Consider the following 72,089-nt stretch of genomic DNA (forward strand, 5'->3'; position numbering starts at 1 on the left):
TCCCGGTAAGGGATACGACAAGTATAAAAGCCTATAAGGTTTTTAAACAAAATAAATTATGACACTCATTATAATATTATGATATGATATACATAATTATTTAAACATGTCTAATATTATATATATCATATTATTACCATAAAATTATACAAATACATACCTTTATTTTTTTTGTACCCCAACGGTCATAAATGGTAAAAAACGGCTAGTTTTTGCCCTATAAATATGATCTCACAAACACATTCCATCACTCCAACTTTCTCTTCTTCTCTAAAAATTATTCATCATCAAATTTTTCGAAGAAAAAAGAAGATGGCTTTCTCAAGGATATTTTTAATTATTTTGGTTGTCATACTCACGAGTCTTGTATTTATCGGAGAATATCCTCCTCGTGCGTTTTCTTTATTTTTACAAATACTTGTACTTGTTGTTTATCCGTTACTTTGTATTGCAATAATTATTAACTAATAAAATGCATCGTAATTTTTTTTAGTACCACCATGTCAAATTTAACAAAGCTCGAATTTGTTGCGCTCGACATCACGGGAAAGAATTATATGCCATGGACTCTAGATGTAGAAATGCATCTTGAGTCATTGGGTCTAAGCGAGACCATTAAAGAAAATGGCATATGCACGTCACAAGAAAAGGCAAGAGCCATGATATTTTTGCGTCGACATCTCGACGATGGATTGAAATGTGAATATCTGACTGAAAAAAATCCCATGGCTTTGCGGAAGGGATTAAAAGAAAGATTCGAACATATAAGAGAAGTTATACTTCCGACCGCCCGGGATGAATGGAATACATTGAGATTCCAAGACTTTAAAAAAGTCAGTGATTACAATTCGGCGATGTATAGAATAATCTCGCAATTAAAATTTTGTGGACATGAGGTCACAGAATCTGAGATGCTTGAAAAAACATTTTCCACGTTTCATGCATCAAATATTACTCTACAGCAACAATATAGAGTACGTGGATTCGCGAGATATTCTGAACTCATCGCCTGTCTTCTTGTGGCGGAAAAAAACAACGAGCTATTAATGAGAAATCATCAGTCCCGACCCACTGGATCAACAGCATTTCCAGAAGTAAATGCTGTAAGTAAAAATGAATTTAAACCTGGAAACCAAAATCAAATTCAAAGACAAGGTTTTGGTCGAGGTCGAGGTCGAGGTCGAGGTCGTGGACGTGGACGTGGACGTGGAATTGGCCGTGGTCGTGGTCAAGGCCGTGGTTTTGAAAATAATCGAGATAGTTATTTTTATAACTCATCTCAAAAGAACGTCCCAAACCATCCACAGAAAAGGCATCATGAGAATACAAGTGTTAATGAGAAGCACTCAAAAAGATATGAAAGTTCTTGTTACAGATGTGGTACTCCAGGACATTGGTCCAAAGTTTGTCGAACCCCTGAGCACCTTTGTAAACTTTATAAAGAATCATTAAAGGGGAAAGAAAAGGAGACCAACTTCACTGAACGCAGTGACCGTTTGAGTGATTCAACTCATTTTGATGCTGGTGATTTTATGAATGATTTCTCTGGAAATGATCAATATGTTGGTGGGATAGAAATGAACGATATTGATGCTGCAGATTTTCTCAACGATTTCTCTGAAAATGAACAATATAATGGTAGAATATAAATGTACAATAATCTATTTTTCATGTATTCATAGAATAATATTTTATTGTATAATTATGATTTGTGTTATATTTAAATATATATTGCAAGTAATTTATTTCATTGCATATTTTTTTTGAAGTTCAAATATGGAAAATGCTATGAGCAAAGCTGAAGTTTGCATACCCGATAGTGGTACAACACACACTATCCTCCGAGATAAAAGATATTTCTTGGAACTAAAACCAACAAAAACAACGGTGAATACAATATCAGGTCCTGTAGACTTGATTAAAGGATGTGGTAAAGCACAATTTTTGTTACCTAATGGTACAAAATTTTTAATCAATGATGCTTTATATTCACCACAATCGAAAAGAAATTTGTTGAGTTTTAATGATATATATTCCCATGGGTATGATACTCAAACAATGAATGAAGGGAATGAGAAATATATGTGTCTTATCACATATAAATCAGGAAAGAAATATGTGATTGAAAAACTACCAATGCTCCCTACTGGATTGCATTATACACATATAAGTCCCGTTGAATCAAACATGGTAGTTGATAATTCTTCGATATTAACCAATTGGCATGATCGATTGGGACATCCTGGTTCAACAATGATGCGAAGAATTATAGAAAATACACATGGTCATCCACTGAAAGACCAAAAGATCTTTCAGAATAATAAGTTTCAATGTAAAGCATGTTCTCTTGGAAAACTTATTATAAGACCATCACCAGTCAAAATCCAAACTGAATCACCAATGTTTCTTGAACGTATTCAGGGTGATATTTGTGGACCAATCCATCCACCATGTGGACCATTCAGATACTTTATGGTATTGATTGATGCCTCCAGCAGATGGTCACATGTATGTTTATTATCAACTCGAAATATTGCATTTGCAAGATTACTTGCTCAAATAATAAAATTGAGGAATCAATTTCCCGATTATACAATCAAGAAAATTAGACTTGATAATGCTGGTGAATTTACTTCCCAAACTTTCAATGATTATTGTATGTCTATGGGAATCATTGTTGAGCATCCTGTTGCTCATGTACATACACAGAATGGATTGGCTGAATCATTGATTAAACGTCTGCAAATGATTGCTAGACCAATGATTATGAAAACAAAGCTCCCTATTTCTATATGGGGACATGCAATTTTACACGCTGCTTCATTAATTCGCATCAGACCAAGTGCATATCATAAATACTCCCCATTGCAGCTTGCATTTGGTAAAGAACCAGACATTTCTCATCTGAGAATTTTTGGATGTATGGTGTATGTGCCTATTGCACCACCGCAACGAAAGAAAATGGGACCTCAAAGAAAGGTTGGAATTTATATCGGTTATGATAGTCCATCAATCATTCGATATCTTGAATCTCAGACAGGCGACGTGTTCACAGCACGTTTTGCTGATTGTCATTTTAATGAGGAAATCTTCCCAATGTTAGGGGGAGAACAAAAACATACCGAAAAGGAAATTACATGGTATGTATCATCATTGTTACATCTGGATCCAAGAACAAAACAATGTGAAAAAGATGTACAACAAATTGTACACTTGCAAAGAATAGCAAATCAAATACCAGATGCATTTGCTGACACAAAAGGGGTAACTAAATCATATATACATGCTGCAAATGCCCCTGCTCGAATTGAAATTCCAAAGAAACAAATGGAAGATACTCATGATGTCATTAAACGCCTGAAGCGTGGAAGGCCAGTCGGTTCCAAGGATAAAAATCCTCGAAAAAAGAAAATTCATAGAGAAACACGATGATCACAAAATAAAGAATGACGTTTCTGAAGAAACACATGATGATCACAAAATAGAGAATGGTGTTCCTGAAGAAACACATGATGATGAAAATGTTCTGTCAGAACCACAAACTGACGAGAATCATGAAATCTCTATCAATTATATTAATACTGGAAAAATATGGAACCGAAAAAATATAGATGAAATTGATGATATATTTTCTTATAATGTGGCAATCGACATCATAAATGATAACGAAGATCATGAACCAAAATCTTTTGGTGAATGTAAAAATCGGCAGGATTGGATAAAATGGAAAGATGCCATTCAGGTTGAATTAAATTCGCTAAATAAACGTAATGTTTTTGGACCTATAGTCCTTACACCTGAAGGTGTAAAACCTGTTGGATACAAATGGGTTTTTATTCGAAAGCGAAATGAGAAAAATGAAATAGTAAGATATAAAGCTCGACTTGTTGCACAAGGTTTTTCTCAAAGGCCTGGAATTGATTATGAAGAAACGTATTCTCCTGTGATGGATGCAATTACGTTTCGGTATTTGATTAGCTTGGCGGTATCTGAAAATTTAGAAATGCGTCTTATGGATGTTGTTACAGCTTACTTATATGGATCACTTGATAGTAATATATATATGAAAATCCCTGAAGGATTTAAGATGCCTGAAGCACAAAGTTCAAAACCCAGGGAATGTTATTCTGTGAAATTACAAAGATCATTATATGGGTTAAAGCAATCAGGTCGAATGTGGTATAATCGACTAAGTGATCACTTGATGAAAAAGGGATATGTAAATAATTCAATATGCCCTTGTGTTTTCATTAAGAAAACAACATCCGGATGCGTAATTATTGCTGTATATGTTGATGATTTAAACATCATTGGAACGAATAAAGAAATTCAAGAAGTTGTGTCATACTTGAAGGAAGAATTTGAAATGAAGGATCTTGGAAAAACCAAGTATTGTCTGGGTTTACAAATTGAACAAAAAGAATGTGGAATGTTTGTTCACCAGACAAATTATACAGAAAAGATCCTTAAACGTTTTAATATGGATAAAGCAAATCCTTTAAGTACTCCAATGGTTGTTAGATCATTAAACATAGAAAAGGATCCATTCCGTCCATGTGAAGATGATGAAGATATTCTTGGTCCAGAAGTACCATATCTAAGTGCCATCGGTGCCCTTATGTACCTTACAAATTGTACAAGGCCTGATATATCTTTTGCCGTGAATCTGTTGGCAAGATTTAGCACATATCCAACAAAGAGACACTGGAACGGAATTAAACATATATTCCGTTATCTACGAGGAACGACAGACTTGGGACTTTTGTATTCAAAAGATGCTAATCCAAGTATAATTGGTTATGCTGATGCTGGATACTTATATGATCCACACAAGGCACGTTCCCAAACTGGATATGTATTTACTCGTGGAGGCACTGCAATATCTTGGCGTTCTCAGAAACAAACGCTCGTAACAACTTCATCAAATCATGCCGAGATTATTGCACTACATGAAGCAAGTCGTGAATGTGTGTGGTTAAAATCAATGACCCAACATATCCAAATTTCATGCGGATTTTCATCTGATGAGAAGCCTGTGATACTATATGAAGATAATGCTGCATGTGTTGCTCAAATGAAAGAAGGATACATAAAAAGCGACAGAACTAAACATATTCCTCCTAAGTTCTTCGCATTCACCAAGGAGCTTGAGAAAAATAGATGTATTGATGTTCGTCACATTCAATCAAGTGAAAACTCATCAGATCTCTTCACAAAGGCACTTCCTACGTCAATACTCAGAAAGCACATATATAATATTGGGATGCGCAATCTACGAAATTTGTGAAGAATTGTTCATGTCAACATCAGGGAGAGTTTACGTGACTGCACTCTTTTTCCCTTACTATGGTTTTTATCCCAATGGGTTTTTCCAAGTAAGGTTTTTAACGAGGCAGTACAAAAACACGTAATGAAGACATCATCGTATCATGATCATCATCACAAGGGGGAGTATTGGAAAATAATATTTAAAATGTGTGTATTGAATATTTGAATGTTGAATATTTGAATATTGAAAATAAGAGTTGTAAATATTGAAAATTAGTGTGTGATGATGTATGTAATGATGTATTTTATTTTTGGATTATTTGTAAAGATTTCCTATAAATAGATCTCTCATTTGTGAAGAAAATCACAATTGAGTAGAGAGAAAAATATTATAAAGTATGTAGTTTGGTAAATTTTGAGAGTTTGAGATTTTTACTTTTTACCATAAATTTTTACTTTTTCACAACAATATATAAATTTCTAAAGATTATTTATTTTTATTTTTAAAAAAAATATTATATTTATTTAAAATTAGTTACGCTAAATGAGTATCATATTTTTTTTTATTAAACTAGAACTATTAATTAATGTATATATATCCCAATTGATAAAACTAAATATACTCATATATAATATATTTTATAAAAAAAATTTAAATACGAAAAATTAAACTAAAATTATTTTTCTTTGTCTATATTAATATTATAAATATATGTTAATAAAGTTACATTTTAATAAATAAATCATATACAACAACAAAAATAATTTAACATATTAATAAAAAAAATTACAATTTTAATCATTTGGGTTCTGATCATATGACTTGTCAAAGTTAACTTGTATTTTTTATTTTGAACTTTTTTTCCGAAATCTATCGAATATTACTTATTGACACTGATACTATAATATAGTTAGAGAAAAAATATTATATATTTATAAAAAAATTGAAAAATATATTAAGTTTGAATTTATAATTTATCAATTGATATATATATATATATATATATATGTATGTATGTATGTATGCATTAATTAATACTTTTATCGTTTTTACATAAAGAGTGCGATACTTATTTATTATAACATAATTTTTAAATAAAAATATATTTAATTTTATGTTTTTAATCAATAAAATAATATAGGAAAAAAATGTGTATTTAATTGAATTTAATAATACTAGTTGGACTTAAAAATAATTTTGTTTGAAGGTAAAATTGACTTTTTAGTTTGACGATATACAAATTGAGTAATTTACAATAATTCACATACTAATTCGGTCACCCAAATTTATTCTCTCTCGTTTTTTCTGTCATATTCAATGTTAAATAACAGTTGAACTAAAATTGTATGTTGAAAGAAGCCCATTACCTTAGGCATTTGGACCCATTAACGTCCATGTGGAGGTGGTTGGTTTTATTTGAAGGAAAGCTTCCACCTCTTTTTTGTTTTTCTTGATCAAATTTTCATCTAATTCCTGATACAATCAATTCTCGCGTTTTAAAATTTAAAGTGTTTTACGCACTAATTCTATAATCTAATTCTGAAACGATATGGCTATTCGAATAGAATATTTTTCTATTTTCGATTCTGATTTTTTATTTCCTCGATTTTATAGATTTCTAACATGTCGTTAATTTAGCATTGACATGTTGCAAATACGATGCTCACGTATGAAGTGTTGTTGACATAACGCTAACGCGTTCACGTATTGAAACATACATGACTAAAATCCATTTTTTTTATCACGACTAGAATTCTATTTTGATCATATAGAATGATCAAACTTGCGAAAAACATGAATATACAAACGAAATTTATATTTTTCCCGATTTTATACAAATAAACATATATCATTCTTAAATTCAACTTTAGAGATTATATTTTTCAAATAACATTTCTTGCAAAACCAAATTATTATATTTAAATGTTCCCTAATATTCTTGACCGAATAACATACATGGTTGCTTCACTTAAAATAAAATATATATATAAAAAAATGTATTTTTCCACATGGGTAGTGCCCCAAATCATTGAGAAGTTGACACTTGTCAACTCCATACAATGAAGGGTTGACACGTGTCAAAATTTGACAAGTGTCAACTCCTCAATGGTTTTGGGGGACTACCCATGTGGGTAAATTATGGTTTACTGGTCTCATAAATAAGAAAAAAAAAATCAGGACACCATGTAATAGATTATGTTTATAAAATCTGAAATTTTAATATTTAATTCGTAGCCATTAATCGTATTCATAATCTTTAAATTAATATACAATTTTATGTGATGTTACCAACCTTCTATCCTACAATTTAAAACTTTATAAATTACCCATTACCGTCACTTTTTGAACGTGTTAATTGATAAAATAGTAACGAATTTTAAATAATTTTGCGATTTAAAAATTTTATTTTAATCTGTTTTGATCCAATGACATAACAAAAAAAAAACAGCATAAATTATTTCAACTTTATAAAACTATATTAAATCTTTCAAATTATAATATTATAAAACTTGAATTACGCACCGTATTAGACACACTCTGTACGACATTGGTAGGAGGAATCGAAGGTCCTTATCATTGATCAAATGCTCACCTGCTCCACCAACTCGAACACTCTTTCGGTGGCACAAATTTCTTTTTTATTATAACATTTGGTGGGATCGGGGTGGACAATTTTTTCGATTTTAAATTGATTCAAATCTACGATCTCCATGAAGAAGATGTACTATTTAACCAAATTGAGAGCGACAAAAGTGACCGTTTATTAAATTACATTTAAAATGATATTCAACGAGACAATGACCTCTCACAATCACACGTTCAACGATATAATGTTAGACCTATTCTGCCAAAATGTCACTGTTTTAGAAGAGGTCTAATTATTTAGAGCTCTCGTTATATTTATATTTGTAAAATCAGAGAACAATAAAACAGGAAAGTGTGGTGGTTATAAATCTATACGATTTACATATTTGTAGTATTAGGAATGACAAAAACTTGTGTGAGACGGTCTCACAAGTCGTATTTTGTGAGACAGATCTCTAATTTGGGTCATCCATGAAAAAATTTACTTTTTATGCTAAGAGTATTACTTTTTATTGTGAATATCGGTAGGATTGACCCGTCTCACAAATAAAGATTCGTGAGATCGTCTCACAAGAGACCTACTCATTAGAAATTGTTTCGTTCGTGCGATAGAATAAATAACTGATATATAATAAAAGTGTAGAGACATAAGTGTAAAATCTAATTTTATGATTGAGCTAAAACAGAAATATTGAAAGATTATGATAAACATTATGTATATATGGGTCATGGTCACCAGATCGCGCGTAATCACGTTATATATTCTATCTCTATTAAAAAAATAGTTTAGAAGAAAAAAATTAAAAGATTCTCTCAAGAAAGGGTGCGTAAATCTGGAAAATCAAGACTTGTTCTAAAGAATTCAAGATTTTGGCTTCAGGAGCTTCAATTTAAGTCTTCGGTCAAATCATTAATGATTTAACATTATGAAATATGTGGTTTATATGGATTTTTCTCAAACAATCCAAACTAATTAATATAATTAATCATAATAATTACACTAAATTTAACAAAAGATCAACCATAATAAAAATATTTATAATATAACACAAACTGTTAAAAATAAAACAAACTATGTTAATTAATTCCACAAAAAAACAGTATATAAAATATTATTACAGGAGCATTACTTTTCCTCATAACAATAATCTGATTAATCACATAACAAAGTCATGTTTAAAAAAACAAAAACAAAAAAACAAACCTTATATTTCACACAATATGAGGCGAATTTCACCATATAGCATGAACAATAGAAAAATCCCACTTTCTATTTCAAAATCAAATTCTGCTACATTGGTCACCCCACGCGGATACATGGTCCTATTAATTTGATGGACTTTGAGTGATATATCAATTTATAAAAAGTTTGAGATTTGGTAAAGAAATTTTAAAAATCTTGTCGGTATGAGTAAACTGTTTTAAAAAAATAGTAGGTCTTTTGTGAGATAGTCTCACGAATCTTTATCTGCGAGATGCATCAACCCTACCGATATTCAAAATAAAAAGTAACACTCTTAGCATAAAAAGTAATATTTTTTTATGGATGACCCAAATAAGAGATCCGTCTCACGAAATACGACCCGTGAAACCGTCTCACATAAGTTTTTACCTTAAAAAAATGGTCATACCTAACTTAGTTATTCAAATTTTATTTTAATACTTAAAAAACTAAAGAACCAATATGACCAAAAAAATACTATATTGCAAAAATATTATCTAAAAATTCAATGATACATCTCAAAATATAGCAAAATATTTATTTGTATTATTTCATATTATCATATCATTTATGTAATGATAATAATAATAATAAAAAATCTTATAATACTAAACATATTAATATTTTAAAACTTCATTGTCATATCTATATTATATAGATAAACTAACTTTTTTCACTATCATATCCATTTTCCAAATTTGTTATTAAACTATTATCTTTATTCTTTTTAAGTTACTATACATTAAATTAAAAATAACAAAAAAAATTAACACAAAAAATATCACATATATGCATACATCACATGCGAAAGATTACTAGTTATATCTAAATATCTCAACAACTCAGTTTTAAAATAAACTTTACTTTTATAAGTTTATAAAACTCGACTAATGATTTATTGAATTAAAATTTGATTTTATAATAAAGCCAATTTTTATTTAAGGGAAAATAAATTTTTTTAAAGTAAAACTATATACAAAAATGTGATATTATATTGAACTAATATATACTTTGAAAATAAATTTATATATAATATGGGAAAATATGATCAGATTTTTTTAAAAATGAAATAGTTTTTCGAGGGAAAAACACATAGATAACCCTCGCATCTTGACGCTACAATTTTTTTTTTTTTTCAATTTCAAGCCTTGAACGACAATCACATAAACTAGTTTATCAATATAACCAAACCCCCGATGCATTTGGCTTCTTTTTAAAAATATATAATTTAAATTAAAATAGAATATAGATAAACATAAACTTTTAATCTACAATAAAAAAAACTATATTTAATCCTTGAAAAAAAAACATATTAAAAATACTGAAAATAAAAATATAAAAAATTGAGAAGAACACTAGATTGATAGGGAGTCGTCGTATGACATCCTAGAGCCATGATCATCTCTTATGTGCAAGTTTTAGCCGTTGATCACGAAAACAAAATCACAAAAACTCTTATGAGACGGTATCACGGATCAATTTCGTGTATCGAATATCTTATTTGGGTTATCCATGAAAAAATATTACTTTTTATAGTGAATATCGGACAGTATTGACCCGTCTCACAGATAAAAATTCGTGAGACCGTCTCATAAGATACTTACTCTACCAAAATAAAACTATATTACTGATAGTAAGTTTTCTTTACCATGTATTAATCTTTAATTAGCCATGTTTCCAAGAAACATAAATGTATGAAGTAGAATAAGAAAAGTCATGATAAAAAACCATATATGCGGTAAAAAAAAACAAAAGAGGAAAAGATAAAAACCAAACAAAAAATAATAATAAGAAAATCAAATATACACTTGTCATTGCTTGGAGTTAGGGGATGATCCTCACCTGGAGGAGGAGAATAGACCGTCCTCTGTTTTTATTGTATTTTCAGGTCTATTCTTTAGAGGGTTTTCCTCGTTTAGTTGAGGTAATTCAAATTTATGCTGTTGTTTTTACCATCGTTTCTGATTGTCGTGAATAAATTTCTAGGATTTTGTTCTGTTCTTTTTGGGTTTTTGTTTTCTTCATCTTTCTCGATTTTCGGACAACTTTTAGTATTTTATGTTTTTGGGGATTTGGTATGACAAAATGTGTCAGACTTTTGTTTAGATCTAACACGGGCTCCTGATCAATGCAAAAAATTTGAACTTTTAGAAAATAATGTATGAATGTAGGACAAATGATTAAGTGGGATTGAAATGTGAGATACTGTGTGTGTGTGTGTGAAAGTCTTGTTTGGATGTGTGAAAAGTTGTTACTTTTCTTGTCTTCTTTTTCATCTTCAGAGGAAGGGAAGATTCCAAAGCTTGCGCTACTGCTCATACAAAAATTAAAGGCAAAAAATTGTCTTTTTTTTTATATTAAAAAAATAAAAAAATCTCCTAAAAGTTTCTGCTTGAAACAGTTGCCCTGTTTTATTGCATTGTGGATTTGTGCTGTTCTGCTTGACTTGTTTCTGCTTAATTTATTTTAGAACTTCATTTGTTTATTTTCATGACGCAGCTCCGAGGTTTATTGTGCTTCTAAATGGAATTCGAAGAAACCAGTTCAATACTCTTGTCTTAACTTTATTACCTTAAAACTACTCCATGAAATCAGGAATTTAAACTGGTAATGATTTGATTTCCTGGAAGTGAAATCAAGAATTTGGAGGTCTTTGTTAGGCATGAGCTTTCTTTAAAAAAAATAATAATTGGAACTTCTGTTATGACTTGATTCACTAGGTGCAGAACATCGTAAGATTTCTGTCATTTGGTGGAATTATGAAGTAAGACGTTGATAAGGTCAAATAACTATTATTCAAATGGATAAAATAAGTCAATTATGTTCTTGTGTTTAGTTCTTTTTGCTTCGGTTGATGTACCATGAGATTGGCTCTGTTCAACCTGTATGATCTCTGGGTTGATTTGTTTGGCGGAAATGGTGTTTCTTTTAAATTTTACAACCAGCACTACATACATTCCACAGTTAATGCCGCATTGATGCTTGTGCACTTGTGCTGCTTGAATTTATTTATTTTCAGCTATCGATTCATCTTTAAGTTCCAGAGCTCTTTTCGCGATCTTTAGAACTTTGTTATGAGCTATTGTTTTATTGCAGAAATCTTGTCTGTAAGCATGATGCTGGACCTTTTATTGCAACTGACAGAGTCTTTGACATGTTAAGGGAAACATGAACGCTAAGGAAAATCGGCGAAATACATTTTATGATTCTAGAAGTATTGGTGAGGAAGCAGATCCCCTGGTCATTGGAGGTCAAGAGATGCATCGGTTGAATGATTCAGAAAGGGACAACAGCCCTTTAGCATTTGAAGTAAATGGTGAAAACAAGCATCGCCAAACTAAAGTCTTAGAAGATTTATTTCATGATAATGAAAGTGTGAGTGTGGATTCTCTGAGAAGCGAAGGTTCGAATGAAACAAAAGGTAAAAGTTTGCAGAGCAGTAATAAAAAAGAATCCCGCCATTCTAGCTCAGTGCAAATGACCATTTCCGACTTGTTTGAGGCGGATGACGATTTGTACACCGATAAAAATGGTTTGGAATGTCAAGTGCCTCAGTTGACAGCTTGGTACAAAGAGACTAGTAATGGCCACATTGTGAAGGGGGCATCTGTGTCGATGAAGTGATGAATGCGAAGGAGAAAATTTTGAACGAAAGTTGCGAGGTCGGGTCTCTAACCGAGGCTTCAGAAGAGGAATCTTTTCTTGGAAAAAAATTTCCGGCAGAGGAGTTTGGTACACGAAGTTTCCTTAGATCTTTTATAAGCTCGTTTGAGGATCAGGGAAATAAACCTTTGCAACCGCTTCACCAAGTATGTGACACTAACTTTACTGGCCGCTTCACGCTCTCTGCATTATATTATATTTGCACCTAGTAAATATTTAAAAATGGTTGGTGCAAATTTTCTGGGATGCAGGGTTTTTCCGAAGATGAAGTTTCTAAGAGTCCTACATCAATATCAGCAGAAGCTGATCCAAAAGGACAGAACCAACCTGCCAATATACCATATGACAGTAAGATCGAAAATGAAAGTATCACTTTCGATTTCAAGTACCCTGCACCAGGGGAATCAAGAATCACAAATGGGAGAACGGAAAATATAAAGGAACAGGAGGAAGCGGGTAATCAAGAAATTTTCTTGATAACACCATCCTTCATGCAGAAGATATATCAGATACTAGAAGTACAAGTGTAATTCAGTGCTCTAGCACGATGGACAACAGCACAGGAGTCATCCGTGGACAAGCACTTAACATTAAAAATGTTACTTATGATAAAGCTTCTGAGCCTAGCCTGGTTCAAGGACCTAGCTACAAGGGCATGAGAGCTGATCCGCATATCACCAAGAAAAACCATGAGAACTTGAATGATGTTTCAATTTTCGACCCAGTACAATATGTTGGAGGAGAGTCGAGTTTCTTTGCAGGAGGTCTTGCTACGTATTCAGGGCCAATAGCACATTCCGGGAGTCTCTCCCTTCGATCTGATAGTAGTGCTACCAGTGGCAGATCTTTCGCTTTCCCAATGTAAACTTTGACACTTTGTCCCTATCATATCCTTCCCACGTTAGATTTCTTTATGTTCTTTTTCTTTTTTTGTGCAGATTACAATCTGAATGGAATAGCAGTCCAGTAAGAATGGCAAAAGGAGATGGGAGATATTTTCGGAAACACAAGAGTTGGAGATCAGGTCTTCTTTGCTGTAGATTCTAAAACCTTATGTATCATTTATAGGTGTTGCTAAAACATATACAGGTGCCGATGTTTTTCATTTAACGTTTGAGTATATTAATTATGGTTGTCCATATTTCTGAGGCTCAGTCTGCTTCCGTCCGAGCTCTGAACATGGAGGTGTTGATTGTGTCGAATATGTTGTTTATTCTTTTACAACATATTTAGTGGTAGTACAATATATGGAGTGTCTTTTATTGTTTGGTATATGTGCTCACATTCCATTAACTGTTGGGAAATTGGTTTTCTCGTGCCCAAAACACAGCGAAACTTTTAAAATTTTTAATTTAAGGTTCACATAACGTCTTTGGATATACATATGGTTTAAACAAATTAAAGCATTCATAGGGTGTTTATGAATATATCTTTAGTGAATTAATCACTTGACACCAACTATTCCGGGATTGGCGGAAATACCTCCTGTAGTATTCACTACGAACGATTTTCTTGAAATTTACTTTCTTCAATCAAATCTACAACTGAAATATTTGTTACTCCTCTAAATTATACTAGAAAATTTAGAGGAAATTTTATCGTTTGAGATAAAAAACAAAAGACGACTCAAACCCTAAAGTTTCTTGAGGTGACCGAAATTTTGTAGAGAAATTGCATGAATGAAGGCTAGGGTTTGTTGTCTCTTTTCTTAATATTGAATCATTAACCTAATTTCTTTAATTATAGGTTTATGTTTCCTTAATTAACATTAATAGACTTAGTTAATTAGTTTGACTAGTCCAACTAGTTTAATTAATTAATACTTCAAATTCAATTATAAACTTCAATTAATTAGTATGTTGGACTTATACGCCTATAAACCCATTATACATAATTCTCATTACATTTTATTTTAATTTTTAATAAACTCAATCTTTGAGTTTAATATTTTAAACTCTCAATTTTCATAAATCAAACTCATTGAATTTATTCTCTCCAAATTTTAATTATCATAAATTCAATTCCTTGAATTTACTATCTGATAATTTTATATAAATTTAACTATTTGAATTTATTGCATCAACGAGAACAAAATATCTAGTACTTATGTGACCCTCAATGGTTCAAGGATACAGCTAACAGTGAGTCCACAACTCTTTGTGATTCAGGACATTGTCCTTTATTTGAGTTTACCCTTATTTACCACATTCTATGTACCAACATTTGATAATGAGAATATCAGAAATCATTTTCTGATTAAAATCATCGAATCATTGTGATATTTATGATCAAATTTGCGATATAACAAATAAATTATATTTAAAATTTTCTTTTATCTAATAGTGAAACAAAAATTAGGATTTTATTTTATTTTTTGGCTGAATTTTGTTTCACTCATGATACATAAATAAGGATTTATTTTTTATAATAAATTTTACTTTCAAAGGCAACATACTATTTTTTAGTTAATTCACTATTTTAATTTTCAATTAATGATTTATCTTAATTTCAATATTAATGTGAAATTATTATTATTTAAAGTTGTAACTCATTTTCATAAATTCCTTTCAATGTGATAATAATTTCTCATAATTAAATTGTCAACCTTTCATGTCACTTTTATATATTATATAAATCATCCCAACCCATTTTCACTTTTCTTACAAAGAGAGTGGAGGGACAAGACATAAACTTGATATTTTATCACCATCAAATTTACTAAGTACTATTCCAATTCATTTCATTTTGTCAAATTGTCACCGTCAACTTATTCCCTTCTATACTAATATCTACTCATTTTTTTTATTAAATTAGAGTAGTGGTATAAGGATTGAAGGGCACCGAAAATAATCTCCTTTTATGTGGATATACTGGATATGTGTACTTGTGGATATTTAAGGATTTCTTTATGAAATATAATTCTTAAGCTATGCCATGAAGTTGATGATAGAAGATGATCCATAATAGTTTCCACTATATGAAGCTGAGATCGAGGTAAGAGGGCTTATATATATGTTTTAAAAAATAATGATGTTTATGATTTTGAAAACTCAATCGTACACTACTCGTTTCATGTTCTTTGATTCCATATATGTTCGTTCTGCATGATTCCTCTGTTATTCTATGAAATCTTGAAAATGCACTGTTAGGATTCAAATTAAAAGTGGTAAGGAAATTTCCGAAACATGATAAGATAAGATAAGGCCCTGATGCGGTGGATTATAATAACCGATATTAGGTCTCGTCTTCTTAGAGGAGTAACAATTAGGGACTGATCAATATACTATGATTAAATAGATGAATAATAGTGATTTGTATAAGTTTATGCTCAACTATGATATCCATTTATGCCTTGTTTCGAATTCTGTTTGTCTCATGTATTGACTCATGTCATGACATGTTCGGCGAATTGTCACTGTTGAACTCATATTATATGTATATTTTGATATTCGTGTGTACGATTGGCCCCCACTTGCTGAGTGTTTCTCCAAACACTCACCCCCTTATTTCCCTCCTCAGATAAGAATGAAAAGGAGCTCGAAGAGGAAGAGCATACATAATCTTGGGTTGATGAAAAAGGAGACATTTAGAAGTGCTACTATTATTTTATTTTGGTGTCCTTATGATGATAAATTTTAGCTTCCGCTGATTTATTTGATTATGATTTGTACTTAGGATGTAAGAACAAATTTCTTCATAAAATAATAAACTGGTTTTTGGTTAAATTCTATACTATAAGGCTTGTTGTTTTTGAATTTTATTTGAAAGCAATGCTCGTGCCATGCTCCCAGGTTCGGGGCGTGACAATCATGGTAAGAGCATATATGTAGTATCATTCCATGATTCCCTAGGTATCACTGATAGTGTCTACAAGAACCAATCGTTATGGTTAACATACAGTACGGTCCATTCATCTCATATATCCTGATCGAATTTGCAATCATTGGTTCATCGAGAGTTGCATATTAGATTTGATAACTATGTACATTCATGAAATATTCATAGTGTCATCGCAAGCACGACTAGAGAACCCTCTTCCTTAATGTACATCTTACACTTTGGCAAGATTTCATGCACTGCTATTTCGTTAGATCACATAGGATATCCACACCCGTAGGTGAGCAGTGAATTCCCGACTATAATGCACTGGCTCCTATACATGTCGCAATTGCACCCAACGTCGTCATCTTGTGACCCTCGCGGAGTCGGTAAACGAGTCAAAGCAAAATCCAAATATGTAGAGTCTCGGTGTTGTTCCGGGTCCTAAGAACTAATGATGTATAATCATAACCTCAGACTTTTCCTCTCATGAATGATAACCACTTGGAAAGTCTGAGGGAGGTTGTTCGGCACATTCATCATGCGATTACTCATTTTCATGATTGGAAATCTCTATGTCTGATAAGTGCAAGAATTGCACTTAAATTATATGAGAATCCATTTGAATTATGTTAGTTTTAGATAGAATTACATGTTTTATTTGTTGTTTTTGTGTCGTGCAGGAGATAAACCACTACTGGATGATTGATGATGATTATGGGCAATTTTGATGTCGAATAGTTGGTGCACGAGAGCCACTGCGGCGCTATCGTGCCGAGCAACAAGCGTCGCAACGCCACAAAAGCAGCGTCACAGCGCTAGGTTGCCGAACTATTAGCGCCACGATGCGCCTAGGCTATAAGGAGCAAGCGTTGCAGCGCCACACCCTCGACCAGCTGGCGCCAGCGCCGCGGCACTAATGGCGGCAAGAATCAAATAAATGGGCTTGAACTCACGGCCTTAACGAAAAAGATAAAAAGGGAGAAAACCTATACGAAGACTTTATCCTTGTTTTTAGGCGGCTGAATCGACTAGAAACGAATTTAGAATATACCGTGTTTACAAATTAGTTTCAAGATCGAATTACGATTCATTTGTATTAAAGTATAATCAAGGTCTTTATCTATATTGATTCCATGAGTATATAGATAATGTAAAACCATGAAATATAAATTATATTAAAATAAAGACTGTTTATTGTAACTGAGTCAATAAATTCCTTAGCCAACCGTTGGCTTACGAGACATCTACTCTAACATTAACATCTTGTAAATGTGCGGTATCATTTTGCAGAACTGAGAACTGGAGAGAAATGAATCTTATCCAGCCTTTTGTAGGCATATTCGGATTCGGTTTTGGTTTCGGGTACTCGAATAATATCTAAGGAATATCTAACTTTATATATTTAAGTGAAATATGAATAATAATAATAATAATAATAATATTGGTTAGATGCCTACGAGGATGCACGAAAAGTGCACGAAGAGACAGTGGATGGGATGAAGATGGCTTCTGAAGTGGCCTATCAGCAACTGGGTGTAGCCCAAGCTGACCTTGATCGGGCTCGTGTAGAAGCGGGAAATCTCAAGGTGAAGGCTGAGGCCGCATGGACCAAACTCGAGGCTTCTCAAGCCCAAACTGGGGAAGTTGTAGCTGATACCAACACATCCAAAGCCCGGGCCGATGCTACGGTGGCCGCCCTGGAGGCCCGGTTGAAGTCCGATGACGAGCTTCCTTCCTCATGTCCTCGAAGTTCAAACTTGTCGTGGACGGTAAGACCTACTCCTACTTCCAAAATAGCTTCCAAAGATATCGGGAACAGTTTGAGGAGGTCGGTCTCCTTCCTGTGGATAGGGAATACTTTCTTGATTTTGACAAAGCCATCAATTCTCTCCCAGACGAAGATGATGAATAGATAAAGGAGAATGATGAGCTCAAGACCGAGCTAGAGTAGACTAGGGCTAGCTTATACTATTGTATCTCCGACCCGGGCCTTGTTTTGTTTGTATTTGGTATAGTCAATGAAAATCCATTTCTCATCTTGTCTCCTTTCCTTTTATTCTCATAAGTTACCATGCTAAGTAGTCCAGACTGAGCAAAACTTCTCTTCATAGAATGAAAAGTACTCTAGGTGTTGTAATGTAGTCGGGCCTCTGGGTCGGGCTAGTGTAACCTGAACTAATAACCTTAGAAACTGTAAAAATTTCGAAGTGCTGGAAAATAACCCTACTTTTTGGGTCGGGCTGATATAACCAGGAAAAATATCTTTAAAAACTATATAAAAAAAAATTGAAGTGTTTGAAAGTAATTGGACTTTCTTGGTCATGTTGATATATCTCGGGAACCCAACCGATGATTGAGGATTCAAATTATATGAAAAATTGTAGAACACTTAGTGGCAATTGATCATAAAAGTAATGTGCTTGACCCAAACTGATGTAATATCTGGGACCGGGACTTATAAGTGATATGGGGCACGGGGTTTACATATGATGTTGGAGCTTCATATCTCCCGGACTTTTAAATAAGATGCTGATGCCTCATACCTCCTGGACTTAAATAAGACGTCGGGATCTCATACCTCCTGGGCTTAGATGTTGGGGCCTCAAGTCTCCTTGACTTAGATAAGGTGGTGAAGCCTCGTATCACCTAGAATTAGATAAGATGTTGGGGTCTCATGCCTATCAGGTTTAGATAAGGTGTCAGGGTCTCGTATCTTCTGAGATTAAAGAAGTTGTTGGGGCCTCATACTTTCCGGGCTTAAACAAGATGTTGAGGCCTCTTGCCTCCTGGGCTTAAATAAAATGTTATACTTGTCAAATTGGGTCAAGCCCGTCAGGTCGGCCCGTCCCGCTATAAAAATTGAGCATGTTGAGTTGATAAAATAGCAGCCCGTTTGGAGGCGGGCCAAAAGGACTGAGCCTATTTGGGTTTCGGCCCAAGATGGGGCGAGCTTAAACGGGGCGGGCCAGGGTAGAATTTTATATTTTTAAGTTTTATATAAAAATTGGAATAAGTTTGATGCGCCTCCATCACTCTCTTATCTTATTTCTTCCTTATTTTTCTCCTGCGCCTCGCCTCGCCTCGCCTCGCCTCCATCACTCTGGTAAAATCTGAATCTCTGTGATTCTTTTTTTTAGATGTTATGCTCTTCTCTCTTTTTGTAATGTTTAACACGAATTAATCCAGTCAATCAAATAGTCAATCGTTTTTAATGCATCTTTCACATAAGGATAACTGAACTTCAAGTTTTTATTGGCCTCCGGTATTTCCGTTTGCATTGTATAAACCCGCATTTTGTGGTTCTTTTCTTTGGAGGTTGATTATTTATTCATTTTGTTGAGATGGGCTTTCTTGAATCTGCACGCTTAATGTGAAAGTTTAAAGCTTTAAGTATAGCAGTTGTTTATGAACCCATGAGCGGTTTCGTTTGAAGTCCGACGAGTTGCAATCAAATTTTGCGGACCCGACGGAGGTTTGCTTATTATGTGTATTGTCGAACACATAATATTTTCTAAAATTTACAACCATTTCTTTCCTCATTTTTCTGTTCTCTTTCATGTCTCAATCTTGTCTCGCGTTATAATTGCATCAATTATAATATTTGTTTAATTTCTTCGTGTTTGATCTAAGCACTTTACTTTTTATGGATTATGTTGTATGCTTTCTTAATTTCTTGTTTCAATATTTTTAAGTACTTTATGAAACTATTTGATTGAAATATATTTTTCTTCTATGTTAATTGTGATACTGTTTAGCATTTTTCTTAAGAACAAATAAGCGGGTCGGCCCGCCTAACCCGCGGCCCAAGATGGGTTGGCCTGGGTTGGCCATTTAGAGGCCCTCCAAAATGACGGGCTGGCCCGCCCCACCTAATGGCGGATTGCGGCGGATGACGAGCTAGCCCGCCCCGTCAGCCCGTTTTGGCATGTCTATAAAATGTTAGGGTCTCATACCTCTCGAGAATGGATAAGATACCTCCCGAGCTTACTTAAGGTGTTGGAGCCTCGTCTCTCCCTGGCTTAAACAAGATGTTGCGGCCTCGTGCCTCCCGGGTTTATCAAATAATTGCTACACATTGTAAAGGAAATGAATTTTATTCATAATTGAATGATAAATACTAAGAATAATGCTTCTTTAAATGAAAAATTTTCCGACATTTTGAGAGATCGGTCCTGACTATCTTCTAGATACAAAGTTCCCAAGCTGATTCTCCGGACCACCTTATAAGGTCCTTCTCATCGAGCCTCTAGCTTCCATACATCTCCAGGCAGCAAAATAATCTTCCCATAAAGAGAGACGGTTCCTTTGACATATAAGTTCTTTAACTTTGGTACGTAGATTTCTAGAGAAGAATTGAGAAATACTCGAAGTCCATATGATTTGATAAGCTTGAAAGTATTCACAATAGCTTATTCTTTTAAAGAGTAGATGGATTCAAAATCCACGACATAAACATTTGCGATGAAGGAAAGAATAGTCATTTGTGAAAAGAAATAACTCAGAGAAAAACTAAGTGTTGAATTTGCAAAAGAAATTTGAAAGCAAAAAACTCGAAACATTGCAAAATGTCTGAAGAATATGGTAAGATGAAATGCGGAAGGCTGACTGATATTTATATGTTCAACTGAGTCATACAGTTAGGACATGTGTCACGTTGTCTTTAAAAAATTTTTAAATTTAAAAATATGTACGTTGGACGAACCAATCACTGATTTAATAGGAAATGTAAAAAATTAAAATCTGATTTTGAAAATTTCCAACCTAATAAATGCGATTAAAAAGAATTTAAATGGTTGGTTTCCATTAAAAGATTTATTATTGAATAAATGAGTCAAATTATCCATTACCGTGTGATGAGATCAGCTAGGCTAGGAATATTGATGGACCGGTAAGACTCCAAGTCTGAATGATGGTTTTTCACATCAGTAGGGTTTTTTGAATCAAGTCCCCCTTAACAAATGCATTCTAATACAAATCAACAAGGCCTAAAATATTTCTAAAATAGGAAAATCCAGCCTTTGTAAGTGGTTTGGTGAAAATGCTAACTGCCTGTTGTTCAATGGGAGCATATTCCAATCTAATGATCTCAGATAAAATGTAATTGAATATCGATATGCTTTGTCTGAGAGTGCAAAACTAGATTATATGTGATGACGATTTCATTTGTGTTGTTGCAAAATATTGGTGACTCTGTTGCATCAATTCTATAGTCTTTAAGTTGTTGAATCCACAACAGCTGAGCACAGCAGCTCCCAACATCTAGGTATTCAGTTTCAGTTGATGTGGAAATTAATGTCTGTTTGTTGCTGAACCAAGATATCAGTCAGTCTCTGAGAAACTGACATGTTCCACTTGTACTATTCATGTCCAGTTTTCATCCTGCGTAGTTCGTATCTGAATAACTAACTAATTTGAAAGACAAGTCGTTAGGATACCAGACTCCTACACTCTGAGTTCCCTTCAAATATTTCAAAATGCATTTAACAACTAGGAAATGTGATTGCTTAAGATCATATTGAAAACAAGTACAAATACAAACTGCAAATATAATATCAGGTCGGTTGACAGTTAGTCATAAGAGTGAGACTATCAAACCTTGATACATTGTTATCTCAACTGATATTCCTCATTCGTCCTTTTCGAGCTTAACTGATGAAATCATAGGGGTTTCTGCAGCAGTGCAAGTCTTCATTCCGAATCGTTTCAACAATTCTTTAGTGTATTTTAATTGGTTGATAAAGATACTAGATTCTAGTTCTCACTTGCTCATTTCGAACTTATCCTGCATCATCTTGACAAACCTCTCGCTCAATTTTGATTTAGTTGATCCAAATATGATATCAACAACATAAATACGGACTAACAATGTATGATCATTTTTAACAAACGTAAATAAAGTTTATATACATCACCAATTGTAAAATCATCATTAATTGTAAAATATGATAGAGTGTCATACCAAGTTTGTGGTACTTGTTTTAATCCAATACATTGTTTTATTTAATCTAAATACATTTATCAGGCAAAGTATGATTAATAAAAACTGAAGGTTTTTCACATAAACTTCTTCTTGCAATAATCCGTTCAAAAATGCACTCTTGACATTCATATGAGATACTTTGAAGTTTTTATAAGACACATAAGCAAGAAAAATTCTAATGACCTCTAATTTGGCTACTGATGCAAAAGTCTCATCAAAATTTATCCATTTTTTCCTGCATAAAACATTATACAACTAATCTCATTTTATTACTAATTACAGTTTTATCTTCGTTTAATTTATTTCTATAAACCCATAAATTTACTAATGAGAAGGTCTAGGAACAAGTACCACACATGGTTTCTATCAAACTAATATCATGTATAGCTTCTATCCAATTGTTGTCTAACAAGAGTATATTTCATTTCCCTTAAGCTGATTACATGTATAGGGCCAAAAAATAATCTTCAGTTTTCTATCTTTATTTTAAAAGCCAGATTTGATCTATTTACCTAACTGACAAGCAGAGCATACATTATTCTTAACAAATTCTATACTAGAAAATCCAGCCATTAGGTTAAATTTACGCAAAATATTAATCGATCTAAAGTTAAGATGATTTAATTTCTTATGCCACGACCATTTTTTGTCATTATTAATGGCAGAAAAACATCAAAACATCTCGGTGAGGCTAATAAATCACGATTCCATTCAATTTTATGAGTATTACTTTTTCTAATATCAGTTAACAAAGTACGATTATCAACATTACTCTTATGAAATTCGACTAAGTAACCATTGTCAAAAAGCTGACTGATACTAATCAAATTATAGCACACATTTTTCAACAAGAAGCTAATAATTGATCAAAAAAATTTCGTGAGTAATCTTACCCTTACTCGCGGTCTTACCCTTGACATTGTCACCAAATTTAATCTTGAGTCCTTCACATTTGTTTATATCAGTCAACAGTTGGGCTTGGCCATTCATGTGTCTCAAACAAAAACTCTCCAAGTACCAGACTAAATTCCTCAGCGTTCCTTTGTTATTGATCTGTATTCACAAATTAAATCAACTGATACACAATCCTACTTGATCCAAACGTGATTAGTCCTTCCATACTTGGAATGGCCATACTAGCCAACCACTTTGTTTGTTAAGAAATAGTTGTGCAAAAACTCTATGTGTGATGGTCTTTGTTCATCAGAAACAAAATGTTTTTTTCCTTTCTGTCATTATTGATTTGCCTGTATCTTTTCTGAACAGCTTACTATTATTGTATCGGTTGGGATTACCTTGCATAGATTTACGCCTTACCGTACTGAATCTATTACAAGACTCGTTGGACTTGGCATGAGAAGTCTCTGTTGTATACTTTATACCAAATTTTATGTTCTTGTTCATCTATTCAAAAGGTTTCTCAATTGAAACAATTGACTTCTAATGTTCATATATCACACTGGCTTATGAAAGTGAATGTATTTTCCTTTGCACATTTTCAATTGCGACTGAGTACTGTTGTCACTAAGGTTGCTATCATTACTACTAAAGACGAGACATGTCATGTCTCCTGATGACTTTTGCATCTCCTTCATTTTCTCAAAGCTGACTGGTGAATTATTCCATAGTCTGATCAGATCAGCTAATTTGGTATTCTCAAAAATCAACTCCTGATGCTCAACCAATATTTGTTCATTCTCAATATTTCAGTTGAGCTCATTTTCTTTGCTCCGACTTCTTCAAATGATTGAGATATTCTTTTATACTCAGTTATCATGTCATGAAGTACAATTACAAGGTCATTTCATGTAAAATTAGTTGAATTAAAGTCAAATACCACTTCACTGGTGGATTCCATCTCGGAATCCACCATGACGAACCACACCTCATTTTCATGACTCCCATTGGTGGAATACTCTGACTCGGATTAGTCAGAATAAGAATATGCCCAATTGGATTTACTATCCTCGGCCACTAGAAATTTTTGATCTCTTTTGTTCTTGAATGACTTTTTGTCATCCTTGAACCTCTTCTTCTTGTCATGAGATCAGTCTTCTTTGTCAGTTGGTATTCTTTCATCATTCTTTGGCTTAGGATAGTCGGATATGAAATGACCGAATTTCCCAAAATTAAAAACTTATTCTTCTCGTTAGTGGACTCTTTCTTGTAATGATTTCATCTGCTTGATCTTTGAAAATTTCCATGGTTTTTCCTTAAAAACCTGTCAAATTTCTTCACAAACAATGACATCGCATCATTGCTTCACTGCTCGGTTGACTTTTCACTCGAAATAAATTGATCGATGGATGTAGCAATTAGAGCATCGTCAGTTTGACAGTTGACTCACCATCAGTTTTCAACTCCAGTTCTCTTATGCCTTAAGATTTGCAATCATGCAATTCAAGCTTGTTAAGATCTTTGGATTCTAGCATAGCCATTATCTTGACCTTTCATTTTCTTGAGAGTGACCTTATTACTTTAAAGGCTATCTCTCGATTGTCATATTCTTTCCCAAGAGCATCTAATTCAATTATAAAATTGCTTCACTCTTTCATTAAATTCTAAAATAGGCTCGCCGGACTTCATTTTAATGCTGTCAAAATTTTGTATTGTAATAGACAATTCGTTTTCTTTCGTTTGGTCATTTATCTCACACAACTTTCTCTCAGGTGTCTTTGGTAGTAGAGCACACTTAATTTTGCTGAAGATATTTTTGTCTAGTACAAAATAATCTTAGCCACACTGTTGAAGTTAGATTTCTTCTTATCTTCACCAGTCCACTCTATTCGTGGTTTTTCAATCATTTGTAGAGCACCATCAGTCCATCAGTAATGGGAATGATAGTACTGACTTTCATTATTTTCGTTGTTTCAGTCTGTAATGACGTACCACATATCATCGTATTTTGAAGCTAAATGAGCATGCATCTTGATCTTCCAATCATCGAAGCCTTCCTTAAAAAAACACATGAATCTTGTCGAAATAAGCCATTTAATAAATTTAGTGTTCAGGGATAAGAATAAACCTGCTTAGATACCACTTGTTAGGATCAAATATTGATTTAGGGAGGGTGAATAAACAATCTCAATAAATTCTAAAAATATTTAGGTTGGGCTTAACAACATTAAAATGGAATTCTCGTCAGTTGCATATCAATATGCTAACAGTTGGGTAATGCACAGAATGACGTTCACTAACACGGTTTGAACACAATAAATGACTTAAATATGAAATAGTTAGGCTATAAAATGAAAGCTAAAAGCAATGTAACTGAAATGTAAGTTGCACATGTTTGTTTCTGGATGTCCAAATACTTGAACAACTCTTACGTCACCCCTTATTCCTCACGGAAAGATTTCACTAACATACATAGAAAATTACAACAGTTTGCAACTGCTCACTTCAGCAGGACTTATAACTGCCTGATTGAAACTCTTAGTATCTCACACTTAACATGAAATTATCGTAAGATTTCTTATTGTCAATCACAAGGATTACTCAATGAAATTTCTAAGAAAAAATTGATCTCAATGATCAAAATAAATAAATAAGGGTGTGCTTGCTGTTATCATTTGGGCTCTCGAAAATCTTGACATCGAGAAATTACCTAGATAGTTTAGAATGTTAAAGAGTCAGAGATATGAACCTCCTTAGAAACTACCCGACTGATCTATTTATAGTCATCGTCTGTAATGGTCGTATTTTTAAATCTGATATCCATTTTCTAATACAAACATCGTTGTGCTAAGTCATCGTCCTTTCTGTCAAATCGTACATTTTGGGTATTGTGCATGGAAACTTGACATTCAATGAACTGAAAAAGATGTTACGAAATTCTATCCGGTAATCAGCTAGGCTCTGTTCTTCAAAGAATGTTCAGCAGACGTTCAGAGAATCTCCATTGATTAACATGGTTGATTCACTGAGACAGACTGCTCTATTAGTTGTCCATTGATCAGCTCGGCTTATGTCAGTGACTTTTTGAGATCGAATAGACTTATACCAGTTATGCTTAGATGTAAATTATGTTCTGATTTTATACGCGTGAATGATAAGTTTCCTTCCTGAAATCAATTTGGCTAAGCTTTTTATTAATCTAGTAGATCGGCGGCCTTGTTAATTCAACAAAATGTAAATGCTCTAACAACGTGTATATTACGATATTAATACTTCCAATAAAAAAAACTAAAATTACACTCACAAAATTGAAATATTAAGATTGGTTTTTTATAACACAAATTATCAAAATCGTAAAAAAAACAAATATACAAAACTAAAATTACAATTTCACCCATATTATAACATTCTAACTTATACTTACGCTTGCATTTATGTACAAATTAAATAATTTCAATCGGTCGGGCATTTGTGGGTTATAAAGCACAAGATTCGAATGCATGCATAATATTTTATTGGCAATTTAAATACTTATTTAATTTTTATATATATTTTTTATACTCAAAACGTGCACTTTTCAATAACTTGAGATCCAGTATTTGGTGAGGGAAGTAGCGACATTCGCATATTAGTTTTGAATAAAGAAATCAACTTTTTTAAGCTCTTTTTTAAAAAAATATATTTAAGGTCTTGTTAGCAAAATATTATATTTTTAAAGAAATGATTAAATTTATAGATTGTAAAATAATAAGAAAAAAAAGTCAAAAGTTTTGAGTGTTTGAAAATAAAAGTGAGAAATTGAAATATTTTAAAGTAGAACATTTGGTTAAATAAGTGATTATAATACTAGATTTTTAATAAATACAAAAAATATCCTTATTGGAATGTTTGCAAAAATATTAAGTTGGATGGTATATTGTGAATATGAATGTGAATGGTAATTTAGCTGAAATTAATATTGAATGGTTGAAGAATTTCATATTCTCTCCTATTTATTTAACGGGGAGAGTAAAAAATTATGGAACTTGTTGGATACCATTTTCTGAAAATTATTATTTTAATTTTTAACATATAGTTTAGCAAAATTGAATATTTCTAATGTCGTGTCTTCGAATTAGTTTTGGAAAATAATATTTTTATCTAATATAATTTGTATCGTTTAGGGTTCGTGTAAGAATTCATACTTTGATTTTAGTATATTAATTTTGATTTTTTAAATCATAATTCGTGAGAATGTTGACGTGACGCAAAAAATATTGATGTAGTACTTAAAAATGTTGACGTAATATCGGATATTGTTGACGTGTACAGTGTCACGTCAACAATAAAACAAAACATATCCATAAATTAAAATTATAGAAACCAAAATTCGAATATTTAACTTGTCTCGTTTTGAGTTTTGGTAAGTATTCAAATTTTGTTTGTAGTATAGTAACTTTTATTTTTTTTCTTTTAGTAAAACTTCGTCAGAATATTGACGTGACACAAAACAATGATGAGGTAGTACTGAAATTTTTCGACGTGATATCGAACATTTCTGACGTGTCGAGCGCCATCTGGATTTTAAGCTTTGTGTGTGTTTTTTTCTTGCTAACTATTTACTACCTTTTCCCCCTATTTTCTTCTCCAAAGAGTGTTGGCTTCCGTCTCCATTGCTATAAATTGAAGTTTTAAAGCGACATATAATTTAAGCTTGCTTTCATTTCAGTACAAATCTCGTTATGGATGCGGCTAAAATTGCAGCTGCAGTTTGTGTAACTCTCTCATTAATTCTTGCACAATCCGCTTCTGATGCAGAACATCAGCAGATATCTGATAATCTTCAACTAGGTAATATATCTTCATTTCGTACAATGCTTCAGTATCTCGTATGTACATTGCATATTATCATCATCATGTCGATTAATAATGACCGAAAAATGTCGCATACATGCATGCTTACACACACCACACACGCATACATATACATACATATATAATTGTATTTACGTTGATAGAAATGAAGTTTGTTTATGCAGTTGATCATCACTTCAAGCTTGGGTATTCAATACCAAGAAAACTCAAATTGGAAGAACCAATGGCTGTATGATTTTTTTAAACACAATTGATTTTATTAACATTAAATCAAGTATATATTTATGCTTAAGTAGTTATATGCATTGTAATACATTTTTGACAGTTCAAGATTTTGGCTGAGAGAGAAGTCATGCCGCACAAGTACTCGATAAAGCTTTACCAGGTAAATTGTTCAAGTCTATATAATTAATTACGTGCATGCTGTTGGTCCCACGTGCGGAATTTGAGATAATAAAACCCGAAAATAAAGAATAAACTAGACACCGAGATTTACGTGGAAAATCCCTAAAAATTATTAGGGTAAAAACCACGGGCAAGATGAAAAGAATTTCACTATAATATTTTGTGGTGTACAACTCACTCACTGTGTTTTCAAAGACAACACACACTCTCTTAATACAGGAGAACAAAACACCTCACAAATATTATAGAACTAAGCACTCAAATGCTTATAAGATGAGAAAAAACTCGAAGAATAGATGATTTCAGAATGAAGAAGGGATCTCTATTTATAGAGCCCCTTGACCGTATGAACATGCATATAAAAACGCGTTTTCTCCTCTGAAAATTTCCGTGAAACTTCTGATGCATTGCATAGCCAACCACGTGTCATTTAATGCAATGACTTTGCCTCCCACGTTTTTGTTTTCGTTTAAATCGGCCAACCAACTTTGACAAATCAACCAACATACATTTAATGCTTCTGCCGACATTTCTCCCACTTGGAGATTTGATTGAGAATCAAACACATCTCCACACATTCTTTCAATCTTGTCATTCCCTGCTGCTTACGTTTCTGCTAGACCACCTGAGGATCTACACCACTCAAACTTATCAGTGTTCACTGGCTTGGTCAGAAAATCAGCTATATTATCCTTTGTATGAATCTTCTGCATATCCATACTTCCTTCTTCTACTACTTCCCGCACAAAGTGAAATTGTACTCCAATTTGTTTAGTCCTGGAATGAAAGGCTGGATTCCTTGCGATATGCAAGGCACTCTGACTATCACAAAACAAAGGAACATTCTCTTGTTTGTGCCTGATTTCCTCCAATAACATTTTAATCCATATTGCCTCCTTGCAAGCTTGAGTAGCTGCCATGTATTCTGCCTCCATTGTAGATAATGCTACAACTGTCTGCAGTTTTGAAACCCAGCTTACTGCTCCCCTCGCAAGTGTAAACACATAACCAGTGGTAGATTTCCTCTTATCAGGATCACCTGCATAATCTGAATCGACATAGCCCCTGAGTGTAAAATCTGATCTTCCATAACATAATGCAGCATTTGAGGTACCCTTAATGTATCTAAGGATCCTCTTAACAGTGCTCCAATGCTCTCGTCCAGGATTCACCATATACCGACTAACTGCTCCCACTGCTTGAGCATTGTTCGGTCTTGTACAGATCATGGCGAACATCAAACTTCTCACTGCTGATGCATATGGTACTCGAGACATCTCCATCCTCTCTGCTTCACTGCTAGGACACATCTCGGAAGATAACTTGAAGTTAAAAGGAAGAGGGGTCGAGATTGGCTTACAATCTTGCATGTTGAAGCGTTGCAAGACTTTCTTCAAATAATTTCTCTGTGAAAGCCAAATCTTTCTGTTACTTCTATCTCAGTGAACTTGCATCCCTAGAATCTTGTTTGCTGGTCCCAAGTCCTTCATATCAAATTCCCTAGCCAACTTTGCCTTCAATCCGTGGACCTGATCTTTGTTGGGGCCTGCTACCAACATGTCATCCATATACAACAGCAAAATGATATAATCATCATCAGACCTCTTGAAATACGTGCAAGGGTCTGCACTCAGTCTGTTTTATCCAAGGCTCATGATATAGGAATCAAATCTCTTGTACCAACACCTCGGCGCCTGTTTGAGACCGTACAAAGATTTCTTCAACCTGCAAACCAAGTTCTCTTTGCCTTTTTCCGCAAAACCTTCTAGCTGGAGCATATAGATTTCTTCTTCAAGATCCCCATGAAGAAATGCTGTTTTCACATCTAGCTGTTCTAGATGTAGGTCAAACACCGCACACAATGCCAACACTACTCTGACTATTGTAAGTCAAACCACAGGAGAAAATATCTCATTGAAGTCAATGCCTTCTTTCTGAGCATACCCTTTTACCACCAATCTAGCACGATACCGCTCCACTTGGTTATTGCCATCACGCTTGATCTTATAGACCCATCTGTTTCCAATGGCTTTCCTTCCTCGTGGTAGTGTAACAAGATCCCAAGTTTTATTTCTATCTAATGCTTCCAACTCTTCTTGCATTGCTATAATCCACAAAGATACATCCGAGCTTTGAGTAGCCTCGTGAAAACTCGATGGCTCACCATCCTCTGATAATAGACAATATGCAATATTGCTTTCAGTGACATAATCTGAAAGCCAACCTGGTGGTCTTCTGTCTCGAGTTGACTGCCTCACATTAAAAACCTCAGACTCAACATGTTCTTGTTCTTCGTGCTCTGGTACTACTTCACAAGAAACTTGACCTTCGTCCGTCTTATTTTCCACCTGAAAAATAGTAGTTTCTGAATTCGGTGTTCATTTGTCTCCCTTTACTTTATCTTCCTCGAAGATAACATCTCTGCTGATGAAAAGCTTGTGAAAAGTAGGATCCCACAAGCGAAACCCCTTAACTCCATCAACATAGCCCAAGAAGATACATTTTCTGGATTTCGAATCCAACTTTGATCTTTCTTGCTCATTGTACAAAACGTATACCGGACTTCCAAATATATGCAAATGAGAATAATCTGTCGGCTTCCCTGTCCACATCTCCATCGGAGTCTTCAGATCAATCGCCACTGAAGGAGAACGATTGATAATATAACAAGCGGTTTTGACTGCTTCCGCCCAAAATGACTTGTCTAGACCCGCAATCCTCAACATAGCTCTTGTTTTTTCCAACAAGGTTCTGTTCATCCGCTCCGCCACTCCATTCTGTTGAGGTGTGTAAGCCGTCGTGAATTGTCTCTTGATGCCCTCATGTTGACAATATGCATCAAATTCATCACTGGTATATTCTCCTCCATTGTCAGTCCTTAGACACTTGATTTTATTTTCAGAATCAAGTTCAACCCGTGCTTTGAAATCTTTGAAGATCTGGAAAACATCTGATTTCTTCTTGATTGGATATACCTAACATCTCCTAGAGAAATTATCAAAGAACGAGACAAAGTATCTCGCTCCTCCTAGGGATACAACCGGTGCTTGCCAAACATCCGAATGAATCAGCTCCAATATGCTTTTGCTCCTGGCAGTAGAAGTGCCAAACTTTAATCTGTGTTGTTTACTGGTAACACAATGCTCACAAAAGGGTAATGACACTTTTGTAAGTCCCGGCAGCAGCTTCTGCTCTGAGAGAATTTTCAACCCCCGTTCTGACATATGCCCGAGCTTTCTATGACATAAAACTGTTAATTCTTCTCCTGAACCATTTGATGCAACAGCTAGCTCCGCCTCTTTGTGTGTTTCTCCCAAAAGTACATACAGATTTACAGCAGCCTTTTCCGCCTTCATAACCACAAGCGCGCCTTTCACAATTTTCATGATCCCGTTCTCGATACGAGTTTTTCACCCGATGTCATCCAATTGCCCCAAAGACAAAAGATTTTTCGTCAGTCCTTTCACATGTCGTACCTCCTGTATGGTGCGAATGGTGCCATCAATCATTTTAATTTTGACAGTACCGACCCCAGCAATTTCCAAGGCATGATCATTTCCCATGAATACAGATCCTCCTGAGACTGGTTCATAATGATCAAACCATTCTCTCCGAGATGTCATATGCCACGTCGCTCCTGAATCCATAATCCATGTGTCACAAAATTTGTGTCCTGCCTTCTGCAATTGTTACTGCTTCGCTAAATAATATTTCACCACTGCCTGAAGTACTGGCCACATTTCCTTGAGAACTTTTATCGATACTCGTACATTCTCTCTTGAAGTGCCCTTTACCGCCACATTTAAAGCAGTAAATATTTTTCTTCTTACTTCTCGACTTTGATCTACCTCGCCTTTGGCTCCCACTGGAGTCACGGTCCATAAACCTTCCTCTTATCATCGGCAAAGCCTCTGCCTGCTTCGATGTTACCAATCTATCTTCCTTATTCTTGCGCCGGCTTTCTTCTCCGAGAACCGCAGTTAAGACATCGTCGAATCTTAGGAAGCCCATAAGAATATTGTTGGTTATGTTGATGATAAGTTGATCATATGAATCTGGTAGACTTTGAAGTAGAAGTTCCGCACGTTCATTTTCCCCTATTTTATGCCCCATGGAAGTGAGTTGGGCAAATAGAGTATTTAATGTGTTGATATGGTCGGTCCTCGATGAGGATTCCGCCATCCGAAGAGTATAAAGCCTTCTCTTTAGGAAAATCATGTTGTGTAGCGACTTGACCTCGTGCGTCTTTGTCAGAGTATCCCAGATAACTTTGGCTGTTTTTATCTCACAGATACTTGACAAAACTTTGTCTGCTATAGCCAAGTGTAAATTGGCAACATCATTATCATTCATCTCATTCCATCATCTGTAATCTCCACTGGTCTATCTCCAATAGCCGCCAAGCAATTCTCCTTTCTTAAAACTGCTTGTATCTTTATTTTCCACAGTATAAAATTGCTTCCGTTGAACTTTGTTATCTCGTACCTTCCCGCCATTATGCTTACAACAATTTTAGTAGACTGGACAAAATAATCCCGCCTTAAATAAAAAATATCAAAAAATCTTTTCTGATGTGGAAGATCAGTCTACGCTGCAACCATAGAGCATACTCAGAATTTTAAGAAATTTTAAACCAAGGCTCTGATACCACTTGTTGGTCCCACGTGCGGAATTTGAGATAATAAAACCCGAAAATAAAGAATAAACTAGACACCGAGATTTACGTGGAAAACCCCTAAAAATTATTAGGGTAAAAACCACGAGCAAGATGAAAAGAATTCCACTATAATATTTTGTGGTATACAACTCACTCACTGTGTTTTCAAAGAGAACACACACTCTCTTAATACAGGAGAACAGAACACCTCACAAATATTATAGAACTAATAGGATGAGAGAAAACTCGAAGAAGGGATGATTTCAGAATGAAGAGGGGAGCTCTATTTATAGAGCCTCTTGACCGTGTGAATACGCGTTTTAATAGGATGAGAGAAAACTCGAAGAAGGAATGATTTCAGAATGAAAAGGGGAGATCTATTTATAGAGCCTCTTGACCGTGTGAACACGCGTTAAAAACGCGTATTCAAACTTTTCACGAAATTGCCATGAAATTGCATAGCCAACCCCGCATCATACTTTTCCTCCCATATTTTTATTTTCCTTTCTTTTATTGGTCCCCCCTACTTTGACGACAGATATAACTCCTAAAGGTTCAAGAGGTGGCTCCTGTCATGTAGCACTTTGTCCCGCATGTTCAAGAGGTAACTCTCATGGACGTAACACTTTGCACCGCATTACACTTATTTCCCAGTGACCCTTGCTGATGATCGTCTCTGATATCATTTTGTCACGCCCAAACCCAGGCATGCGCATGCGTGACTGCGCAACTTATTTTACGAAAATGATTAACCCAAGTTGCTATAGTAGCTCATTGTTCAGCCACGCAGGCGTGGACGTGAGACCGGGGCGTGACAATAATCATATATAAAAATATAACACAAAAAATTAGGTTGTTATCCTCCAAATCAAAGCTATGTCCAATCCAATCCGATATCCATACACCGTCGTTAATGAGATACACTAGAGTTCGGAGTTGGAATGGGAAGAAACGACTAATGCTAATCACTAAAATTTGCACAGAAGAATTTTAGTTCAACAATCAAAATATATTAAACTATTACTTCTTAAATAAAATATTCACGGGCAGGAATTTTGTTTTGTTAACTAAATAATTATAATTTAAGTGCCAAAATGTTGTGAGTTGATTCGTTGTTTTAGTTAATGATATGAAAATGAGATGCTACATTGGAATATTATCCTCAATGTAGATCAAATAATCTTCATCGACTCAAACACATGAAAGTGATTATCTTCATTTGGGATCCCATCAATTCCATTAATGTTGTAAAATTGCACAGTAGATGTATATTTTCGTACAATAGGCTCATGAATATAATCCATCGGGGTTCTAACATGGACTCCACTATGATTGGCCAAGCATGGGGCGTTGGAGACTTGGATTTTATATAAGGGTGATGTCTAGGATCGAATTTTGTCCTTTTTATGATTGTGATGCAGTGTGATGGGTTAAGGTGCAAATGTGAGAGATATACTATATGTGAGAGATCTAACATGGACTCCACCATGATTGTCATGTTGCTGATGTACCGTTGTTTGGTTTGGTTAGTTAAGTGGACCATCAAAGTGAGACACTATAACGAGACGCTATATCTTAATGGATAAGACTGTATTTGCTAGGGACAATATTAACAACATGGTAAGTGTAAGACTGATATCGAAGGACTGAGCCAGCACCGTCAATGAGGCAAGACGCCAAAGTTCTTATCAAATTCACGGGTCTAACAGCCCAGCCCATTGTCACCCACATCGGTGCAGCCCTTTATGTCCATCTTGTCGCTCGGGATGAGGCTTTGTTCTAATGCAAATATAAGAAAATAAAGTTGTGTCTTGATTAACAACTATAACTTTTAGTCTAGTGGTAAAAGTTTGATCCTAATCACCTCAATTATAGTACCAAACACTTTTTTTTTACCAAAAGTTATAGCTAGTGATAACGGTGTAACTCAAATATTTTAAACTGTACAATAACTCAAGTATCAAATTTTGATTATTCTAAAGAATAAAGAATTATTACAATCCTAACACAATGGATTATGAAATATGACAACAATATAAATTTGTAACTTATATCTTAAGTTAGTTATGTAATATGTAGGTTTGCATTAATAGGCTTTTATTAAGATTTTTGTTAAATTATTATTTAAAGTTTTGAATTTTTTATTTCATGTACATATTTAAATTAGAGTTTTCATTTTGTAAGTAGAATTATGTTTTTTTTAAAATGTTGATATGACATCGAAAATTGATGACATTATTTTGAAAGATAATGAGATGACAATGCGAAATACTAACATATTCGACGTGACATTGACACTAAATAAACAAAGTATTGAAAGTTAAAACACTAGTATACACTACAGTAGGCATGCTTATCGGTTCATCGGTTTTGGTTCCAATCCGGTTGACCGGTTCCTGATTAGGTGGTGTAGGAACCGATCACCACCCGATCCAGAACCAGTTCAAAACCCGTTCCGAACCGGTTCTGGTTCCAAGGTAAACCAATCCGACCCTCGGAGGTTCTATGATTTATAGACCGGTTCCGATCCAGATCGAACCGGTTCCGGGTCCGACTATTATTATTTTTAATATAAAATTACTTTAATTAATATAAGGCCCGAGATTATATCATTGTAATCCGAGATTAATTAATTGATGAATTGGTGTGATTGTTGAAGGACAAGCTCCGAGGAAGACATGGGAAAGCATGGGATACGTGTTGAGGCCAGAAGACCTCGCGCACATGCGCGGAGACAAGGCGCGCATATGCGCGTATGTGCGAGCAGGTGAAATCCTAAGTGCCAAGACAGTAAGTCTCGCGCATATGAGCGAACATTGGACGCGCATATGCGTGAGAAGTGCTGAATGAAAAATGTGACACATGTCTTGCCATGCATATTTACATGTAAAGAATCTCCATCCCCTTCAGAATTTCAGCCAAGAAACCGAGACTCAATGCTTAGAATCCTTAAGCTTCTTCATTTTGTAGAATTTTGATTGTGCAAGATCCGGCCATCCGATTTTCGATCCGAGCATAGTTCCGTGCTTCTCTCGTCAAGAGGTTCGAAGGATGTAAGTTTTCTTATTTTCCTGCATGGTTCGAAAATTTGGTGTGGGAGAAATCACAATTTGATTTATATTATGTGTTCTTGAGATTATGGTAGGCATGTAATCGAAACCGGATCGAATAACGGACAACGTATGCAATTGTTATCATTTTTACAACCTATGTTTGAATGGGGTTGTGCAGATTTTGGAATTTTGGTTTGCATTTGTTGATGGTTATGAGTTGTTGATATTCATCTATTGTTGTTTGAGTTGCCGGGTATCTCGAAATTGCGCCGTTATGCCGTCGAAACGTAATTAGATTGAGATTGATCATACCATATCTTGCTTTGAGTTGTATGTTGATATTGTGCCTCTCGAAAATGTCATTCCAAATTTGGTATTGAAGGCTTCAAACTCGAGAATTCAACTTCGAAACCGGTAGAAGAACGAACAAAGCCAGATTGAGATTGGTTGCGTCAAACCAAAAACCGAGAAAAGAAAGGTATAAATCAATGTTAAACCGGGATAGATAACTTGAGTAAGATATGACTTGAGTTCCCAAAACCACATACTAAATTGTTATTGCTTTGATGTGTTCGAAATTCTTGAGATTAATATGCTTAGTCTATTGAGTTATAGAAAAGCATGTATTATGAGTCTTTGGTAGAGGTGTCAAGTCACTGTACGTTTGGTTTATATCGATGCGCTTAGGAGAAAGATCGACTCCTATTGTAGACACTCGATATAGTGTGCCGAAGTTCGGGAATAAGGACGTACCACCACCTCGAATGGGAGAGTAGGTGGGAGATTTGTTACGTTCTTATTCAAATCGGGATCCCTCGATAAGAGCCGAGTCAGAGATTAAGAGTTAAAGAATTTGATTTAAAGCTTTATATCGCTTTATGTTTTCTTAGATTATGATACATGTTGTTTGATACATATTTTATGCTTTTGTATATGCCTGTATGAAATGCATGTATACATTGTTTATACTGAAAATATATTTCTCACCGGAGTTATCCGGCCGTTGTTGTGTTTGTATGTGTGCATGACAACAGGTGGGACATGATCAGGGTCGAGAAGAGCATGAAAGATCGAGATTAGAGTGGTGATCCGGACTTAGATGAAAAAACTTGTAGGACCGAGTGCTTACCGCTTTACCTAAAGCTATAGCTAGTAGTAATGGTGCAACTCAAATCTTTTAAACCGTACAACAGCTCAGGCACCATGGTTCGATCGCTCTACCAAGCAGGGACAATTATTGCACCTAACAATCTCCCTCCCAATAATTGCACTCTTTGCAATCAATGGGAATCGAACACATGACCTTGACTCTGATACCAATTGTAAGACCGAGTGCTTACCGCTTTACCAAAAGCTATAGCTAGTAGTAATGGTGCAACTCAAATCTTTTAAACCGCACAGCAGCTCAAGCACCATGGTTCGATCGCTCTACCAAGCAGGGACAATTATTGCACCCAACAAAACTGGTCGTTCAACACTTGACATGTGGTTGATAAACACTAGTTTGTTATGCTTTTATTTTGACAAGTGTTGTATCTCTGATCATGTTGTAAATATTGAACTTGATCTTGTAATTAAATAAGATGGAGCATAACTTGTTGTAAAAATTTGTACACTTGTTTATGAGGTGCTCAATAAAAAAAATAATTTTCGACCTAGCGCATTTAATTGATCCATTTAATCCCAATAGTGATTGAAGAAAATGAGTTAACGTCCAGGTCCCCACAATTACTGTTAGCATGCTAAGTGTTTATGGCTTTAAATTAGTTCTTTTTTCACAAAAGATTTTTCAACATACTGAAAATGCTGATTCGGAAGCAACACTTGAACTTTGAACGGGTATGACATCTCTTGTAATTTTGTCACTAACACTGGATAAAGTTGAGAATTTACTTTCCACCAATCAAGAACATCGAAATTCTCTGTAGTCCCAATATATTGGCTTAGATAAATTTGAATCTCATTGTAATTTTTTAGTGACACCGATTTTTTTTTGAACTTTTGTCGTTTCGAAATTTGAAAGAAGTCAAGTACTCCACTTTTGCTTTTATCTATCGGTCTCTCCTCCGGCTGTGCATTTGGTTCACATTGTTCATTGGCATACAAATAAAACAATTCATGGAGAGAATGCATGATTGACTTCTGTTGATTGTCAACATTCTTCCGATGAAATTTAGTATCTTATTCAGAAAACACGTCTAACTCACATTGACTTTGACTAGGATCAAGTAATATTATTAAACCATGCACAATTGTGATATTCTTCCAATATTTTAAAATTTTGCTTCCACATTTGAAACAAAATCACGAATAACAAAATCATCATGATATTCAATAAATTTATAAAATATATTGAAAAGCAAAGGAAGAAACATGGTTAAAGTAGAGTAGTTAATGTTAGAAAATTTCTCGGTTGCTTCTTTAAAAATTTCTAACAAAATAAAATATTTACTCAAAATATTACAATCATCGCCACTCAACATTAAAGACTCTACAACAATATTACTGTAATGTAGAGTAACTAAATTTTGAAAACATAACAAAGTATGAAGCAAATGATATAAATAATTCAATCTAGTTTAACAGGAAGATGAAATTTTTAAAATTTAATCCCATTTGATTTGACTATTGTTTTTTAATAACGTTGATATCTTCTTTCACGTAATAATTTCCCACATATTTTGAATTTTCCTATTACAATAGTCATATGCTCATCACAAGCACATTTAATACATAAGTTACTAATATGAAATGTACATCTAACTTGAAATAAATTACTATAGAAAATCAGTTTTAGTGAATCTTTAATATATTTAATCGCAAGAGTATTGGTACTCCCTTTATCTAATGTGATCAACATTATTTTATTTTGTATGAAATAAATCTTAACAACATTTAAAACATATCTAGCTATAGTGATGTATTGTGTGATGATTCTAAAAGATCTAACGCTAATATTCTTTTTTGCATAGTTATATTTCATCAATCCAATGACATATAACAATAAGATAAGATTCATATTTCAAATTAATCTAAATATCAGTTGTTAAACTAACTTTACAAGAAATATTTGAAAGATTCAATTTAATGTTTCTTTATCAGAACATTATTTCTTAAATGTGTACCTAAAAATATTATGAAAAACAGGTTGAATAGTACTAATAAATTCAACAAAACCTTATTGTTCAGCTTTTATAAAACATTTGATAACAAATTTTACGATGATTTTTCGAGAAATTTCTTTTGTAATCGTAAAATCTTTACCACTTGAAGGATTAATTTGTTGTTGCATCGGTTCCCTACCGAATGATTGTAATATATCAGGGTCAAGTTTATGTACCTTGACTAAATGTTTTTTTTCAAAATGTCGGTACCACCACCCATTTTGTAAGAATATCTGGTTTTGAAAATTTTATATACGACAAAGGAGTTGTTCAAACTTTGTTGTTCAATATTGAAGTGATCCCAAACATTGCTTCGTTTTGCTCGGGCTCTCATTTTGTTCGTTGCCATCATGTCGCTTCTCGGGTGGACGATGACGTCCCTACATCTTTGTTAAGGAGTTCCATGGCTTCTTCCTCCTAGTGGCCAGGTTCAACTTCATCAAAGTCGGGGATATAGCCAAAATATTAACTAAAGTCGAAAATATATTTACCTTCACAACCACCACAGTTTGAAGTTGATGCAGTTGAAATTTGAATTGTTAATATGAGTAAATTAAGAAATTGTAATTAAATAATAATAAAGAGAATATTGAGTGTAGGTAAAACTATAACACAATTATTGAATATATTTTGGAAAATAATAGCAAAGAGAGAAATTAATTGTACATAAATGTAAAGTTGAGCTAAAGTTGATATGTGCAAATATATAAAAAATGATTTTCCATTAATAGTTGATTTGTGGGTATAAAAATATATATTTGTAATTTGACCCCCAAAATTGCAAATAAATAATGTGGTATTCATCCGATGTTGCCAACGGCTACTGAATAACGTAGTAGCCACCGCAATATTTTTTTTTATATGTAAAAAATTCAGGTTCTAGTCTGACTTCGGGTCAGATTCGGTTTCGAAACCGGTTCAGAATATACTGAACCAGTTCAATCAATTAAAAGTGAATTAAAGAGGGTTTCGGTCCATTCACCCCGAATGAACTCGGTTCCGAGCTTAACAAACCGATTCCAATCCGATTTCAGTCCGAATCGATCAGGTTAAGCAGCATGCCTACACTACAACACTACTTAATTTAAAAACTAAAAATCAAATTTAATATTTACATACCAAAATACAACAAAACTATATGGCGATTTAGGCTATGAATTCGGGATATGTGAATTTACAATTATGCCACTCTGAAACTAAATTTTGCCCCATTTCAAAATCGTACCGCCGGGCCACCGCCGCAGCCATGGCGGGCTTAACAGCCCGTCTTCTCCTTTCCCGGTCCTCAACTAAGAAGGTCCTTCTGCCGTTGACTTTCCTAATAAGCAATGAATTACACGCTGCATATTTCTCCTCCTCCTGTAGAAACAAGAACTTTGGCTTCGCACCGCCGCCTCACCTCCCCCCGGAGGCCAAGAAGGTTCCTTTTGAGTCCACCGTCCATGGGGTCACGTTTCAAGATCCATTTCATTGGATGTCTAACACGAACGACCCCGATTTCATCAGCTACCTCGACCAAGAAAACTCGTACGCGGAGGCATTCATGCGAGAAACCGAAGAATTGCAGAGGAATCTTTATTCTGAGATGGTTTCCAGACTTCCCTCCAAGATTTCTACCCCTCCTGAACGTTGGGGACCCTGGTCTATTTTTTCAATCTATTGCCTTGCTTGAAATCGTAAAATGTTTGCATTTGTGTGGTGGATTATGTGTGTTTTATCTGCTGTATAATTTTATTTTTATCATATAGATTTACTTTAATTCCCATTTGATAGTTGATTATATGCTTCTTGAGATTCTTTAAATTTAGTTTTTTGTGTTTCGTGTGCTGGAATAGGCTGTACTACCAATGCATTCCAGAGGGGAAAGAGTATCCTGTTTTGTGTAGGAAATTAGCTGGTGAAAAGAAAGGTTGGTTGAATACTTTAATCAGTTCTTCTGAAGGAGGATTTGGGAGGGAGCAAGTTTTGCTCGACTGGAATGAGATTGCAGAAAAGCATGGCAAGTTCCTTTTGCTAGTAATTTCCCGCTCATTTTCTTTTATCCCAAATTATTTCATCTTCTGAGAAATACTCCGTACATATGCAGTTAGCTATTAGTTTACTTTACGGTACACATATCGGATGAAATTACTAGCTTTTTGGCTCAATTATAATTTGAGGATATTCCACATTGAAGTTGTCTGTGGAATGACTAGGAATCTTATGTGCTTGTCCATATTTCTTTAAATTAAATACAATATAGTTTACTTATTTTATATGAAACTATAACATTGTCTCATATCTGATTAACTTGTGCGATTTACCTAAGATATTTATATGAATAATTGAGCATTAAGTCCAACTTTTTTTCTCAATTGCGACTCTTGTTATGACTAATTTAGACTGTCTTATACTACTTATGTTTGTGTATAGAAGTTCATGTCTTCTGATACAATCTCTAAAGTTGACCTTTCCATTCAGTAGTGTTAAAATGGTTGGAGGACTGCAAATGAGAAGTGTAAATTGAGGAGAAAGATTATTTTATTCTACTTTTTTTTACGAATGAAATCAATGAATACAATGTTGTATAAATAATTTACTATTGCAATCAAAATCTCAAGGATTAAGGGATAAAAACGGATCTATATCTTCCTAGAAATGAAACAAATTAATAGTCAACCCCAAATGTCTGTGTAAACTCTTTGGCCACCAACCGTGCTTTGTCTCTCTCTCTCTCTACAGAGCCATACGCTTTATATTTTACTGTGAAAATTTGTTTACACTCCCACATTACTTTTGCCTTGTGGTAATTTCACCAAGTTCCATGTTTTGTTCTTCTTGAGAGCACTCATTTTTCCCAAGACAGCAGTTTTCCATTCAGGAACCATCAATCCGTCTTCAATAGACCTGGGAATAAACAAACTTGATAGATTTGAGGTGAAAGCATGAAATGTAGGGGATAATCTTGAGTAAGAAACAAATTGAGATATGGGATGTTGAGTGCAAGATCTAACACCCTTTTTGAAGGCAATTTCCATGTCTAAATCGAGATTTGGATTCGAAGTACTTGATTCCTTGGATGGATCTACTGTCGGTTTATTCTATTGACAGTGAATGGGATTCGTGATGTCCTTACTAGCTTGAGGCTTCTCGTGTATACCTGTAATTGTTGCTGTCCAGGAACATGTTCTGCTGTTTCCAGCCTATAATCAGAACTATTTTACTCACTTAAAGGGCTGGGAGAATCGGGCAGAAACGTTGTGTTTGGTTTATCAATGAGCAAAGGAAGATCTACATCATCCCAGGCACAAGATTCTACCTGTTTCTCCCCCTGAATCGAAGTGGATGGGAAATAAGATGTATCCTAAAAAAAATAGCATCACAAGAGACATGTTTTTCCTGTTTGGGGACAATAACAATTAACACCTATATCCTTTTTGTGTGGAAGAATAACCAACAAAGACAGTTTTGCCGCGGATTTGGATAGCAGCGGATAGTGTGACATGAGAATAGACTAAGGAGTTTTAAGTTTAGAGTACGACTTGATAAGCAATTTATTAGGTAGGCTGAAGTTAGGATGGGATCCCCCACAAATACTTTGGAATATTCATTGTGAACATGAGGGCCCATGATACTTCTAACAAAGTGCCTATTCTTTCTTTCCGATACCCCGTTTTGTTGAGGAGTATTAACATATGAACTATGACTCTTGTGATCATCAATAAATGTGAGGAACCACGGCTTTTACCATGAGATGTAGCTACCCTCAAAGTTCGCCATAAGTCGTGAATTATAGAGAATGGTGTTGATGGTGGGTATGGTTTAGGAGTGAATGGATTGCGAGTTTGTTTTACAAATTGACACATTTCACAATCAAAGGAAGTAATATGAAACAAACCTTACTTTTTACTTTGAAATTCTACTAATTTTTTTTATTACCCATTAATTCGAAAACCAAAATTAAAATAACTTAACATTTCCATAAATCAAAATGATTTAACAATTCAAACCTCAAGTGCATAAAATCCATAAAATCTTCAATTACCAAAATTCGACTTCTACCTTTAACATGATCAAAATTAAATTCAAAATAAAGCATAAAATCTCTAATAAAATCCTTAACAAAATCTTTTAAACTTTGCCTATCAATCTAGCGCGGAAATAAATGTCCCTCGGGAGTGTACTGCCGTACTCGATCCACTCAAGCGTCAGCGTCTCGCTCAATATCATCATCACCAGCAGCATTCAAACCTAGAGAGTCTAATGACTCAGCACGTTCTAAACATGAATAACAAATAATACATACACAAGCACATGCATTAAAATCATACTTTTATTTAAAATAACTTTTAAACATAAATAATATATCGTAAAATCATAAAATCGTAAAGTTTTGCATCATTTATCATTTTGGGTGAAGTTTGATCCTTGAAAGTGACTAGCCTTTTTTTCCTCTGGTCGACTGATCAGTCTTACCTCCCATTGTGCAAGGGGATGGGCACTAGGCACTGCCATGGAAATACGATCATTGGGCTCCCTCTGGGGCCTTGTCCCGTAAACGAGCTTACTCTGGGGCCTTTTCGTTCACGACATTCCCATAAAAATGTAAGTTCACCTGTTCCTTCTTAAAACAGATCCCCCACATATCCTCTATCCTTTTGTCACAGTCAATTCACATTTCTCAAAACATTTTTTTTCCCTTTTTAAAGCATAAAATATCATGATTTTCCAAAAATAACATTTTAACAGTAAAAATTGCACAGCTGTACCATAAATCATAAAATATCATATTTTCATTAAAATCATCATTTTATATCATTTATCATGCGTTATGATCCTTACGGGATGCTGCCAACCATTTTCGTATTACCCAGGTGTAAAATGACCGTTTTGCCCCTAGACGTAAAATTTCTCGATTTTGATTTTTTCATAATTTTATTGACATGGGCTTATCCCAAATAATTATTTAAGCTTAAATCTAATTTTTAATAATTTTATTTAGCTTAAATTCTCGTGTTTCGATTTAATTTCCTATTTAATTATTCGTAAAACGTTTTAATCCCGAATTAATTTCAAAATTGGATATTTTGATCCCAAACTTTAGACTTAAACTTTTTACTTCCTAAACTATCCTTGTGAGTCATGAGCCACCACCGTGGACCCACGGTTCAAGCCCCTAACCATTAACTTGATTTTTCAAACCCTAGCATACTACCTCAAGCCATCTCACGATTTTCTCGAACCATGCCCTGGCCACCTCGAGCCAAACCCTGACCAGACCCCTTATGGACCCTGCTGACCAGCCCTGACCCATTGAACCAGCCCTCAAGCCAAGCTAAAGCCCCCTAGCACCCAACCTCTACCCGCGGCCCCTTTATTTAAATTGGTTGGAGTCCTAGCTGAGCTAGAACTCTCCTAGCTATTTAACCACCAATCACCAGCCCTCCTAGACATCACTAGACCAGCCTAAGACTCGACCCATACCAGCCTTGAGCCCCTAAAACACGCTGCAACTCTGCACGAGAACAAGAGCCGCGCGTATCCCTCCATAATCCATATGCGCCTGTGAGTTTCCTACTCGACTAGGGCCCTTTGCTCGAGCCATCCTCGAGCCCGAATCCTTCCGACCCTCTCTGTACCACCTTGAGACACCGCCTAGACCACCCTAGCCAAGCCTCTACCGAGCCGCAAGCCCTCTTAGCCGCAGCCTCCATGTGCGTGCATGGGGGGAGTCCTAACTCACAAGGACTCTTCCCCAGCCGCTGATCTCGGGCTAGGACTCTTCCCAACCCTTAACCACGTCCAACACGACCACCTAGCCCAGCCCTGACCGAGCCATGCATGGTGCCAAGCCACCTAGCCGACCATCTTCCCATCGGCTATACTAGAAAACCCTAGGCGCGTTTTCCCTTGCCATCTTCGATTCTAGCCCTTGCCATCTTCGATTCTAGCCCTCGACTCTACCTTAAATTGTCCATGTTCTACCATAAATCGTCCCAAGTTGGCAACCCAACCCTTAGAAATCATAACGTTTAACCAACAAGCGTAAAATCGTCAAAACTTTGGATATAATGGTTCTATCTTAAAAGTAATCGAACACAAGTATTTTTCATGCAAAAATAATAATAAAATAGCATATTATGGTTTGAATGATGCGTCAAAAAGGTTTAGTAGCGTCCCTTTGCGTTTAAAACGCTCGAATACGCGATCGCCGGCGTAGGGTGCGAAGAAGGATGAACGGCGATGAAGTACCCTAGCTTTCTTCTCCTCCTTATTTTTCGAAGTTTTGATGTGTGCGTTGTGTGTGTGTGGTGGGGTGGGGGGGCTGATTATGATGTTCAGAAAGCTAAGTTTTGATTTTTATATATTTTATTTTTGCATGATAATGGGCTTGGGTTTTAGGCTTTCAAGTATACGAGCAAGTGGATCTACTCAATTTAGTTAAATTGGGTTCAATAAAACTTATTTAATTGAAAAATAAGAGTTTATAAAAATTAATTTTTAAAAATAATGCCTTTGATATTTTAAAAGTCTCTCGTTTGCCCTAAACCGGCTTCCCGGATAAAATCGAGCTCGTCTCGTAAAATAATTCGAACTCTGAAATTTTTAGAAAAATTTAATCATTTTTAATCTCATTAAGAAGCCTTGAGAATATTATGAAAAATATTTATTTTATCTCCGTCGTCCCCGGTCTCTTTTCCCCAGCCTATTATCGAATATTCGGATAAAATTTACAATTTCATGAAATCATGTCATATAATCATTTAATCATGCAATAATATATTTAATCATATAATATGCATCAAGTAAGCATTTAAAATCAATTAAATAAAACAATTATATATTTAAATTCATCTGAATGCGTGCGGTTTACATGGACTGATTTTTCGGGCGTTGCATAATATCTTTATTCTCAAACAAGGATGGAAACAAACGTCTTAAATAAGAAAAATTCGGTGGCCAAGCCTACGATGCCATGACATTTTTTCCCTAGGACTAGAGACAGACAAGGATGTAATACTTGAGCTGGAATTTTGACTTCTCTTGGACGGAATATGGATCGCCTTCAAAATAGTGAAGGCCATCATAAACCTTGGCAGTGCCAATCGTCTTCCCCGATAGTAGATCATGAAATTGAAGCAAAGAAGATTTAAAATTAGCAAGACGATTATTATCTCGAGTTATCTTACTAACTGAAATCAGGTTGCATTTCAATGCTGGAACATGGAACGCAGCTATAATGCTATGTTACCAATTCCAGCAACTTGTGCTAAAGAACCATTGGCTAGACTGACAGAAGTAGGCTTAGCCCATGTAACATATGCATTTAAAATAGAGGCCCCGGAATCAATGATCCAAGGTTCCTTTAGAAAAAATTGAGATTTTTTGGCTTAATAGGTTTTACCAGCTCGTGCCATTGAACAAGATCCAATATTGGGTTTGGGACTGGACAGTAGGCTGGCCGTGGGTTGATTGAGCAGCTTACAGATTTGTTCAATCTGTTCTTTGGTTAAGGAAATTGAAGAGGATCCATATTTTCCCTCTGGAGTTTGACTATTATCTTCCCTGCTATCTTTTTTCTTCTTCGCCAGTTTGCTGGTTTACCATGGAGCTCCCCGACATTTTTCTTTTGTGTGTCCAGGATAGTGACAATACTCACACAACAGGCTGGTATTTGGCTTTTGATCTGAATTATTTTTCCAGTGGGGTGCTGGTTTGTCCGAAACCAAGGCTGATCCTTCTGGTTGGTTGAAAAAACTGGTCTGTCATCAATTAACATCACCTTGCGTTGCACTGCCTCACATCGCACCTCGGCGAAGCATCTTCAGTCGATGGGAAGGGTTCTTGGGCCACCACACGTCCTGGGACTTCATCCAATTCCCGATCGAGTCCGGCAAGAAAATCAAATACTCTTTCTTTTTCAAGATTTTTCCTCTGTTTCACACTACATGCAGCGCAGGAGGATTCTTCTCCAAAGAAGATGTCAAGTTCTTGCCAGAGTTCTTGGAGATCAGAAAAAATATTGAGTTACAATCTTTGATCCTTGCTTCATGTCTTTCAGCTTTGATCGAATCTCAAAAATTTGAGAGGCATTTCCAAGGTCGGAGTACATGCGTCGGGCTGTATCTCACCTCTTTGGCCGTCTTAAACCACAAATAACAGCGACTTAAAGAACAATGGAATTCTCTACTACCCATGTCTTGTATGATGGACCAGTTGTTTTTGGCTTAGGAAACTCGTCAGTGATGTAAACTAGTTTTCCTGAGCTACATATTAGAATTTTTACGGACTGTGTCTGCTGGAGATAATTCTTTCCATCCAGTTTATGGTTGTGATGGAGAGAGATGAATGATCAGTACTCGGAAAGGGAGTGATTGGAGTAGTCTCAATTGAGGAGCTTTTGACATTGTTTTTGGCTATGCTAGGGTTTTGAACCGTAGGCTCTGGTACCATGTATATTGAGGAAAAATATTAATTTATTGTATTTTTTTACGTATGAATAGAGTTACAAATGAGTCGAGCTATTCACGAGTATTTCAAGCTCGTAATCGAGTCGAGCTCGAGTAGTTAGTGAGTCTAGTCGAGTAGCTTGCAATAGTGAGTCTGGTCGAGTAGCTTGCAAGCTACTCGATAATATATATATATTTATTAAACATATGCTTAATTATATATATATATATATTAATATATTTATTTAAAATTTTTAAAAAATTGGGATCAAGTTTTTTGAGCTCGAGTAACTCGATACGTTATCGAGTCTAGCTTGAGCTCGAAAATTAATATTTGAATCGAGTCGAGCTCGAGCTTGAGTTTGAGTATTTCAAATTTTGTTTGAGGGAGCTCGAATGGTGTGATACTAGGGCTCGACTCGATTGCACCCCTACATATGAATACAATGTTGTATAAATAATTTACAACTACAACCAATATCCCAAGGAATAAGGGATAATGACCGATCAATATCTTCATAGAAAGAAAACAAATTAATAAAAAAAATATCAATGATTCTATCACCTAAAAATAAAAGATTTTATTTATCATATCTAACTAACATGGTATCAGATACCAGACCCACTGTTATATGTCATACTGTCTTTATGAACCACCCGTTAATGTCTTATAAACTTCACGTTACAATTGTTCATTCTTTGGCCTGAAGATGATGCGTAAGATGTCCCACATCGTGTGAATTAAGTTATTATGAGTTGTATATATAGATTTGGATAACCCTTCTTTCTTGAGCTATCTTTTGGGGTGAAGTTAGTAAGGAGGAAGGAAATGTAATATGCCTGACGTGAATCAAGTGTAGACTGTTCTCTTGAATATTTATTATGTGCTTCTCCTACATAGAACACAAGTTTTTAAGAGAATGTGTGCAAATATATTCAATTATGCATGTATATGCATTAATAGTTTTATTATCTATTTATAGGATATGTCCACTTGGGTACCTGCAGAGTATCACCATGTCACAATTTCCTTGCTTACACACTTGACACAACAGGGGAAGAACAATTTCAGCTTCAAATTAAGGATCTCAGAACTAATGCTATCCTCCCACATTTCAGAGTTGAGGGTGTTATGAGTTTAGCTTGGGGCCAGGATGGCTGTACATTCTTCTATACATTACATGACCAGAACCAACGACCTTACAGGTAAATTCTATAGTTTTATGTGCAGTTCATTTGGGTATCCCCTATTTTATTTGTCCTGATATATAATTTTCAGGGTCATGTGCGCCAAACTGGGATTGGACTTTGTAGATGATAACATAATATATACAGAAAATGATTCCCGGTTCTGTGTGGATCTTGCAAACACCAAGAATGGCAAGTTTATAACATTGAATTCTAATTCAAGGACTTCATCAGAGGAAGGAACTTATCCATTTCAATTCCGTTATTTTCTTTTCTTTTCTTTTTGTTTTTATCAAATTACATCATATATTTCTCTACATCTTGTATACTTTATTGATGTCTAAGCGGCAGTGCAGGTTTATGTCATAAATGCTACCAATCTACAAGCCGGGTTGCAAAGGTTCTGTAAACGTGTCTCCGGAGTCCAATACTTTTTGGAACATCATTGTGGCTTTTTTTACATCCTTACAAATGCTCCAACAGGGGAGGGTAAGAAGTTTTCAGGGAGTGGTTATTATCTAGCCCGATGTCGAGATGATGATGTGCAATCAGTTAACTTGCAGGTAATATCTTTTTTTTACTTGGATTTTTATCTGTGAAAGATCATAGATGTCCTTCATACGTAATGATTTTGGGATCAGCTTCTTCAGCTTGGACAGTGTAGTGACTGGAATTAATTTTCAACCTTCCAGGAACATCCAAATGCTGCATTTGAGGATAATTCAAGATCTTAAACAAGAACATGCAGCTTTGGTGCTTTGACAAATTAATTTGTAACCTCATTGTGAACGTTCCATTAAAATATTTCGTATGACGAGTTTAAAAATATTTTAAGTCTTTTCGGGAAGATTGGTTGATGATTGGATTTAATGAATTTTTCAAATTTTTGTATTTTTACAACTTTTAGCTGATGGGCGTTAAATATAATTCCTTAAGCTGTGTGTCTTGACAAAACATGCTCTAAGCAAAGAAGTTGACGATATGTTCATGCTTCATTGGTTTGATATTTTTTATGAACATCCTTGTTGATAAATATTATACATTCTCTTGCTTTTACTGGGTGCTACTTCGAACATAACCTGATCCATATTTCTTTTTGTTATATATGTTGTACTTAGCTTATGAATACCAGATACTCAAATTAATTTATTTTCACCTTCTCTGTAGGATGCCATCATGCCCGGTGAAGATGTTTGCCTGGAAGATATGGACATGTTTAACGAACATCTGGTCATCTTTCTTAACAAAAACGGTTGCCGTTCAATATGTTCAATCCCCATGCCGTTTGATGTTGATCATCAGGTGTTCGTTTCATATTTTCTGTTCAAGGAAGGACCTGATTTTAGTAATGTTGCATTTGACTTCTGTGTTTTATCCATCACCGAGGTTCTTTGGTGTCACTACAATTTTCACTTAGTAAATTATGTGAAAACAATCTTTGATTTCTGTTACAATGATACTTCTTATGAGTAAATTCTAAATTTTCTTTGATGTTATACACATGCATCTGTTGTTTCGGTTGTTAAAGTCTTCAAGTTTTTCTCTTATGAACCTTATTTTCATTTTTGACATGTACTGGGAAGATTTTTGCTATGTTTGAGTAACAGAAAAATGTGCAATTGTAATATCAAACATTTAGACTATGCTGATAATTTTTTCCAGTTGTCTTTGTTTGCACAATTCGAAGATCTTTATAAATGATAATGAAGACCGTAGTTTACTTCATTGTAATGATTAGCACAATCATCACCTTAATCATTTTTGGTTTCTTGTATAAATGTTGTCGTTACAATGATATGCTTTATATTTGTTTTGCTCATATGACCATCCTCACCTTCTCAAATTTCATCAATCTAGCTATTATTGTTGTTGTGATCATGTTCTTAGCTGCAGCTTTCATCTTCTTCTCATCTGTATTGATTTGTGTTGCAGAAACAAATGGAGATTAGTGATCTTAATCCTTGGTTTTTTCCAATGCCTTCAAACATGTGTACCATCACACCCGGTTCAAATCATGACTTCAAGAATTCAGTCTACCGTGTTGTCCTTTCTTCACCTGTGGTATAGTTTCTGATTAGCTACTGATTAATTTTAAAAATTGTCTATTAGCACTTTTTATTTAATTAGCGTACAAGGATTAATTTACTTAGCTTGTTACTTGCCTTATTCCTTATTTTGGACCCCGTTATGGAATTTTTGATGTACAAATTATCTTGCGTTCACTCTTTGCTTTATATTGAAACTATATGGACGTTTTGGGAGTGATATAATCATACATGACTTGAGGGTAAAGCAAAAATTGTATATTAATTCCTGGTTTTCTGGATTATTGATTGTTGTTTTATTGGTGTAATGAAACTGCAATGTTTTAGTTTATAAATTAAACCTTTTATTTTCTTAATATGTTGGATAAAAAAACTGTTTTTGGCTGGAAAGCTATTAGGTGATTCCTAATACTGAGTTCTTAATAAGGGCCTCATTTGAAGCAATAAACATTTTATATTGAAGCCAAAATTCTTTTTTGATCAATGAAATTTGTATTGTTTGAATGGCACTTAAATCGTATGTCTCTTGAACACCCTGGTTTTAAGTTCTTGTTTAAAAAGTTTTACTTACCTGGCTCTCTCTCTTCACTAATGTGACAGATGCCTGATCTTATCGTTGACTATGACATGGCTAGGAAAACATTCATCATCGTTCAGCAGGAAGATGTGACAAATATTTCGATGAATGTAGTTGACAATAACTCACCATTTAGTGCCCCTGACACTGTTAAATCTCTTGAATTCTCATCCAAGAAAGGAAAAGGTGCTAAGGATAATGGATTTCACAGATGGGAAGGTTTCTCTCAGAAATACACTTGTGAGGAGAAAGAGGTTTTTTCTCATGATGGTGTCAAAGTCCCGTTAACCATCCTGTTTTCACGCACTGCGTATCAGAAAGGGCAGTCTCCTGGACTTCTACATGTGTATGGTGCATATGGTGAGGGTCTTGATAAAAGCTGGTGTCCAGACCGTTTAAGCTTAATTGATCAGGGTTGGGTGTTTGCATTCGCAGATGTGAGGTATTGGAAGCCGAGTCATAATTTTCCAAATATATGTTATCTTCAAATTTTAATGAATGATTTTTTTGTGGAATTATCTTATGCTCTTGTATGTATTTTCATGTTGTTTTGTTCCTAGTCAAAGAAACTTGTCTGATGGTTCCCCATTTTAATGTGTATACCAAACTGCCATTATTGTTGAAAATGCCATAAATTATTATTTAAATTACTGACTGTAGTGTACTTTAGCGATTTCTGTGAAACTGTTCAAAAGGTTGTCTTATAGTTTGTTAATGTTGCATTTTGCAAACAAATTTTTACCTCAAAAACTTGTGAACAGAGCAAAGAACTCTTAATCATGCATAAACATATGCCATTTGTGAAGAACTGCGAGTTTGTTTTAGAATTGTGTACAACATGCAGTATTTATCTATTCCTTTCTTCTGCTAGAACTATTGTCAAGTAATTCGTTCCACTGATTGAGGATTATCAAATGCTGTTGGTAGAATATCGAACATTATTTTTTTTTGCATATGATTTTTTTTCTTGGTGCAGGGGTGGTGCTGGTGCAGATCCTTCTTGGCATCAATCTGGCCGTTTATTGAACAAGTTGAACTCCATCTATGATTTTGTCGCATGTGGCAACCATTTGATCAACGAGGGTCTAGTCCATAGAAATCAGCTTGGTGCAGTAGGTATCAGTGCTGGATGTCTTCTTGTGGGAGCAGCTGTAAATATGCATCCTGAATTATTTCGTGCTGCCATTTTGAAGGTAAGCAGAGAAATACCCATTTTGTCAACTTTTAAATGTAATTTAAATTTACTGTTCCTTTGTCTTGGATCTCAAAATTTTAAATGCTTTTGCATTTTCCATGATAGGTTCCCTTTCTCGATGTACTTAACACTCTATTAGATCCCAATTTACCTCTTACTACTTTGGATTATGAAGAATTTGGAAATCCACAAACGAAGTCTTGCTTTGACTATATTCTCAAGTACTCTCCTTATGATAATATACCTCAAGGTGTTTGCTGCCCTTCAATGCTCATCTCGTCGTCATTCAAGGATTCCCGGTAATCAAACTTTTTTAGATTATCATTTCAACATATATTTAGATATGTTGTCAGCTCGTTTATTTGTTCTCGTAGCCCTACTCATAATTTAGGTAAACTCCGCCATATTATGTAATATATTCTGCTGTTATTTTAAATATGTACTTCCGATTCTTCCATTCGTAAGGGTTGGTGTTTGGGAAGCGGCAAAATGGGTGGCAAAGATACGAGATACAGCGTGCTCAAGTTGTTCTTCTTCAGTAATTCTGCAGACGAATATGAACGGGGGACATTTCCGTGATTGTGGTCGTTTTGCTCATTGTTCGGAGACAGCTTATGAGTATGCTTTTCTACTCAAAGTTATGGGAGTCTTGAATCAAATATCAGGACACGAGAAAAGAGCTGCATAAGTACTACGCATTGTTATGGAACTAAATTTCAGGTTGTTGTCAATCCTTTATCTGAATCTGCATGCAAATGAATATTAATAATTTCCAATATCCTCTACAGAGGCTACATATTTTTTTGGAGTTTCGTTCTAATATTTTCTGCAATTCTTAGTGGGTTTTTTAACCGTTCATTCATGGTATATTCTGGGAGATGTGAATTCGTGGCAACATATATTGGACAACAATTTGCTTCATGTCTTTTGGTTTCCTAGAATTTGTAACTTTTTTCGCGATCAGGGATAAGATCCAGAAATCATACCAAAAACTTTTTTTTATTTATATATTTTTTTAAATACTCGTTTTGACTCCTGAAACTGCCTGTCTCGTGCTTTTGCAGGGAATCACTCATCATGTTAATCACTCTCAAAGACCAAGAAAAATGAATCTTTATATTAGTATGACTCCAGACAATAGCAGTAGTTCTTGTTTCAATATTAGTGACAACTGATGATGCAAGCTTCTGCTTACAGATGCTGCAGCAAGATTTTTACTCCATGTTGAGGCTGCATAGTGAGAACTATATGTTGTGAGTGAATGTAGTTTGGTGATATAGTGAACTTGTACCGTTGAAGGATCATTGATAGCACTATCTTAGCTTCTTTATGCGCAAAGTTCATCCCAACACACATTCGAGGTCCAGAACCAAAGGGCAGGAACGCCAAGGAATTGCTATTTGTTGATTTCGCCAATCCTTCGGAAAATCTCTCTGGTTTAAACACATGGGCATCATGTCCCCATGTTTCAGGATTTCGATGCAATGCTTGAGGAGGAATCAACAGATCGACGTTTGCTGGTAACTGATATTTCCCTGATCTAGTTTTTCTTTCGATTCTTCTTGTAATAGTAGTCACAGGACTGTATAGCCTCATAGTTTCATAGATGATCATGGTTACCTACATTTCAAGAAAGCAATCATGCGTGTTATGCACAGGAAATAACAGTGGAATCCGTTATTTAGTCGAGTGGTTGTGGTAGTGTATTTTCAGGTTTGGAGACGGTTGAGTGCCTTAATAAAATTTGAAGTTGATCTCGAATATGAAAATTTAATTCGTATTCAGGCTAAATTTGACCAGGTTTGGCTAGATTAGCCTATATAAAGATCCAAAAATTTGAATCTCTAATAAACATTACTTACATTCTTCAATCTAGCAATGCCTTCTGAGTTAGGATTTCTTGGCCGAACAGATCAATCACTTCTTTTCTTGCTTTTTCTTGCCAATCCGTGTGAATCCCAAGCAAGAGAATGCTCCAACATAGTAAGCTGTAAGTAGTTTCTTGTCCAGCGAAATAGAAGATCTTGCATTCGTCGATGATTTCATCGACCGATACTTGATTTTTTGGATCCATGTCATGGTGAACTTTCGGGAGTGATCCCAAAAAATCATTTCCAAAACCCCATTAACTTGCCCTTTACTAGCTTCGGCTTCTCGTTTCTTTACAATTTCCAGGATAGAATCATGGAGCTGTTTCTCGATTCGGTCGGCTTCAATGTCATCTTCAGTCTGAATAAGCTTTCTGCAGAATTAAGCTCTTGAAGCATTAAGTAATCTGTAACCGAGGGTCTCTTATTATAGAATATACATTCGTAATTAATATCAACCACATACTTAGAGCCGTAAAATCTTATCTTAAACGCGTTTCTGGAGATCAAGGCATTCAACTTTGTGAGGGTTTCGAATATCATTATCCCTTCCAAGTAACTGCTTCCGAAAGCTGTCCTGGAGATCACTTCTGAGGTTAGAAGCCTGAATTGCTCGCACACTTCGATCTCTTTATCTTCGTAATTCCTCCACCTATCCACCATGTTTCTAGCACTAGAGATCATTGCTGGAACCATATCCTGAACCGCGGTGAATCCATATTCTCTTGTTATGATTTCAGGCATGACAAATAATACATGTATGTCTATAGGAGGGAAATTTCATGTTACCTTGGGATACTACACCTAGTATGTATTTAAGGGATACTTGTGGGGTCGACTGAACAATCAATGGACCCACATGTATCGATAAATGTCCTCCTTACGTGCACTATTGGGGTAATATCCTAAAGGTGACATGTCATTATATGTTGTTGTTCATAGGGTTCTTGAACAGTAATTGGATCAAACCAATTAATGAGAGATTTTCACCTTCAAGCACTCTCCATGAAAAGCGTGATTAGCCAATCTCCTAAGCTTTGACCATTTTTCACCTTCTGCCACAACAATCCCACCTCCCAATAGTTTCTGCAAGTACCCTTCAATTTTAAGTTTCGAATACTTGCCTTCTTTATTACTTAGTATTTCTTTAACCATCTGCTGTTCCGTAACCACAACAAAAGGTTTAGTTCCCATCCAGAAATAGAAAACATCACCTGATTCAATAACATTCCCCGACATGAATCATTCATGAAATTGCAAAGTATGCATAGAACCCAAATGACATAATCGAAAGATACTGAAACAAAAGGAAATATAATCTTTTACCGTAAATCTTGGACCAGCAATACAAGTGAGGCTGCAATCTTGGAAATACGTCGTGTGACAAATCCATGGGTGTGCTACTTGTTTGCTTCTTCATTTGGATGATTTCTTTCGTGTTTCCATAAATGAACTTGTATGATGGACCTTTGATTCCTTGGGATTCAAGTTCTTGTTGAATACGAAACGGGATCCACCATAACTTGTATATGATAATTAAAAGGATCGCCAGTAAAAGGGATGATAGAAAGATCGACAAAAGGGTAATCATGGCTTCAATCCGGGACTTCAATTTGTTTGAAAGAATGGAAGTGACTTCATACATATATATATATATATATATATATATATAATAATTCATTATAATGACGTAATCGATGACTACATTTGAGTTTTTCCAATGTAATTCATTATTTTTTCGGACTTGGAATCGAACGACTTGCTTTCGAAGGATGAATTCTGAAATATAATATGATTGATTATGTTTTCGAATGGAAATACTTTGTCATTGTCGATTTGATATTAATTCTAAATATTATGTGATTATTTTAAAAATATAAAATAATATAATATAATATAACATTATCATAGAATCATTTTTTTTAAAGTTAGTCAAAAGTTGATTATAGAATTTTTAACATATATCGGAATCTGAAAGCGAGGTAGAAACGTTTTTCGAAAATAATTTTAAAATTATGATGTGTCTATCTATATTTGTTTGTTTTGTTGGGAAAAATATTTCCAAAAAATATATATGTTTACTCGGCGGCACAAATGTATAATACGATCTAAATTTTTTATGTTTAAATTATATGTTTTAGTAGAGTTTAATACTTAAATGTTTATTGTGCATAATGTTCTTCCAACATATATGTAGTGGTTTATGGATATCATTTCAGCACTACAACGAAATACGATTAAAAAAAAAAAAAAAAAAAACGACGACTTACAGGACCTTGACTGAATTTTGAATGTTTAAAAAAGATTAAAACTCGATATACATCAACTTAGGGATGGATTTGACATCTTACATGAAATTTATGTATATTTTATATTAAAAAAATACTACTTTACAATATATGGAGCAACAAAAATAAGATAAAGTGATAACTTATTTCTTTTGCAAAAGACAAGTGAAGAAAGATTGTCTCAAATACATTAATTGGCGTGTAAAGAAAATGTTGCTTAAAAGACGGTTGTCAACTAATGATGAAATATACATTCATGTGGAAAATGACAATAAGGCTGTTGTTGTTTTAAAAGCTTATTAGTAACTATTTTTTTATTTTCTAGTATTTGGATTTGGAAACACACACTTTTCAAATGAAGCAAAGTTCAACTAACTCATTCATGATAATGTAGCCATCATGGGAATATTGAAATAAAAATAGAATATTTGCTCCATTTACTCGAAACCAAAAATTCATTGATCTAAAACAAGCCGAACAACTATATTGAAATATGTCTTGTGTTTTGGAAAGAAACGCCCTATTTTTCAAAGAAAGCAAATTTTGAGTCATCCATTCAATACAGTATAGCTAACATGGGAAGATTGATATAACAATCAAACTTTGCTCCATCTACTCAAAACAAAAATTGATCCAAAACAAGAAAAAAAAAAGTTGAATATGACTTGTGTTTGAGCAATAATCGTCATATTTTTCAAAAAAAGCAAAGTTCGGGTCATCCATTTATTATAGTATATAGCCAACACGGGAATATTGAAATAAAAATCGTAAACTTGCTCCATTTACTCGAGACCAAAGAGTCATTGATTCAAAACACTTTTACAGTACAATATTTTATATGAAATTTGATTTTTTAGTTTAATATTTGAAACAAATAAAGTTTTTCTTTTATTCATTTGGTAATTGAACTTTTTTTGTTATGAAATTCAAATGTGTTTGATATTTTCTCTTTGATTGATAAACTTTCTAAATTGAACATCAATATTTTAAATGACATCGAAAGTATGCGTACATGAAATTATGAAATTAAATGCAAACTAGTTTTGAGATGTCACCACATATTAAACTTCTAGTTTATATCCCAATTCATGTGGATAATTTGTTGAAAATATGGCACGCTAAATTTATATAGTTTGTTGAATTTAGTGTGAATGTGTAAATTAAAAGGTCAACTTTGAGGAAAAATATATTGATGCTTCATTTTCATACATGTTAATATAAATTTGATCAGGTGGTCATCTCATTCGGATTTATATAGAACACAGTTGATCATTGCACATACTTTATATTCATTGAGATTGTCATGCATACATGAGTTTTATACATTTGGATATTGTGTACATCGTTGAAATGTTGGGCATATATTTAAGAAATCTGGTATTGGATTATTGATCGGGTTATGCAGTATATAAAGTGAACTAATGATTTTATGATAACATATTGGATAAATGACATTTGGTATCGTTGGATATTAGGACTCCGAATAAAGTTGCAGATTTTTGTCACGGAGAACAATCATTGGTTTAGGAAACCATGGATGGTCAATTTTGATGATAAAACTACTAAATTGTATTTAAAAGAGCAACTGAAGCTTGTCAAAGTCATGACATATTGACATAAAGTTTCTTGTTGTGAAAGAAATAATTCAGAGTAGTTGCTGTGTCAATTGAACATATTATTTCAAACTCTATAATTGCGGATACAATTTTCATGGGTTGGTCGCCCAAGATGTTTATGGGCATGCGACACATATTAACGTAGTCCATATAGATGATATATCTGTATTAGTTGAAAATACATTTTTATTATTGAATCACATTTATGTATTTTAATTTTACGCATCCATACTTCATCTGTTTTTTGTTATGTTGATATTGTGATCATTGATGAGAATCTAATGATTTTTAAATATGATGATGACCCAACTAATTCAATATTGTTATAATTGATGGACCAAATTGTTAAAAATATTTTGATTTAGATAGTAAGAGCTCAATACAAGTTTTGCATGTACAATATATGAATAATTTATGAGCTCAATATTTTGTAGGCTCACACAATTTAATTAATTGTATTTAGATATACTATCTAATAAAAGACCCAATAAGGTGAACTAAATAATTATGAGTTTCCAAAGTATTAAATAAATTGGTATGATCCACCTTATGTGTAGAAACTCAACCCAATTAAGCCTTCCATGATGGGTCGAATACTGCTAAGATTATATAAGGTTATGGTCACCAGAACACATAGAATAACACATAATATATACTGCACAAATATTCTAGATGTATCTCCTAAGCTTATCTAAAACAAGAATAAAGTGGTCGATTCTATGTTACATTGGAAGATCCATAACTTCAACACCGAATCAATCGATGAATTTTGATATGTGTTTTAAGGTCTAAAAAATTCGAACTACGTAACCCAACTGCATGCGATCTAGGGTTTTTATTTAAAATATGTGTTTAATGATTTTTATGCATTTAATGCATGATTATTGCATGGATAAGTGTTTATTTCATGGTTATTTTAAAGTTTCATGCATTAGGGTTTTAAGTTGCGTTTCGCGCTCGAACTAGTAACGGAAACCGGGGATAATCAGGAAAAAATTTTTATGAAATAATTATTTTTAATTATTTAATATATGGTGTATTTAATTATGATTTTTGAAAATGGGCATTGGTTGGGTATTTTTACTCGCCTGGTTATATTTTTACCGGTACACAAATTTCAATGATTTGGAGGACTTTTTGAGGGTTCGAGCAATATTTTCAAAAACGTACCAAAACTTAATATTTTTCGGGAGTGTGTGGGCCCAAAACCCTTTTAATCCATTTAATTTTTAATTAAGGCTCATTTATGCATGAATTTCCTACTTAAACTCTACATAATCAAACCCTAACCCTACCCTAATCCCTCGGCCCCCATATCAGCAGCCCCATTTTCGAAGTACTTCAGCAGAAAATCTCGATTTTTCTCTCTATCTTTCAAGAAAAATCTTCCCCCGTCTCTCTGGTGCGCGTTCTACGCAAGAACCTTCGAGTTTTCGAGCACACAAACGCTAAGGCACGCCATGTATCTTTTTTTCTCATCATTAACGCTATGTATATGCTATTGTGTGTGTGTTTGCATGAGAAGTTATTTGATTTAACATGTAATATCGTTTTTCAAAGTTTTTCACATGAACATGCATATATCCTTTATTCAACTCACGTTTTTCCTGTTCTTGTGCAAGGGGCTGCCGAAATGAGTTGTTAGGGGAGTGTTTAGGACGTGGTTGAAGGGGACACGATGCTGTAGTCGAGTCTCGGTCGGGTTAAGGTGAAGGCCGATGGGTTTTTGGCTAGGGAAGGCTCGATATGGCTAGACCGAGAGAAAAGGATGGGAGCAGCAAGCATGAGCTCGGTCCAGGTCATGGTTCAAGCCCTGGTGGGTCCGTGTCAAGGCTAGGAAGGGTTCATGAGCTGCTGATCGTGAGGCTAGGGGCGATGCAAATGGTATGTCAGTGATTAGAGTTCGAAATTGGTGATTTCGGAGAAAGATTGTGTAACAGCATGCATGGGGGCTAGGGTCCTTGGTTAGGTCGGCCGAGGAGGGTCCTGAGGTGGGCTAGGGAAAATTGGTTCGAGGCTGGGTTGAGTTAGTTAAGAGTGGGGTAGAAGTTTGCTTTGTAATATTGGGACATTTTTCTATCGCGCGGCGCTGACCTTTAGGCGCCACAGTGCATGGAACTCGAACTAGTAACCCTGCAGCGCTGATGCTGGGCGCCTAGGCGCTAACCAAGCGCCGCAGCGCCACTGTATCAGCGTCTAGGCGCTAGTACATGGTTTGAGGAACTTTTAGTTTAAGCACTATTGGTTCATTTGGGTATTGGTACATCGTTATTACCGAGCTTAGTGAGGGTTCGATTGGGTCATATAAGGTTGGATTAGGAATCTTTGAATTATGATTTAAGCTTGGTCGTCTTTGGGTCGAGTTAGCAGTCTGGGCAGCGCCCTAAACACGATTTGGCTTGTTTTAAATGTTTATGTTATCATGAATATGATTTTTATGAAATTATGAAAAATATGTTGCATGCTTGATTTGAAGAAAAATTACGTATATGCATGATTTTGATAAGTGATGAATATGATGACATGTTTTGAAATAAGGGAGTTGGTTGTGACTAATATGTATATGTATACGATGAGCTGTAAGGCCAATGCTCAGTGGATGGGTAATACTGTCGCTGATATTCCCGCCGTCCGAGTACCACGGTTATACGTAGATGGATCCATCGAATAGAGCTGATACGATAGAGATGATACACAAATCACAACCAATGAACAAAATTCAATTAAAAGAGATGAACATGTATATGATGATATATTGAGGCATGCTTTGACACTATGCTTTATTATGTTTACGTTTACGCTTTAAAGATCATGAAATATATTTTTATTACGGTACTTTTCAATGTTGTCTACTATGTATATGTACTTGATATAACATTACAGGTGTGTTGAGTCTTTAGAATCACTAGGTGTGAATGATGTAGGTGAGCATGTTGATCAAGAGATTGGAGGTTCCGAAGACTGAGTAGGAAGAGATTGTAGTTCGTACGCAAACCCGAGGACCGTATTTTCCGTGCATCATGTTTTTGAGATTGAGTGATTTTTGGATATTTTCATACTATGTATTTTTATTATATAGAAGTTTGACAGGATTTTCACACGTTTCAGTATTTGCACTATTTTGAATCGTAAGACTAAGGTTGATGATTTGTCCATTTTTAAACAGCAGTATATTTATCTTGTAGTTGATTACTTTTATTTTAAAAGGTGAAATTTTCAGATACTATTGCATGCATAAAGGTATAATTTTTGAAAACTGAGCTTACAAAAAAAGTAGTATTTTGAGTAATAGAAGTTTCAATAGGTATCAGAGCAAGGGTCCTGTGTAGGGTTGTGCCATCGCTAGCTTCTACAGCTCAATATTCAAGCCTCAAGTCTGTAAGTTTGCATGTTTTAAATGTTTTAATGCTATCACCCGCACGATTACATGATACATGTTCTCAGCGATTTTCAGTACATGTTTTTATGATTTGAGGATTATATGTTCGGAAAATTAATTTAAATTTCATGATGTGTTACGTTTAGAAATTGAACTGTATTCAGATATCATGATTCACAGATGCGCCCCTAGCACTGACCGTCATGATGATGTTTCTGGAGGCGATGGAGGCCTTGCACCACCACCACCACTACCAGGAGATGCCGCTACCCAAGTCTTGGAGGGTATTGCTAGACTTATGGAGCAGGAACAACAAGCTCCCTAGACCCCAGACTGACATCTATGAGAAGTTCTGACTGCTCAACCCGAAGGAGTTCGTGGGTACCACTGACCATTTTGTGGTGGAGGGTTGGATACGGTCATTGGAGCTACATTTTCAGTATCTGGATATGAGGGACGGCGAATGGGCCAGGTGCGCCACGTATATTGCTAAGGGATGACGCGTCCCTATGGTGGGAGGGAACCACTCACGGAGTAGACTTGGCTGCGATTACTTGGTGCCAGTTAAAAGAGATCTTCTTCAACAAATATTTTCCAGCTGATGTCAGGATCGTCTGACGAGGGAGTTCATGAGACTTCGACAGGGGGACTCGTCTGTGGCAGAATTTATCAGGAAGTTCGACAGGGGTTGTCACTTTGTGTCCCTTATTGCGAGAGATGCTGCTCAAAAGTTGAGGCATTTCGTGGATGGTCTGAGACCCACCTTGCGCCGGAATGTTATGCTGATGAGGCCAGCGAGCTATGATGAGGCCATCGCTTGTGCTTTTCAGGCGGAGCAGGCCTTGAGGGACATTGAGGTGGAGATGCAGCGAAAGAGACATCAGGCCCAGTCTAGTTTGCAGCCGCAAAAAATGCAGTTTACAGGGCTGCTGAGGCAGCAGGGGGAGCAAAAGCCCCAGTGACAGTTTAAGAGGCCTAGACAGCAGAGTCCACCACAGGAACCAGGGGCTCCTAAGCCGGGGGACAGACAGCCGTGCAAGCAGTGCAACCGATTTCATTTCAGCAAATGTATGTGGGGGACCTTCAAATGTTTCATATGCGAGGAGGAGGGTCACAAGGCGACAGATTGACCTAAGAACAAGGGCCCCACTACTGGCAAGGCGTATGTGATGCACGAGGAGGAGGTAGAGGCGAAGCCAAACTCTACACTGATCATCGGTAACCTTTATCTTTAAGAATTTTAATTTACCGCCTTGATTGCATGGGTTATATGATTGTTATGGGGATTATTTTTGGGATTTAAAATCTAAAATAAATTTAGGGTGCAGGCTCTAATAGGCGGACTTAAGGGTTGGATTGAATTGATTAAGGATTGTAAGGACCAAATTGCAAAAACTGAAGTTATAGGGGCCTAACCGCAAAACCAAATTTTTGGGCTGTTCTCGAACTTTTCAAAATTTTTGGGTTCAAAAATTTAATTTTCAAAAATTTTAGGGCCAAATTGCAAAGAATTCGTAACTTTAAGGGCCAAATTGCAATTTCCGAACTTTTTGAGGTAAAATTCGAGATTTTTATGTTGGTGCTAGGAGTAAATCAGTAACTTTTCGAGAATTTTGGGATAATTGCTGGTAGAAAATTTCTTAAGTTGGTGTTAGAGTAAATCAGTAACTTATGTTTTGTCGTAGGAAGGATATATATTTCAGGTGTAGCCACGTATCCATTGCTAGACTCCGGAGCTACACATTCATTTATATCCGAGTCATTTGTGAAGCGACTAGGAATCATACTAGAGGCTATGAATTTGGGGTTCAGAGTTTCAATTCCGTCCAGAGATTAGATGTTTACTTCGCAGATAGTGAAGAGATTGGAGCTTCGGTTACAGAAAAATGCGGTGCAAGCATACCAGATTGTGATACCGCTGCCGGAGTTCGACCTTATTTTGGGTATGGACTGGCTTTTTCGAACGGAGTTGTCATAGATTTTCGACGGAGATCAGTATCTGTCCGACCACCCAGCGGTAAGTCATTTGTATTTGAGGCAGTCCTACACCAGCAGATGCCGCACATCATTTCTTGCATTTGTGCGAGGAAGCTCATGAGGAGGGGCTGCCAGACATTTTTGGCCAATATTGTGACAGTGACCGAGCCAGTCAGTCAGAGGCTAGAGGAGTTCGAAGTTGCCAGAAATTTCCCCAGTGTTTTCTCTGACGATATTTCAGGCATTCCACGGGACAGAGATCTGGACTTTTCTATTGAGCTCATGCCAGGTACAGTGCCGATTTCTAAGGCATCCTATCGTCTAGCACCTGCAGAGATGAAAGAACTAAAGGATTAGATACAAGACTTGCTAGGTAAGGGTTTCATTCGCCCTAAATTTTCTCCATGGGACGCACCGGTACTGTTTGTTAAGAAGAAAGATGGCAGCATGTGGCTCTGCATTGATTATAGAGAATTGGACAAAGTCATGATCAAGAACAAGTATCCACTGCCCAGGATCGAGGATCTATTTGATCAGCTTCAGGGAGCATCAGTATTCTCGAAGATAGACCTCCGATCAGGATACCACCAGCTGAAGATGAGAGAGTCTGACGTGCATAAGGCGACATTCAGGACGAGTTATGGGCAATATGAGTTTATAGTGATGCCATTTGGTTTGACGAACGCGCCAGCGATATTCATAGATCTCATGAATCGCTTGTTTCATCCATATTTGGATTAGTTCGTCATATTTTTCATAGACGACATCCTGATCTACTCGAGGAGCAGATAAGAGCACAGTCAACATTTGAGGACGGTACTGCAGAATTTACAGGACAGATGGCTGTATGCCAAATTCAGTAAGTGCGAGTTATGGCTAGACAGAGTGGCATTCTTGGGCCACATTGTATCCCGAGACAAAGTGTAGGTCGATCCCAGCAAGGTTGAGGCAGTTCGAGATTGCCCAGTGCCTAAGAGTGTGACAGAGATCCGTAGTTTCTTGGGTCTAGCAGGTATTATCGTAAGTTCATACATGATTTTTCTTCCATCGTGGTGCCATTGACCGCCTTGACAAAGAAGAACATGAAGTTTGTTTGCGGACTTGAGTTCCAGGAGAGTTTTGACAGGCTGAAGTAGGCGTTGGCTACAACACCAGTTCTAGCTGTGCCATCAGGGCAAGGAGAGTTTGTCGTTTATAAAGATGCTTCGAAGTTTGGTTTGGGCGCGGTTCTGATGCAGCATGACATAATTATTGCCTACACTTCCAAAAAGCTAAAAATTCATGAGAAGAACTATCCGACTCATGACCTCGAGCTAGCAGCAGTGGTTTTTGCCCTGAAGATTTGGAGGAATTATCTGTATGGGGAGAAGTGCAGAATTTTCATCTATCACAAGAGCCTGAAGTACGTCTTCACACAGAAAGAGCTGAACATGAGACAGCGGAAGTAGCTAGAGCTAGTGAAGATTATGACTGTGACATTAGCTACCATCCGGGTAAGGCTAATGTAGTTGCGGATCCCCTGAGCAAAAAGAATGCAGTGATCGCTCAGTTGTCAGTACAGAGACCGTTGCAGGAAGAGATTCAGAGGTTTGAGCTTTCAGTCAATTTCAGGGGCGATGCCCATAGTCTTTCTACACTGACAGTGCAATCGACACTGAGAGATAGAATTCTGGCAGGGCAGACTTCTGAAGAGCAGTTACTGAAGTGGAGACAGAGGGATGAGGTTAAGGGCCGGAAGTTGTATACAGTTGTTGTAGGGCCCTTAACTTCTAATCGTTATTATAATACAATCTGATTAGATTTAATTAATTATAACGGAAAACGAGTGAAAATTTTCTTTACAATGAGCCCAAAACGTGTCAACTGTAATTATGATACTAAAAATAATATATAATATAATCTCGCCTAAACACATCACAACAAAAAATATTCCCACACATAATCAAATCAACTACATACAACTCATATCCTCGGGACATGTCTCGTTATATAGATACATATATATACTGGGATAGACCAATCAACCTCAACTCAGATGTGATTCCCTCTGCAAGTACCCTCTCCGGTCTCCTGATAACCTGGAGTACCTGTCATTGTCCACACACAATGACAACAACAGCCCCCCTTTTGGGGTGAGCAAAGCTCCGTATGGAATAACCATAATATATACCACATGTATCTAAACAATGATATATGATATGCAATGCATATATGTCGTGGAGATATCAGGTCAAATGCCCATCCACTGAGCAAGTATCGGAACCAATCGAAATGCTATCAAATCAATACTCGAGCTAGCACACCGGTCTCAATCAAGTATAAGGGATGATCATATGACAGCGTCGGCAAAGAAACCATCAAATCCAAAATCTCAATCAATCAATCATCGAGGCTACAAATGTCTATATTTTTAAGGGTCACGTAATGCCAAACATAGCAGCATGCTCACAAACCCCAGAATCAAATCCAATCATATCAAGGTATCCAAGAATCATAGTTCAACGTGCATGTCATGTATCGATGTATGAATAAAATGACGTGTGTAAAAAAAATATGTATTTTATACATCGATATCCAATCATGAATGTCACGTATGCCACATCAACTAAACAAGTAAGGCATATGGACACATATTATCAATCAAATCAATAAAACATATATCATATGACACAGATAACTGTTGTATGTTACTCGATCGCAACATACCTCAATTCTTCGTTCTTAGTTCACTGTAGCTTGAAGATTTAAATATAGAAAATCTATCCACATAATCAACATATTTATTTCAATCAATAAATTCATCTAAAATCAACATTTCAAGTTTCAATTATCTTTTTACAATTTTGAAAATTCATATCAAATTGAAATCATAACATAATTCGATTTCGACTTTGAATACGAGTTTCTTGTCGGTTATTCTATTGCTTATATTGAATTCAACTTCAAATATATGCTATTCCAGCAGTTCAATAAATAAAGGTGATGAAACCAAATGAAACTTACCCAAAAAGAACGTTCTTGACGCGAGAATTCCGAATATATAATTTGTTCCAAGTTCTGATAGCGTTTCGAGGTAAATTCGAACGATAGAAATCGATTTCATCGCTTTTCTTTCGAAATTCAGAGGAAATGAAGAAAACTTATCGCCAAATTCATTCTTATCAACATTATATATTTGCGCGCGCGTTGGGGCGGTCAAGTATTTGCGCCTTAGCACGTCGAGCCCGGAGCGATTTTTATCCTGCTGCGCTGGGGCGGTCAAGCATTTGCACCCAAGCGCGCAGTGTTTTGTCCAAAGAAAGCCTATCATGCCGCACTGGGGCAGTAAATAATATGCTCCCTAGCGCTCCAAGTTCTGTCCTCCAAACCTCAATAATGCCGCGCTGGGGCTGTCAAATAGTGGCGCCCTAGCGCGCCATGTTTTGTCCGGAACTCTAGGTTTTAAATTAGCAGAAGTGGTGAACATGAATGTTGTAGTACTATGTATTAGCTTTTCAATTAAATTGCTTTCATTTCATTTGGATTAATACTCAAATAATTATGCTGAAAACTGAAACATGTGTCACTTATCTATTGCGATTTAGCATATTCGTCAAATAAAAATCAAATACTCCTATAATCATTCATTAACAACATATATTTTCTCTAAAAATATAACAATCTCATTAGTTATCGATAATCAACATATGATTTACGATAATACGATACACGGTCCTTACATGTCTCAGCCACTTAAAAGATTTCGTCCTCGAAATCTCAAGTGTCCATATATACATAACATTGACAAACATATAGAACGTCACCCTTTATAGTACATATCGAAGCTAAAATTAGTAAATGGATCATCATACCTTGAATACAATGGAACAAGTAGAATAGAATCGAATAAGTGCGGATATGATTCTCGCATCTTGCTTTCCAATTCCCACATGGATTCTTTAACACCATGTCTTGTCCATTGTACTCGGACTAGTGGAATCGATTTATTACGCAATATCTTCTCCTTTCGATCCATAATGCAAACAGATTGTTCAACATAGGAAAGAGAAGGATCAAGTTTAACCTCATCAGGTTGAAGCACATGTGATGGATCTGGTTCATACTTCCTCAACATAGAAACATGAAGCAAATAGTGAATGACATATAAAGCTGGTGGCAATGCCAACCGATAAGCAAAATCCCCAACTCGATCAAGGATTTCGTATGGACCAACATATCGAGGAGATAATTTCTCTCGCATGCCAAATGGAATAGTGCCTCTAAATGGAGATATTTTCAAAAACACGTTATCACCTTTCTGGAATTCTAAGGATCATCTTTGTTTGTTAGCATAACTTTTTTGATGATCCTGAGCAGCTTTCATTCGTTGTCGAATCAACTGAACCTTATCATTCATTTCCTGTATTATTTCAGATCCAATCAATTGTCTCTCACCAATTTCATCCCAGAATAACAGTGATCTATATCGTCTCCCACATAAAGCTTCAAACGATGTCATACCAATACTCATTTGGAAGCTATGATTATAAGAAAATTCTACTAATGGTAAGGCATCTTGCCATCCCATTCTGAAATCCATCACAATAGCACGTAATATATCTTCTAACATTTGAATCGTACGCTCAGTCTGGCCATCAGTTTGAGGATGATAAGCAGTACTCGTAGCCAAACGCGTACCTATAGCTTCTTGGAAACTACCCTAGAATTTAGAAGCAAACCGAGGATCACGATATGATACAATCGAGACTGGCACACCATGCAGTCTCACAATATTCTCAATGTATAAACGAGTCATTCTCTTATAAGGATAAGTCCGCTCTTACGGAATGAAATGTACAGATTTGGAAAGTCGATCAATAATAACCCAAATAACATCACAGCCCTTGGGCGAACGAGGCAAATGAGTCGTAAAGTCCATAACAATATATCCCCAATTCCATTTTGGCATTTCAAGAATATGGAGTAATCCTCCAGGTTTCATTTTCTCGGTTTTTACTTGCTGACATACAAGGCATTTCGAAATAACTTCAGCAATGTCCTTCTTCATAGGTCTCCACCAGAATTGAGGTCTCAATGTCAAATAAATTTTTCAGCCTCCAGGGTGAATATTATATTTGCTACAATGTGCTTCGTAAAGAAGGGCATATTTCAAATCAGAATTATTAGGAACTACCAGCCAACCATTAAGTCGTAAAGAACCATAAGAAGAAATCCAGAAGGATGTCCTGCAGATACAAGTTCTTTAGACTTTTGAATCTGAGCATCACTTCGTTATCAAATTAGGCTCAATTTTCAATGCTGAAACAGTGACAGAATTCCAATTCGAGTGAAAAATTCAACCAAAAGTACATATATCTTCGTGTACTTTGGCGATATTAACAGAAGCTAAAACAGAATCATGAACTTTCCGACTAAGGGCATCCGCAATAATGTTCACCAATCCAGGGTGATACTGAATCTCACAATCAAAATCTTTCAGGAGATCCATCTACCTACGTTGCCTCATATTCAAATCAGATTGAGAAAAGAGATATTTTAGACTTTTATGGTCCGAATAGATAACAAACTTTTCTCCGTACAAATAATGGTGCCAAATATTCAGAGCAAACATAATGGCGACCAATTCCAGATCATGAACATGATAACGAGCTTCATGAGATTTTAGTTGACGAGACGCATAAGCAACCACCTTGCCATGTTGCATTAGAACACATGCCAAACCTTTATCAGATGCATCTATACACACTACGAATTCTCCGGTGCCCGAGAGAATAGTAAGCACAGGTGCTGTGGTCAATCTCGTCTTCAATTCAATAAAACTAGCTTCACACTCATCTGACCAAATGAATCTCTGGATTCTTCTGTGTCAGTTGAGTAATAGGTTTAGCTATTTTAGAAAATCCTTCAATAAAACGACGATAATAACTAGCTAAACCAATGAAGCTACGGATCTCAGGAACTTTCATAGGTCTCAGCCAATTCAATATAGCTTCAACCTTAGCAAGATCAACAGATATGCCATGTCTCGAAATGAAGTGACCCAAAAATACTACTTTCTCCATCCAGACTTCACATTTGGACAATTTAGCATATAAATGCCCATTGCGAAGATTTTGAAGTACCAGTCTCAAATGTTCAGCATGATCCTTTTTCGATTTCGAATATACCAGAATATCATCAATAAATATGATAACGAAACGGTCAAGAAAATCTCAAAAGACACGATTCATTAGATCCATAAAGATAGCTAGAGCATTACTGAGACCAAAAGGCATAACCAAGAACTCATAGTGGCCATACCTGGTACGAAAAGCAGTTTTATGCACATCCTCTTCTCGAACTAGTACTTGATGATAACCAGAACGAAGATCAATCTTAGAGTATAAAGAAGTATCCTGAAGCTGATCAAATAAGTCATCAATAAGAGGAAGTGGATACTTATTTTTCACAGTAGCTCGGTTCAATTATTTATAGTCAATACACATTTGCATAGTACCATCCTTCTTTCGAACAAATAAAACTGGAGCTCCTCAAGATGATAAACTCGGTCGAATATATCCCTTATCGAGAATATCCTGCAGTTGTTCTTTCAATTCAAGAGGTGTCATGCTTTAAGGAGCTTTTGAAATATGCGCAGTCCCCGACGTAAGATCAACACTAAATTCAACTTCTCGATGAGGCGAAAAATCAGGAATCTCATCGGGAAATACATCCGAAAATTCTTTCGCAACAGGAATATCAGATAAAGAAGTCTTCTTTTTAGATACATCAACAACATAGACAAGATAACCTTCATCCCCGCTAAACAAAAGCCGGGACATTTCCAAAGAAGATACCAATGGAATTTTAGCTTGGGAACTCTTGCTATAAAAGTTCCACTTGGGTCCATCAACAGGTCGAAAGCGAACCACTCCATGAAGACAATCGATAGTAGCTCGATTGGTTGTCAAGATATACATGCCAACAATACATTCAAAGGCATGCATTGGAAGAACAACTAGATTCAGAATTATCACGTTATCCTCATATATCAAACACAATTATGCACAACTTGCTCAGACAGAATAATCTTTCCTGCTGGCCTGGCTATCGACAAAGTGTCATACAATGGAGTACACATAATATCATGAGATGCAAAAAATGCATGAGAAATGAATGAGTGAAATGCTCATGTATCAAATAAAACATGTGCAGGATAATCGCAAAGCATGCAGATACCTGCAATCACACCATCAGGAGCTTCCTTGCCTGATCTTCGGTCATGGCACACACTCTAACTTGAGGAGGGCCTTGGACAGTCTGGCTGCCAGGTCCTCGATATCATGGAACATTTGACTGCTGAAAAGAGGGACTAGGAACAACAGGTCTCATCATACTAGGGCCACCTCTAAATCCTCGCTGGGGTTGAGAAAAATTCGTACCCTTATTCGGACATACACGAGAGAAATGACCTTCCTGCCCACAATGATAACAAGTACCAAACATACCCCGACAATGCTCAATAGTATGCTTGCCTCCACAATGGCTGCAATACGGAGCAATAAAGAGACTCTCTCTCTGGGATCCACTGGAACTAGAAGAAGATGAAGAAGCAGTAGAACCTAGTCTTCTTAAACTTCTTGCCTTTTGGGCGCAAGGTAGGCTGCTAAGCTGACACTTTAGGTGGAGGAACATACTGAGGACCTTCTTGCCTTAATCCAGCTTCGGCTGCCTTGGCTCATTCAACTGCCTCTGCGTAGAGTTGGTAGGCAAACCAGAAATGACAAAATTATATATAGCAGGATGTAATCCATTCACTAACTAGTTATATTTCGCTTTTGAATTTGCAGCTACATGAGGTGCATATTTGAACAAAGTAGAGAATTTCGAAGCATATTCTGCAACAGTCATCGTTCCCTGCTTCAGACTATTGAATTCATTCTCCTGGGCAATATAATAAGAAGGAGAAGAGTACT

The 72,089-nt window shown here is 35.4% G+C and overlaps 1 protein-coding gene, 1 long non-coding RNA gene and 1 pseudogene across 3 annotated transcripts; 2 read left to right on the plus strand and 1 right to left on the minus strand.

Moving 5' to 3' along the window:
• The first annotated feature begins 10,869 nt into the window (after nt 1–10,869).
• LOC142525402 (uncharacterized) lies at nt 10,870–14,033 on the plus strand. 2 transcript variants are annotated; one of them, XR_012815068.1, is made up of 4 exons: nt 10,870–11,001; nt 12,174–12,886; nt 12,992–13,601; nt 13,679–14,033. It is a non-coding gene; the product is annotated as an uncharacterized LOC142525402 (long non-coding RNA). The 2 variants fall into 2 exon arrangements; XR_012815067.1 differs by lacking the exon at nt 10,870–11,001 and having other exon boundaries at nt 11,019–12,886.
• Nucleotides 14,034–40,708: 26,675 nt separating this feature from the next.
• On the plus strand, nt 40,709–54,280 carry LOC142523653 (uncharacterized). The gene is made up of 12 exons (XM_075627366.1): nt 40,709–41,213; nt 41,408–41,571; nt 48,985–49,207; nt 49,281–49,423; nt 49,544–49,752; nt 50,357–50,491; nt 51,122–51,250; nt 51,835–52,253; nt 52,788–53,004; nt 53,112–53,305; nt 53,472–53,726; nt 54,071–54,280. Exons 1-11 carry the CDS (start codon nt 40,726–40,728, stop codon nt 53,692–53,694), a joined length of 2,544 nt encoding a protein of 847 aa, XP_075483481.1. The 5' UTR covers nt 40,709–40,725; the 3' UTR covers nt 53,695–53,726; nt 54,071–54,280.
• LOC142523654 (cytochrome P450 CYP749A22-like) lies at nt 54,102–56,512 on the minus strand (annotated as a pseudogene).
• Between the last annotated feature and the right edge of the window lie 15,577 nt (nt 56,513–72,089).

This window comes from Primulina tabacum, chromosome 14, assembly GCF_025594145.1.
Source record: "Primulina tabacum isolate GXHZ01 chromosome 14, ASM2559414v2, whole genome shotgun sequence".
Classification (NCBI taxonomy): domain Eukaryota; kingdom Viridiplantae; phylum Streptophyta; class Magnoliopsida; order Lamiales; family Gesneriaceae; genus Primulina; species Primulina tabacum.

Excerpts from the sequence above, each read along its gene's own strand:
- LOC142523653 (XM_075627366.1), top strand. The coding sequence starts at position 40,726 with ATGAATTCGGGATATGTGAATTTACAATTATGCCACTCTGAAACTAAA. Across the intron at positions 49,208-49,280 it reads CAGAACCAACGACCTTACAG|GGTCATGTGCGCCAAACTGG; the intron begins GTAAATTCTATA and ends TATAATTTTCAG. Across the intron at positions 53,306-53,471 it reads TCGTCATTCAAGGATTCCCG|GGTTGGTGTTTGGGAAGCGG; the intron begins GTAATCAAACTT and ends TCCATTCGTAAG.